Source organism: Lactuca virosa, chromosome 1 (assembly GCF_052849685.1).
Source record: "Lactuca virosa cultivar CGN04683 chromosome 1, Lactuca_virosa_CGN04683_v6, whole genome shotgun sequence".
NCBI classification, from domain to species: Eukaryota; Viridiplantae; Streptophyta; class Magnoliopsida; order Asterales; family Asteraceae; genus Lactuca; species Lactuca virosa.
In genome coordinates, this window is record NC_136426.1 from 161,214,878 (window position 1) to 161,286,966 (window position 72,089).

The 72,089-nt window shown below is 35.5% G+C and overlaps 1 protein-coding gene and 2 long non-coding RNA genes across 5 annotated transcripts; 2 read left to right on the plus strand and 1 right to left on the minus strand.

Moving 5' to 3' along the window:
- The first annotated feature begins 22,416 nt into the window (after positions 1 to 22,416).
- On the plus strand, positions 22,417 to 35,883 carry LOC145123123 (uncharacterized). Its single transcript, XM_079058437.1, has 6 exons — positions 22,417 to 22,483; positions 24,118 to 24,262; positions 24,449 to 24,500; positions 35,161 to 35,231; positions 35,598 to 35,729; positions 35,817 to 35,883. The coding sequence occupies exons 2-6, from the start codon at positions 24,132 to 24,134 to the stop codon at positions 35,881 to 35,883; spliced, it is 453 nt and encodes a 150-aa protein (XP_078914563.1). The 5' UTR covers positions 22,417 to 22,483; positions 24,118 to 24,131.
- Positions 25,749 to 28,827, minus strand: LOC145160657 (uncharacterized). 3 transcript variants are annotated; one of them, XR_013738193.1, is made up of 4 exons: positions 27,899 to 28,827; positions 26,999 to 27,805; positions 26,454 to 26,537; positions 25,749 to 26,137 (listed from the first exon to the last, which is right to left on the minus strand). It is a non-coding gene; the product is annotated as an uncharacterized LOC145160657 (long non-coding RNA). The 3 variants fall into 3 exon arrangements; XR_013738187.1 differs by having other exon boundaries at positions 25,749 to 26,537; positions 27,899 to 28,826; XR_013738194.1 differs by lacking the exon at positions 26,454 to 26,537 and having other exon boundaries at positions 27,899 to 28,825.
- A 374-nt stretch (positions 35,884 to 36,257) lies between the features above and the next one.
- Positions 36,258 to 42,355, plus strand: LOC145107277 (uncharacterized). Its single transcript, XR_013707801.1, has 3 exons — positions 36,258 to 36,332; positions 36,573 to 36,662; positions 42,334 to 42,355. It is a non-coding gene; the product is annotated as an uncharacterized LOC145107277 (long non-coding RNA).
- The last annotated feature ends 29,734 nt before the right edge of the window (positions 42,356 to 72,089 follow it).

Sequence of the window (72,089 nt, forward strand, 5' to 3'; positions counted from 1 at the left end):
TATAACTTTCCTTTTTTGCTTTCTTGATTCCGAGGATCTCTCTACAAAGTCTTTGTAACACCGTAAATTTCCAAACAAAATTTTCATTTAAAAATCACATTAATTTCATTAACACAACCATAAAAAACCCCCAAATATTGAGTTATCAAAACACATGTTCATAAATTTTTTATAACACAATCCAGGATCCTCCAAAACATATCTTCAACTTGTATGTGTGTGTGTACAATCAAGCCAGTGTCTTCCTGTGATCCTGAGAAGTACCTGAAACACATAACACATAACATGGTAAGCATGAAGCTTAGTGAGTTCCCCAAAATACCACACATATCTCATTAGCCTCTCATGGCTATACTCAAATAAGACCCTCCGATCAATGTGTCTCAGTGGGACCCTCCGGTCCCACAACTCGGGTGGACCCTTTGGTCCTAACTCAGTAAGCTCAGGATAATACACATCATAAATCACAAAGACATAATGCATGATATCACAATACTTAATATAAGCATATAATACCATTCGGTCACACAAAGATTACCACTCTAGGTAAGTATAGTGAGAAGACTCACCTCGTAAGCAAGCAAGCAAATAACCTCGTACACGAATCTCGAACTAGCCTCCGCCTAACACATAGGATAATTATCTCTAAGTAACACTTAAAACACGACTCTAAATTATTTCCTCTCTCAAACTCTTGAAATGGGTAAAAGACCATTTTACCCCTCTATGGTCCCCATAATCCCCGTCTTGACCAAAACCCTAAAGTCAACAGAAGTCAACACTCGATTCAACAGTCCATGTTGACTCGACTCGCCGAGTGCATCTATGTGACTCATCGAGTCCCCTCGTTTCCTCTGAGAGGTCGCGAAAATCCAACTTAACTCGTCGAGTTGTCTCGTCAACTCGCCGAGTTACCCATCCAGACTTATCGGGGAAAACCCTAGCCGACTCGTCGAGTCAGCTCATTGAATCGACGAGTTTATTCAGTCTACTACCTCATTCAGACGTTTTAAGTCAAATCTACAACCCAAACTCTAGATCTAGCCTCCCAAGGCTCGGATGTCACGTAAAGCTGCAAGCTTTACGTTCATGCATGACACTTATGGTCTTAATCACGAAGGCTCTTTTAGTAGCTGGATAAAGTTGGGACCTTTGGAATCTAGGGACCTCACAAGGTCCAGATATAAAGTCTAAATCACTTGGTACACTCCAAGCCTTAAGAAGATGGAATAAGCCCCAAAACTCCATAAAATGGTATCTAATCATACTAGTGAGCAAGGTATAGACTTTTTACCTTCAAAAGAAGCTCTAGATGAAATCACACCAGATCCCACAGCCTCTTCTCATTCCTTGATTGATATTCTTCTCTTATGTGAGTAGAGATGTTACAGTTTTGAAACTCTCGTTTATGGGAAAAACATTTCCAGAAATAATTTTGCGAGCTCAGTCCATGTGGTTATAGAATTGGATAAGAGATCATAGAACCATTCTTTAGTTGAATCATGCACTGGAAATTGGAATGCGCTTAACTTTATCTAATCTTCTTTGATGGTGTGTGACTTTATTCCGAAACTGACGACATGAAATTCCTTGAGGAATTTATGTAGGTCTTTGTGTTTAAGGCTTCGGAATGTGAGGAGGAGGTGCATAAACCCAAGATTTAAGTTTGAAATTTTGGGTAGTAGGAAAAGTAATAAAAAGAGGTTGTTAAGTGACCTCTTGTGTAGCCCACTGTATGAGATTCCTCTCTTCTCCTTCTCTGACACTCATGGTTGATTTGTGAGCAAGTGTTTCAGGTTTGAAGTCAGAGGATTCGGTATTTTTGGATATGTCAGACGATGATGAGTATGCTTATCGTTTATTGTGGGAGGTTGAAGATCATGATTCTTTAGTGTAGGATGAAAATGTAGGTTCGATTTCATTCCTTAAGGGGTTGCCTTGTAGATCAGTTTTCTACAGTGTTAGAAAATGTGAAGAAGTTGAGAACCCTCTTGAATTTTTTTTAGTGTTTATCATTTGTTCGGTTTTCTCGCAGTCTTCTTTATCTCTAGATTAAACCCTAGTGGTGTAGTTGTACGTCAAGATCTTGGCATAAAACAATCAGTGGTTTCGTGCCCCCAACAACGATGCCAATTTTTTATGTGTTTTGTAAGCGCCTAAACAAATAAACAAGGGGTATAAAAATTAATTATTGGTTTCACTAAGGGGGGTAGTACAGGAAAACAAGGTCGAATCCATAAAGACACATCCTAAACTCTATGCCCTTTTGCGAAAGACACATACTAGTCTGACGAAATTTTAAAAAAAAGGGGGGGGGGATGCGGAGGTTGATAATTAAAAGTAGTATTAAATGTAAGCTTATATTAAATCAAATACAGCTACATAACTTATAAAATTCAGATAATTAAAAGCAATTTCATTTCCGTAATGACTCTTCTAGTCATGCAAATAATCTTCAACTTGATTGTTTGAATTTTGTTCTCCCCATACTAGTATTGAAATCATTAACAAGCTCTAATAATTTTCATTTATCGAATTGTTTAAACAGAAAATGATCTTTGATGTAAACCGTACTTTTTACTAAGTTAACCAAACAAACTCTTAATTAATCTATAAAAGTAGTATTTATAACAATGTAAAAATTCCCAATAAAGTTTAATACTTCTCAAAAGCTCGGAAACGTAAAAAGTTGTTTAATTAGTTTATATTAGAATTTAATCCTAACACAAAACCAATTTAATATTCGTTACTTATTAGTGGTTGTTTAAAACGATTAGAGATTCTAATAACCAGTTTACTAGAATGATCAAATACCAATTCAAGTCGCCAACAAAAATTGAACCAAAATCAAACATTCAATTAAACACGTAACTGATCAAACTAAACAGAAATCACAACAAAAACTCAATCCTAATGATTACTTCCATTAAAATTCGAGCCGGTGCGAAGCTGAAATATAGGGTTTTAGCTGGACATGGCTAAAAAAGAATTACAAAAGATGGAAATAAAGTATGAACGATAAATCTTACTAACAAAAGAAACATATTGAATCATATTCTTCGGATCTTTGATCTTCACCGGAAACCCTAAAAAATTCGCCAAAAAGTTATTTAGAACCAAGTTAGGTTGTTAGAAAGCTAAACATGCATTATTTGTAAGTGCAGACAGAAATCGGGCAATTCCACAATTGTGTTTTTGAGAAACGACATCAAGTTTTTCTTAAACGTGCATCCAAAGCCAGATAAATGAAGTATGTTTCTTTTTTTGGGCTTCAAAGCAATAATACGACCGTGTTTTGTGAGAAACACAATTGTGTTTTCTTGACCATGATATTGTTTTTGAGCTTGAAGAGTCTTCGAGGATTTTAGAGTACAATTAAACAGCATACGAGAAACACGATCGGAAACACATTCATGTTTTTGAGAGTTGATTGTATTTTTGCTTCAAGTCTTCAAAATGCATAAAATGAGGTCGCAAATAATCCTCGGGGGCTATACATGATCGTGTAAATGGAAAACACGATCGTGTAAATCCAATTTCACGTAGTACAAACTTCATTATTCTCTTAAAATAGCTCCCGATCACTCTTTAGCATCAATCATCAATTCCAATGTCCAATTGAGCTCCAATGCATCCTCGAATGGATCCTCAAAGTGTCGTATTCTCATTCTGATCTAATTTACCTTCATAATCATAACAAAAATGAGTATATGTAACTATAATGATAAATACGCATTTTATCACAATACAAGGGAAAAAGCTAGCAAATGATGAGAAAATAATGAAAAAATAGTGCTAAAATATGCATATCAAATGCATCTAACAGTAACCATGGAAGTTAAGTTTGTAATGAATGTAATGGGTTTGTAAGGTTATTCCATTATTTTCTATTATTTTGATTTAAGTAATTAAAAAAAAATAAAAAAAAAATTTGTCATTCATGAATTTTTGCGTATGTTGGTGGGTACAATATAAAAACTAATCAACAAAGGAAGACACCATACGATTGTTACACTTATTCGTGTTAGACATTTTGCACGAGATCCAGCAAAAATTAGAAGTCAATCTATAACAAAAACTCATAGTTGGTGCTTCATCTTGAGTATATATATTTAGGATGGCTTGACACCAAGTGCTTCATCTGGTGATGCCATCTTGTTGAGGCATCCCCTCAATCAAAACAAAATGCATAACAATTGGTCGTGTTGGTCTTCCGCCATTCCTCTAATAGTCTATGCAATCTAAAAGTGTGGCCACTTGACTTTGAGAGATAAATTTGTTTTTTCACCCTTAAGGAACTCAAAACTTCATCTTGAAAGTAGACTGTCGTATATTCTTACAGTCATGTTGACGAGTCATAAACCTCGTAACAAACAATCAACAACGCTCCTGTATACCTAATATATACGATGTAAATAAAATATTTTCACATATCATTTGCAAACATCTTAGTTCTATGTTGAAAATTATAAATTTTCATAGATAACATTTTTGAAATATGTGAAAAATATCTGATTCACCTTGTAGATATGAGATTTTCCCAAATGGCATTCATAGAAATTAATCTTTTATTTTCAATGTATATTTGAGATTTTTTGTAGTAATATGCGAAAAATATTTTAGTTGTAGTTATAATACTATAAAAAACTTATAAAATGCTACATGAAACGTATCAAACATATAAATGACAAAAAAAACTTACTATATCTTGTAGATTGTTGTCATCTTGTGTCATTTCTTCGGAGAGAATTTCTTAGTATATACGAAATGAAGTAGGGATGTCAAAAAGTCTCGTGGAGCCCCGATCCCGAATGGGGAATATTTGTTTAAAAAATCAGGGACGGGGGCGGGTCGGGGGCAAGGTTAACCCCCGTTTTAGTTTTGGGGACGGGGGCGAATGTGGGTAGTCCCGTCCCGAACCCCCAATGGAGACCCTGTTAATATATTATTTATATTAATATATATTAATTATAAAAATATAATAAATAATAGTAATGATTTTGAACTTCTAAAATTCAATAAAATATAATGTTTTTAAGTTTATAATATAACGTTTTTGAGATTTTATAATATTTTTATTTTAAATAAATAAAATTATACTATAAATAACTATTTTTATCCAAAATGGTTTCTTTTAGCTTAAAAAATAACTTCTTTTAACTTAAATAACACATTCGTTCGCCTAAAAAAAAAGTCAACCCAAACCGGGGCGGGGGCGGGGCTAATCCTGGTATTCGGGGGCGGGGGCAGGAGCGCGGATGGGGATGCTAGAGATTTCGGGGTGGGGGCGGAGGCGGGGGAACAGGAAAATTTCGGGGGTGAGAGCGACAATCCCCGCCCCATTTGTCCCTGTTGAATCCCTAAAATGAAGGTTTAAAAATCAGAGAAAATGATAAAAATATATATATATTGTTTATATTGGGGGACCGCTTAGGCCCATTTTTCGGCCGATATCTTATGACAGTTAGTATCTCTGTAGCATGAATTCACTTTTTCCAGCTCATTTATGATTAATGATTTTACATTGTCTATTTAAAGTATTTTGCTGAATTTTGACTCATCTGTGAAATCATTGGCTATTTTAAGTATTTTGCTGATTTTTGACTAATTTCTGAAAAATGGTTAATATGATTAACCCATTTTATGTTTTTCCTCAAATGAAAATCGTATGTTTTAAATATGGTCTTAGTAATAAAAACCAGCTTAATAATAGATATTGATCGATTACACTACTTTGGTCCTTGTGATACATTTTATTTTTAGAATTTAGTTTAAATGCAAATTGGTAATTGGAAGAAGTTGACAGTTGAAAATTTAATGACTTAGAAACAAATTCAACAATAAATTGAACATACGTACGAGAATGAGCCAGATAACAAAATCTATATTTGGACTCAACCTGACATATCTACAATAAGTTTTACAGACTATATATATATATATATATATATATATATATATATATATATATATATATATATATATATATATATATATATATATATATATGAGAAAAGTTCAATAAAGAACCATAATTATTGGTTATTCAAGAAACCAAATCTTTTTTTTTAAATTCTAGAGCTTATTCTTTATCGAAAAAAATCTAAAAATATATAAATTCATATATTAACATTGTGAATGTGAAAAATATTTTTCGGATTCACCGTGTGAATCCGGATTCACGTTGTGAATTTTCAAAAATTCACATTGTGAATTTGACGTAAAAAAAATTGAATTTGATATCATTGGAAAAAGGATAAAAAATTATAGATTTCTGTATTTTTAGTTTTTTTTTTTTGATAAAAAATAAGTTCTAAAAATTAAAAAAAAAGATTGGTTTCTTGGTTCATTGGTTAATTATGGTTCTACATTGAACCTAACTCTCTCTCTCTCTCTCTCTATATATATATATATATATATATATATATATATATATATATATATATATATATATATATACACTAAAGTTCAAATATATCACTAACTATTTTATGATTATTAAAATCACTTTTTCAATCATTGTTTTAGAGTTCATCCTCTATCGAGAACAGTAAATAAAAATTTGTAAATTCATTATTGTCAACAACTTTCCATATTGATTTTTGAAAAAAAAAATTGTATGAAAAATGTGTGTCATAAACACATATCACATAAAAAAACGTATTTTTTTAAAATATCTTTTCAACAAATCACATTTTAAAACGTCTTTTCTAATTAAGATTTTTTCTAAAAAATATCTAGAAAAAAAAAACACATATTTGGACAAACTCAAATCTGCATGATTTTTCAACCGTGTTTAAGATCTTATGTTATATAAATAAAATAACTAAAAATATGTAATCTCATCATTTGTTAGCATCTTTCTATATTGATTTTCGGGAAAAATGATTTCTTTTACATAAAATGTGCACCATATCCATATATACACAAATGAAGGTGATTTTCTACCGATGTGCATATGGTGCATATGTTACGTTATATGCAAAATAAATAAATAAATCGATTATTAGTATGGGTAGATGTTAAAAAATAATAAATTTACATATTTTTAGTTATTTTTTAAAAAAACATCATAAATGATCCCTGTGGTTTTCCCAAATCTGAAGTTTACTCTCCGTGGTTTAAAAACATCATAGATGGTCCCTGTGCTTTCAAAGTTTTTGACGATTAGGCCTTATTGCTAACTCCATTAAGTTTTATCTGTTAACGGAAAAGTATTTTCGTCATTTCACTACCACAGGGACCATTTATGATGTTTTCTCTTATTTTATAAAAAAATGAAATAATATACAAAGGGGTCCTTTCTCTCTCTCTCTGTGTGTGTGTGTGTGTGGGGGGGGGGGGGTGGGGGGGGGATGAAACCCACTCCCCCATCGTCTTCTTCTTCTTTCTCACCTATATGAACAAAGCTAAATCTGATGTCCTTATTCTCCGTTTTGATCAATAACTTTGTACAACTCATTTGGATCTTGACAGATAAATACATGATCCCACCCAGTATTCCTCTTCAAATATAACTATCTGTCCAACCATTCAATAAAGCTTTGTTGCTTCACCACTTAAGTAGGATATAAAGAGTGGTGGTGATCTTAACACAGTGTCACATCAGTTTAACATAGAATGTTCTTTGACATTTTTTTGGGAAGAGGTGGTGAAACCTTTTAGATACACCAGTCACAACCTTCTTTTACCACTGTTTCTCTCTTCTCGTTGGGAGCAAAATGAGCTTCATTTGGCGACCCCCTTGGCTCTTGCCAGGGGCGGTGTGTGGCATCCATGGCATGGCTTAGCGCCTCCTAATCCCTTTAGTTTTAATTAGCTAATACAATGTGTTGCTGAATGAAGTGACCAATTCATTAAGTGAGATGATCGGTCCGCCCACTGTCACTTTAGAAACTCGTAATCTTTACCTTATGTCTATTTATGCACACTGCGTAAACCTAGAGCACTTTTCATGGTATATATATATATATATATATATATATATATATATATATATATATATATATATATATATATAATTGCATTCACTAGGATATATTTGTACACATCTTTTTTAATCAAGTGCATTGACATTAATTTGTTGTATACTGGTTATTTTTAGGCATGGGTTTTCTACAAGGAATCAAGTTGGATCCAGGCAGCTATTTTCGCCATATCGATGTATGTTCTAGGAAGGTAATCTTCTTTTAGCTTATGAATTGTTTAACAACATTGATTCATTTTTATATTTCACTAGAATATTTGGGCTATAATGCCCTCTTTAAAAGGTTTTTAATTATATATTACTTATGGATGTTATATGTCTTGTTACACATGATCATTTTACATATTTTTAATTTGTTTGTGTATGCCAATGGTGGGTTTTAACGTTGATATTGTTGGGGAGATGGTAATGAACATGAGAATTACAGGTGGGTTGGTATCTACGGTGAAAGTAACATATCAAAAGGTTTGTGTTTTCGGGTGTCAATCAAAAAATCAGATCAAGATGGATTTTCCCAAGTCTGGTTGTAGTCAGGTAGATGATGTTGGTCTAAACAGATGTTTCTAGCATCAAGATAGGGAAGGCATGGTCATAATCTTAGTTGCTTGAGGAGAGGGTGAATGAGGGTGATGGTGGGTGAAGAAGATAATATATTGGTGGCTGAAATGGAGGAATGAGGGTGGTGTTGATGGTGTTTTGAAGTTGTGATTATTGTGGTTGGATGAAGGGATAAGGGTGATAGTGAAGTTATGGAGAAATGTGATTTTTTTGTATTTGGCTGCTAAGAAGAAGAATCGGAAAGAAGCTTTCTATTATTGGTTTGATTTTAGAAATAAGAAGCTTTCTATTTGTCGGAATGTGTGGTTTTCAAACCCAATTCATTCCATTCCTTTGTAATTATATGTTAACTTTTTGTTAATTTTTTTTAATAAAATATTAAGATGTCCAAAAAAACAAGAAGAATTGGAAAGATTATTGTTCTTTCCATACTCGTAGTGGTGGTGGTGGATGGAGATGGTGGTTATTGGTGAGGAAAAGAGACGTAAGGGAGAGAAAAGAGAAGAGAAGGAAACAAATACTAGGAGGAGGGGGGAGAGCGGTGTGGGGTGGGTAGGGTTTTTTTTTAATATTAATAACTAAATTTACTAAAAAAAGATAAAAATAAAATAAAAATAAAAGGGAAAAGCAGTCGTTTTATGTAGTTTAGAGACTATTTGTGTAAGTTTTAGAAACCATAGAAACCATCCGTGCAAGATTACAATCCATAGGGAGTTAGGGATCATTCGTGAAAGTTTAGAAACCAACAGAACCATTAGTTTCAGAAACCATTAGCGAAGACTAAAGTTCTGACATTTGTGAAACCACAAGGACTATCCTTTATTCAAAAACTTGATCAATTTCATAATCAATTGAGCGAACCTATTGCAACTTGCAAGGTGGTCAAGTCTCTTAAGATTTAATATTACTTACATATTTAATTTCAAACATATTATCTGATGTTTAAAGGTCACTTCTTATTAAAGCTAAGTTTGTCAAAAGACTATGGTCATTTTCCAGTTGTATCTCGTATACATAATTTATATGTGAAGTAAAAGAGTAAAGGTCATAAATGGATGAACACATAATGCTGTGATTACCAAATGGTCTTTGGCTTAGTAGTAAGGAGTGATTCTCTCATTCATGAGTTCAAGTCTTGTTGTCCAAAAAATATTTGTCATGTATCATTTTAATACAATTTCTCATTAATATTATGCCACGTGTCAGAGATATATTAGACAAATCACTTCAAAATCAAATACGCTTTTTCTGATTATATTATATATTAGGCAAATAAATTCAAAACTGAAATTCACTTTTTCTAATTCTATGTTAAATTTGAAGTTATAATAACTTTAAAATTTTGGTATATCTCTTAATTAATAATTTATTTAAAATAATTGATTAATAATTATGAATTTTTATTATGAAAGTTCTAAAAAAAATTATAACCGTGATTCCCACGGGTTATAAACTAGTAAAATAATAAATGCAATGAAAGTTGACATCCACAATGCATTGAACTCATTAAAGTATTTTCGTCTTGCTCTATAATAATAATAATAATAATAATAATAATAATAATAATAATAATAATAATAAATACAGTGAAAGTTGTTAAGGACATCCATAATGCATGAAACTCATTAGAGTTTAATGGATTGACAGATTATCGTTATACTCTCCATATAACTCTACCAAAGTTTTCATACAATACATTAAACTCTAGAAAGTTCAATGAAATATATTTATAAGTTAAATCTAATTAAGAAATATTTAATAATTAAAGACATATCCATTGAATGTCAACATGGCATCTTACAATGGTGGAGTTTAATCCATTGAATGTCAATTAGACATGTCATCTCATTTAACTCTAGCATTGAACTATGCATTGTGGATGATGTAATCCTACATGACATGAACCCATTTAAACTATTAATAGGAAAATGATTTTGGTTGTATATGGCTCTAGGTTTGCAGCAAATTCAAAATCATGCTTTTTCTCAATTCTCTATCTTCTTTAAGTGGAAGCTACCTCTGATTTAAAACTTTGCATGTGTATATTAAGAATAAGGGATAATGTCACAAAAACTCTTAAGTTTTTCAAGAATTTGCGATTTTATCAGGCGGTAATTAACCTGTATAGCTGGCAAGACACGTGGATGATGGGTTAGATGGACTCGGTGACGTGTCAGACACGTGGCAGAGAGTTGCTTTATTACTTCACCGAGTCCATCCAACTCATTGTCCACATGTCTTGCCAGCTATTCAGGTTACCGGCTTAACCTGTAAAATGGGCCGATATAAACCAAAATTTTTCTTACAAGTTTGCGGTATAAATGAACAAAAATTTTGTCAAAGGGCACTTTTAAGTCTGCAAACTAGCCTTCATGGAGCAAATTATGTGTGCCGATAACCCTAATAAACATGCAGCCACTTCCAAATAATATGTCTTTTTTGTTTTCGTTTCTCTGTTCAAGGATAATGATAGAATTTTTACATATCATATATACTACCCTCTACAGCCTTCTTAGCGTTGGATACGTCCTTGTACAGTTCTTCAAGTTATCACGTGAAGAATCTTCGACAAATCCGGTATATTTTGTGTTAATGAGACGTCATAAAATGTAAGATTAAAGTATGATATTATTTGACCCGTAAAGTAAAATAGCAATATATGGGCATTACTGGATCCATCATATTTATATGTATTGAGCTCCATTAGTGTCTTTAATTAAAATGTAAACCTTTTACGATTGAAACGAAAAGTGTACGTAAATGTTTTTTGAGTTACACTACTTATTTATTTCTCCATGTTCTCTTTTCAATTGACCAAAGTAAATCATCCTTTACTTGCTTTCTTATATATTACCTTTTAACAATATCTCCGATTTCAATAAGAGAAACTAGGATTTTTTTTTTCTTTGATTTTTATCACCGATCATTGCATCATTAATCATATCAAACATATTATAAAGATATTTACGTGTATTTTGTATTTATATGTTTTGCTTAGGAAACACACCTCGGGGATTTCTGTTGTAACTGCAAGAGTAATGTTTTCTACACTAGCATGTTTGACACTGGGAGCTTTGATTTACACGCTTATTAAAGATATATCTGGATCCTATGCTGAATCATTCTCAAAGTACGTAAAAAAAGTATTCAATCTTTAATTATGGTTCTCCTTCATAAGCAATGTAAAGAGGACATTAATAAATAATATATGAAAACAGACGCTTCTTAACAAACATGACTGACCTCTATGTCCATGCTGTGACGTTATCGGTATGTCTACCTTAATGATATACTTTTGCTTTGATCATTTATTTTTCTTTAAGAAAAACTTGTTATTTGATATAATATGTCTTTAAAATAATTTGTCCATTTATAGAGTGATAGTAGCATTTTTTGACGTAGACATTTGCAGCTTAATACGAAACCAGTCGCTTTCATTCTCATGCGATTAACTTGATATATGATCGATGTTTCACGATTCCAATTTTAGGGCTTTTTATGCATTTACAATAAATAATTTAAATTGCAAATCGATCTATCTAGCTACCACATGCTGCAATATGCAACTCTTAAACTTTATAGGAACTTCTTGTTCCTCTTTTTTTGTTTAACAAGAAGAGTGGACGCTATTTAAGGTGTGGATAGCGTACAAAGAATCAAGTTGGATAATAGCTTCCTTGTGGATAATCCTACATCTATGTTTTGGGAGGTGAGTATTTAATTGTTCGATCCAAGTCAATTTTGTTTTTTTATCACCCAAAGTGTTTACGATGAGGCGATGAGCTATATATATATATATATATATATATATATATATATATATATATATATATATATATATATATATATATATATATTTGCTAACGTAAATTCCCTTAATCATATATCTGAACTCATTCCAAATTATAGTGTGATACATATGGCTAATGTTTAATCTGGAATTTTCACAGCATTACTCTATGTGTATACGTAGTTTGGCAATTGTTCTGCCTATCGCCCGATCAGCCTGCTTCTCTTATCATATTCAATGGCAATGACATGTAAGTCCTACAAGAAACCAAGTTAATTAATTTTTCGCAGTCATGCATATACAAATATATATATATATATATATATATATATATATATATATATATATATATATATATATATATATGGTAAATGTGACATCACGACTATGTTTATGCATATATGTTGAATACTTTAAATAATTTGACTTTGTTGATGCATATATGTGGAATTGATTTGCATTTATATATACCGATGAATTAATTCCTCTTCTTCTTTATTCAAATGTGGTTTAAAAATCCCTACTTGAGATAATTTTTCTTTTCATGCTAGCTAAAGAAGCCTACCATCATCATTCCGCAATCTATAAAAGAACTAATTAAGCTTGTATGCATATATGCATATATAATCTGTAACATCATGTATATGAACCTTGCATATAGAATTATGTTTCAAATCATATATATCATGTCTCGTGGAAATAACTTTTATATCAATCCTTTTGTCGAATTTCGATGTCACCATGGCATGTTCTTCATTACTGAAATTTCTTGAATTGATAGTAACTCAAATGGGAAAACATTTCACGTTTCATCAAAGTAACATGCATAGCCTAAAGTAGTTGTATTGATATTTTAGTGTAAGTGATAGTCTAGTAAAATTATACTTATTTTAGTTTTGGGAAAAATTCAATAAAATCTCAATATTTTGGAATACTTTATGGTTTAATTCTAGTTTTAATAGAAAAGTCTTGATTATTTCATATTTTGCTTAAATTATGGAAATAAGCCTTATTTTTTTAACATAAAATAACATATTATCGTATAAAATTAGATACTCGAGACTTTTTTGTTCAAAAAATAAATTTAGGGATTAATCCATAAACTAACCCAAAATATTAAAACTTTATGGAAGATTTCCCTTAATTTTTATTTATATAATTAATTTTCAGTGTGGTTATTGGATGACATGCACATGGGTTAGTCACTAATTATGTGATTAGTTCATCGTTTGATTATAGAAGAAAAGTAAGATCCATTATATCTTATAGTTATTGGTGTTTCTTCTATTTTTTCTTGTAACATATGTATATTTTTTTTAATCTTGCAGACATTTGCAGCAAAGTGACCCTCTACTCATGTCACATGCCAATGTGCAAGTATAGTTGGATACGTATAAGTTCTTTGTTTAAAAATAATCTTTTGTTTTCTTATTTCTTTTCATATTTCGCTACGTATAAGTTGTTTGTTTAATAATATGTTTTCTTATTTTTTTTCTTAATAATCGTGTATCTTATTTTTATAGACTACTAAAACAATTGTTCCTTGAAACTTTTTTTTGGAACGACATAAATTATATTAAACTAGTAAGAAGCTAGAAAAAGAAATTACATGAGACTCGTAGTTGAAGTTGGATTACGAAGTCAAACAGTCCAACCTAACTTAGCTTTACTATATTTATTAGAGACCCAAAAGAAAGCTTTATCTACATCATTATCAAATAATAAGGACTTTTTAGGGATAACCGTTTCAAAGATGGTGGAATTTTGAAAATTCCAAATGCACTAAAACGTAGTCAACACAATTGCATCAAAGAGCATTCTTTGTCCTCCCTTCAGATTCACCACATTAGACCAGGAAAGTAAAGACCGCACAAAGATCTGATCTGGAAGACGTGGACCCCACATAATAGCAATACGACTCCAAATATCCATAATATCATAACATCCAGAAAAAAGTTGATCAATAGTCTCCGCTGTACAAGAACAAATCGGACACATGATCGTCGCCACCGTAATACCTACGGAAGGTAATCTCCCTCTCATGGGAATACTCTAAAGCTGCAACCTCCAAATTAGAATATTGAATTTATTGGGAACCTAATTATTCCATCTAGTGACTATATCACCTGAAGTAATCAAACCACTATCCATATAAGAACGAGTCGAAGAAACCATGAAGATGTCAGAGGTATCCAAAGACCACCCTAATCTGTTTGGGATTGCAAAAAGTTGAGCAACCTGCATCAAATTTAGAAAAGAATCCCACTGGGTCTACTCAATACCTTCCCTGGGCAACCGTCTAAAATTATGTAAATCCCAACCAAAAGAAATACGGTCTTTGACTATAAAAGTAAGTTGGTTATCCAAAGAAAAAAAACCCTATGAAATGAAACAACAAGTGGAAGATCTCCCATCCAAACATCATGCCAAAATAAGTACGACCCCCATCCCCTATCTGAATAGGACAAACCATCTGAAAGTCAAAATCATACTCATTAAGATTGGAAAGTATCCGAGTAATTCCATTCTAAGGATCGGACCAATTTCTCATCGTGATCAAAGAACAAGCGTGACCCTCCAAACCATACAAGACTTTCACCACCCTGACCCACAACAAGTCTGGGTTATGAAAGAAACGCCAACACTAGTGCAATAGTAAGGCCTTATTGTAGGCAAAAAGACTGCCAACTCCCAACCCACCATCATCTCGCGACACAAGCATCGTATCCCACCAAACCCAATGCATGCACCAGTCATCCAAATCCACTCCCCAGAAGAAATAAGCTCTTATTCTTTCTAAAGAGTTCAACACCGTGATAGGAACAAGAAACATAGACATCAAGTAACTGCCTAAGGACCCCATGATAACTTAATCAAAGTAAGACGACCCCAGATTGAAAGACTTTCAGCCTTTCGACCCGCCAGTCTACTCCTAAACCGATCCAAAATAGAAGACCAAGCCACAACTCTCGACATATTCTGACCAACCGACACTACCAACTGAGTAAAAGGAAGGGTATCCGAAACACACCCCATTCAAAGATCCATAGAAGTAACTTGAGCAGCACTAACTCCCACACCATACAATTTACTCTTTAGACTTGAAGCCATAAAGAAATATCTAAGAATACGTACAATGTGGAGGGCATTCTTCTAATCCTACACTGAAGGGTTTTGAGCATTCTAACACTCCTAACGTATGCATGCAACCCTAGAAACATTGGATCTATTTTTTCTCTATTATACATGCAAACTTTCATTTTCCCAAGGTTTCATCCTAACTAGCATACTATGAAGTTTATGTAATACAAAACTAGTAGAATGACATACCTTTCTCATGTAGTTGGAAACCTTGTTGTCTTTGGCCTTTAAGAACTTAGGACTAATAGTATGAATGCCTCAAATAGGATCACACAACACCACCAACAATGGAGGAACTTGAGAGGAGGTCACTTGCACTCACAAAATCATCTTGCCCTCTTGTATATCACTTAATTGCCAATTTCATGAGCTAGAGGGGTTCTTGTATAGTGTAGCAAACTATGGTTACACCATGTAAACCCTAATGACTTTCCATATCCCTCATGCTCCATAGGTTAAAACCTCCATGGAGTATCCATGGGTTACCACATGGGTTTAGCCCAACATGAAGAACTATGGATCATAAACCCTTTTTATAATAATGAATGCTTTACCAAATCAACCATTTATATTTAATTAGTCTCTTTTTATCACAAAATTAATTCCAAATTAATTATTGATCAATACTAATTAAATAATATGATTTCGTATTAATATATTAGAACTTATAATATATTAATAAACCATAAATAACTTCTTCTCAAAAGTCCATCCCATCAAATTGTCCTAATGATATGCAACCTAAATGGATCATGCTATTATCGGGTCAAGTACATACCAATTATAGTTATGGACTTAGACACTAATCCAACAGTCTCCCACTTGGATAAGTCTAATAATTATTATTCCAAGTACGACTTCACAACCCAACTAACAATCGTAGCTCTTAAAAGGCGTTGTCGAACTCTGACCTAGTCAATGACGTGTCCATTAGATAAGAGATCATATATTCCTCCATTTTAGATACCACATGGACTGAGAAATGGATTATAATCATTCTCTCTGTCCATCTGTTGTTTCCCGATTTCCGATTTATGACGACCGACTAATTGAACAAATCAAATCAGTCCAGGCCTGATGTTATCAATAAATCATCGAGGGGCCTACAAATATAGCTTTTATCCACATGGGGTAAAAGGAACGGATAAACTTTGACCCAAATGCTTTCTTGTACTTACTCATCAAATTACACATAACGATATGTTTTATAACATCCAAGTTACTGGTGCGTTTACATATGTCAATGTGCAACTGAATTGCAACTACAAATCACATGTCTCCGTTTCAAGAATATAAGATATTATCGTCTCACAATCACTCGTGATAAAATCCACGAAGTGATTCAGATGAGCGTGGGTTGAATCCAATACTCGAATCTTATTCCAGGAGTACTCATGAACACTACGGTCACCATGTCCTAGACAAACTACAGACCCATTCATGACAGTCTTGCCTCAATACCTACTTCCAAAGTATGATCGACTGTGGATGGTTTGAATAACCTAGTTATTCGGGAAGTCAAAACATGAAAAGTGAAACACAAGAATAATACTAATCCTATATGGCCCCAAAACTTTTGAGCCATATTTATTACTCATCATTCATTGTATAATGTTTCGAATAACCAAATTAATACTTGAATTAAAACAATAGTTATGCTATGCTCCAAGCATGCACACTATGTTTATCTAAACGGTTGTATTGCCATGTACGAAGCATGCACACTATGTTTGTCTATGGTCCTTAATTTGTGAAATAGATCAATTGAAGAACATTTAAATTATGCTCATTTCCAAATTCAAATCCTTATTGCAAGTGTATGAATTCCAAATTCTTGTCACTGCTAGAAAGTGTTAGATTCTAAACTATCATGCAATGATTCTTTTGTAATGTCTGGGTGCTAAAATTCACAGAGACTTGACTAATGATATTACAAAGTATTCCTTTAGAGATTGTTACAAGACAATTCCATGGAAATGAAGTCTCGAATTCAAAGTACATTCCTTTAAACATCCTTCTTGCATAAAAGTTTCTAACTTTCTCATCTATTCTTCAACTCCCAATATGGAAACATTCCATAGTTGCCATACGACAACTCATTATTAATAGACTCCTGTCTATTTATAATAATGTCAATATGGTCCATCTGTTACTATACTTCCAACTGTCCTTAAGCGACCAATCTTTGGCGAACCTTAGATTGTCCTTAACAGTTGTTTAACCACTTCAGTCAAATCCAGTTCTATTCCTTTTTCCCTCTTAATGCCTTAGGCATTTGGAAAATTAGAACACGAGAATATTATAGCATATCCAATCAATCTTATACCCGAAACATATGGGACACGATTCATAATGTATAATATAAAGACATGATACTTGATCAGTCTTTTGCTACAATATTTTTTATTTGCCATGTTCTCATAATTTGAATTATGAAAATGGATGTCGTAATCATAATCAAATTTTGAGAACGCAATTAACACATCCATATATAGAATTTCCTTATGTTGAACCATTCCAACATATCATATATATATATATATATATATATATATATATATATATATATATATATATGACTAAATTTGATTAAAATCTCAATCTAAGATTTTAGATTTTGAAATGAAGTATGAATTCATCTCCCTTAATTATAGCAACACAACTTTTCAAACCTTGTAACTTGCGAATTAAAACTTTTGTTTTCTATAATTAACATTGCTAACTTGCAACATTCATCATAATTGATTATGCTCCCACTAGCATAATAATCATTACTTTTACTAGCATAGCACTTATGCTCCCACTAGCTTTTGACATGTGCTCAATAATCAACTAGACTTCTAGAAATCAATACTTCATTGACTTTCTTTACCAAAGTTCAGATTCCTGTCAAACTCGTTCGGCTAACGACCCTCCATTAGTCAAGGAAGCGGTAGGTGAGAGTGGACACCCATTAAACTGCCATTTTATAAGCAGTAACCTTATACCCCCTTATAGACCGGCTTCGTGAATGAGGCCTACTAACGGTAAGAATGACTTTACTCTTATACATATATATATATAAATAGTAAACCTATATTATTATAATAGTATAAGGGTTGAATTTTAAACTTTTAAAATTCTAGGGTTTGGAACTAAATGTTTCAAAGTGAGACTTTGTATTTACAAATTTCAAAAACTTGAGGGAAAGTTTTGAACTATTCGAAAACTTTTGGAATCCATTATTTATGAGTTTAATATAGGTTTTATGACAAGACTTTGGACATTCCATAACTTGAGGACAGGTTATGGAGTTCATAAAAACATTTATGTAAAAGACTCTTCAAGTTCCATAACTTGAGGACAAGTTATGGAAGACTTAAAACCATTTTATGATGACATTGAAAATTGAGACTTTTCACTTTCCATAACTTGAGGACAAGTTATGGATTTCATAAAAAAACATTTAGATCAAAAATTGTAACTAACAAAATCAAACAATTTGTCTATGATCTAATTAAACTCATAAATTAAGATAATTCATATCAAATAAATTTCAAGAAATTAGTCTAATCATATAAACTAATACAAATCATGAAACTTTGACAATTATCTTTTATTTGGATGAGAATCATCATTATCATATCAACAAAATCAGATTTTATGAACTAAAACATTTTGTGGTAATTTCTAATCCAAAACAGGCCACAAAACTCGAAATTCTGCTCACAGGTGTATCACCACGTCGTGGTAATAGCTGCCACGTCATGGTGGGCAGGTAGAAACGAAATTTGCAGATTTTCTAACTTTGAAAAACAATAAAACATCAAGTATAATAGAAAACAAGCTTAGGCTCTGATATCACTGAAGGGTTTTAGTATACTACAACATCCTATGGTGCACATACAACCCTAAATGCTTTGGAACTATGTTTTCTCTAGATATACATGCAATATTTTTTCCAAAGCTTTAAGCCTACAGCTAACATACAATTGATATAAACAACACAAAAATGAGTTATAGTGTTACCTCTTTATTGTAGCTTGTAGAACTTGCTGTGTTTGGCCTTTAAGAACTTAGTGCCCCATGTTTTGTACCTCAAATGGAATCACACAACATCACCAACAACAAAGGATTTGAGAGAGAATACTTGCACTCTAAAATCGGCTATAGCTCTTCCAAGAACACTAGGGTGCCAATTTTAGGAGCTAATCGTTTTCTTATATAGTGTGGCAAAACTAGGGTTACACCATGTAAACCCTATTGTGCATGACCTTCCATATTCCTTAGGATCCATGGGTTTAAACCTCTATGGATCATCCATGAGTTGTCACATGGGTTTAGCCCAACCTAAAGAATCATGGATCATTGGCCCACACCATAAGAATGAATGATTTTACCAAATCAACCCCTTATATTTAATTAGTCTCTTTTGATCACAAAATTAATTCCAAATTAATTCTTGATCAATACTAGTTAAATAATTTGATTTCATATTAATACATTAGAACTTATAATATATTAATAAATCATGAATATCCTCTTCTCAAAAGTCCATCCTTACAAATTGTTCTGGTGCCATGCAACCCAAATGGACCATGCTACTCTCGGGTCAAGTACATACCAATTATAATTATGCGCTTAGACACCTAATCCAACAATCTAATCATCCATAAGTCAAGGTATGAACTTGATACCTTAAAGGGACTGCAAGAAATGGAGTGATTCTGGATCGAAGACTTCTTTCTCCAAGCTAGAAACTTCAAGATCTTCTAATTTCTTCACAATGCACAAAAGAACACCAAACTTCCTTCCAAGGCTCCAAAAACTTGATAATGGAGGCTGATAAGGAGGCCAGAAAAAGGACTTAAGGACTTTAAATAGGGTGCAAGACCCTAAAAATTAGGGTTTTCTTCCCAAATGCCAACTCGTCGTGTTGAGGTTCCCTAACTCGTCGAGTTGGTTCATTAAACCCTCGCGATCCATCCATCTTCAACACGATGAGTTGATCCCTCCAACTTGTCGAGTTGACCTAGAAATAAAGTTATTCTCAACAATTTCTCTTCAAGATTTTGGATGTTACACTAATACTCTTAGACGTATTCCTAATAGAGGAGATGAGCAGGAGCAGTATGATAGTTTTCTTTTGTTATTGTAGGATTCCAGCTTCAATCAATCCCAGATTGATTGGGTTGGATTATTGACACATATGATACTTTCTTTGTTTCTACTACTCAAAGATATATTGATGGTATTATGCCCTTCTTCAGAAGGTCCCGAGACCCGGTATAACAATTGGATGCCCATTAAGATCGATATTCTAATATGTCAGATTAGGTTACTCAACATCCCTACTAAAGAGCGATTATCTCATAGGGATATTTTGTTGGATTCGATTTTTTGTCCCATTTTTTCCTGTAGTGTGGAGACAATTGAGCACATCTTTGTCGGTTGTACTGAGTTGATTGTTTTATGGTCGCATATTGTCGTTTAGTGGGACATCCAGGTGCCACTTCAGCTTTTAGTGGAGTCTCTTATCTCGTGATCAAATTCTACTTCTTTGTGAGCCGATCACCGAAATGCCTTTAATGCGAAGGTTTTGACTTCCTTTTGGTGCATTTGGAATTTTAGAAATTCTTCGATTTTTGGAGCAGCTTCCCCTATGAACTCTTTGCTTTTTGATGATGTTTTTATAGGACATTTTTTTGGATTTTTAATAGGTGCACAAAAGTCAAGATTAGCTGGACTTTTTGGCTTCATAATCCTATTTTTGCTACAATTTTGTTGTAATGCTTTTTTTTTCTGGTTTCCATCTAGTTTTTTTTTAAATTTCCGCCATTACAAAAAAAAATTGTATAGTAATGTTGTATTACTAACAAAACATTTATTTTTGTAAATTAATAATTATTTTGTAATTATTTGATTAGTTATTACGATTTCAAATTATAAATAACGTTTTTTTTTCTCGACCATAGTTTCTACGGATTTAAACCTAGTTAGTAAAAAGATATGATCAAACACTTTATCTTTGTTTGATTTCACCATCTCCATAGAGAGTTCTTTAAGATCCTTCAATCCATTTAATTTTCCTTTTTTTCATATCATAAATGTAGTTATGAAGCTATCACCAAGACTAACTAATTCAACACTTACAAACTCACTGAGATAAAGTTTTGCAAGGGCAATAATAGTTTCTTATCGCTCAGGCTAGCCATATGAAGAAGTAAATCTGTACTAACCTTATGAAATCGGTTCTTCAACTCTTGAAGTTGTAAATCAACGATAGCAACAAAGACTTCAACTCAGAAACGATGAAAATTGTGTAGTTTACCAACTTTTTTTTCTTCCTCTCAGAACATATACATCTTTCATATCAAGAGCTTCAATGGAATGTCTAATATTATTGGGCGTTGAGGAAGAATTGGCTTGGGTTTTTTTTTGTTTTCTTTTGTGCATTAACAAACCAATCTAATGTTCCGATTTTCTTCTAGCGTTTGATAACTTGTTTTTATCTTCATTAATTGTTGTCGTCAAAATAAATTTTTCCTGAGAAGACTAATACAATTAATAATTTAGAAATTAAACAGAACTAAAATCTATAATTCATACTTATAGACCAAGATCAAAATAGTAGAAAACATAAATCATATTCTAATGTACGATTCTGATATTGTATGTATAGACTTTTCTGTGCTATGGAAAAAAGTAATTCAATATATTATATGCCACTTGCATGCTTTAACATAGAAAAGGAAATTGACTGCACATTCAAACACAACACATTTACTTTTTTAATCATTATTGTAATATAGTTAAAGCTACTTACTACATTAACAAAAAGTAATTTTTGTATTTAATTGGCACACATTAGCAAACACATGATCGTTATTTTAATAGTTAAATCTACTTGCTACAATAACAAGAAAGTAATTTCTCTATTTAATTGACACAACTGCATAAACAAAAGCAACCTGTAGAGAAAGAGGCCAAAAGCGATCAGCAAGGTATTATCAAGACGGAAAAAACCGGTGATTCTCACTTTCGGATTGTATCTTTTTAATTTTGTTGATAAAACCTAACTTTAAGATTTGTGATTTTTCTTTTTTCGTTTAATGACAAGTATTTCAAAAAAAATTCCATTGTGTCAAATATAGTTGCCATTTGTGTGGCGGATTTTCCTTTTATTAGGTTTGGATTTTAATCTTGGCATGCAAGTAACTTTACAAGGTATGGAATTCGTTTAATCAACTATAATAAATGAAGATCCATTTTGCCACATATCAATCTCTCATGAGTTTTGACATTTGTCATTTTATGATATTTTTAAAATTAAATACTATCCACATGTTAGTTTCTAAGTTTTTATAATTTTTAAAATTAAAAATCACATAATACTTATATATGCAAAGTATTAAATGTAATAAACATGGTAGTAATTGTAATTAATACGTTTTTTCTTTCTTTATTTCAAAATTTTATTTAAAAAAATGCTTAATGTTTATATTTTAATATTTAATTTTTTTAATCAACCCGTGTAATACACGGTTTTACACCGAGTGACAAGTATTTCAAAAAAATTCCATTGTGTCAAATATAGTTGTCACATGTCCTTCTCTCATTCAATTGGTCACATGTCATTGTGTCATAATTTTAAGATCTATTTATTTTCCACTTGTTATTTACTTCATTTTTCATTTCCAATATATCATTAGTTTAGTTTCTATAAATTAAACCTATCATAATTACTATTAATTTCAAATTTCAAATTTCAAATTTTAAATTTTAATTTCAATTTCAAATAAATTTATAGTTTAAATCTTTGTGTTTAGCATTTTGTTATAATTTACCCGTTTAATACATAAATCTGATAACTAAACACATAATTTTAACTAATTTATTTATTTTTATCATAATTTTCAGTTATTTCAAATTTCAAATTCAAATAAATTTTCCCTTTAATCATTTATATTAACATTTTGTTTTAATCAACCCGTATAATATACAGATCTTACAACTAGTATATATATATATATATATATATATATATATATATATATATATATATATATATATATATATATATATATATATATATATATATATATATATATATATATAGGGAGTGGTTCAAATGAGAACCAAAAAAGGTTAAGAACCGTAAGAACCTCTAACTTTAGATGTTTATAAAGGTTAGGGCAACCCTAAACCCAAAACCCTAAACCCTAAATCCTAAACCTTAAACCCTAAACCCTAAACCCTAAATCTTAAACCCTAAACCCTTTATAAACACCCAAAACCCTTTATAAACACCCTAAACCCTTAACCTTAAGCCCTAAACCCTAAACCCTAAACCCTAAACCCTTTATAAACATCTAAAATTAGAGGTTCTTAACCTTTTTTGGTTCTCATTTGAACCTTTATATATATATATATATATATATATATATATATATATATATATATATATATATATATATATATATATATATATATATATTAAATAACATTAAGTCTAATAACTAATCAAGGGAATGCATTTGCATACCCTTCCACATCCACAGCTGTACATCCGACCACCCTACTAAAAATAGACATGCCCTACTATATATTCATCATCTAACTTATCAACACTCGAAAACTTGACGTGCTTCCCAACATACAGCCATTGAAGCAATAATGGTGACAGCAACGGCCGTGGGGGTGGCGGTGAGGGTGTTGTTGATGGTATTGTTTTGCGTAATGGTAGCTGGGTTTGCTTACTTATTCGCCATCGATGGTTTTATTTCTTGTTTCAACTTGGGAACCAGGTAATAAAAGTACAAGCTATCACCGATTTGTTTTCAAGACTTGTTTTGTATTTTATTGTTACGAATGTCAAATCATATGGTAGAGAAATTTAAGATTTAAGTAAACTGTTGATGTTTTTGCGTTTTAATCAGTTTCCTCATGAATTATTTTGTTAACTTTTATTTTTATTATGGAATTTGTTGCAGGTGGGGGATAGCAGTTCAAGTGGAGTTTGCCGTGTATCTTGCTGTTATAGGCGTATGAATCTTCTTATCATTTATTCATTTATAAGTTTAACTTGTTGCTTCTTTGTCCTTTAGAGTTTAGGCTTTTGATGGTGAACTAACCAAAACATAGACTTCGTTTTTATAAAGAGAAAAGATTCTTACATAATAGTTTTCTCCATAAATAATAATTTATATTTTATGGAGTTATACAACATAACATTTTTAGACCTAATAATAATTTATATCTTATGGAGTTATACAACGTAACATTTTTAGACCTAAATTGTTGTGTATGGAAAAAAAACTTGTTATGTAGGAATCAATTTTTCTTTAAAAGGGTTAATATTATTATAAGCTAAGTACTAACTATCTAAAATGTTTTAAAAATGCCACTAAACTAAAAAAAATATCATTAAAAGATAACAAACTATAACATCTGTTTTGTAAATAATTAAATACTATTATGTCCAGGAAAAAAGCTATTACATGTCATAGTAGCATTTTAAAAATAAAAGTTAAAGCTTGTTATATTTTCATATCTTTTTTAATTCAAAAATTTTTTAAAATGAAAGTTATAATTTCATTTTTTATTATTAACAATGGACTTACATTTGTATACACATAACTGCAACATCTTTACAACACTTTTCTCATAATGGCAATGTACTTATATTTCTTTACATAAAAAATGAGTTATGCTATACAACCATGCTAATGGTTTCATATCATCCTATGACCTTTGAATACGGAATCTGTCGAGCCCCTTACAGAAGGTGTTGTTACTTTGCTAGGGGTGCAAACGAGCCGAGCCTGGTCAGGCTCGGGTCGGGCTCATTTAAGTTATACGAGGCTCGAGCTCGAACTCGACTCGATTCGAGCTTTCTTATACTGAGCTCGGCTCGGGCTTGGGCTTGACTCGTTTTTTGTTCAACGTGCCTAAATAAGCTTAAGATCGGCTCGAGCTCGTTAAGAAGCTCATTTATTAATACCATAAATTCCTAATTCCCCAAATATATTTTTATTTTAATATATAAAAATAATAATAAATTATATTATATAAAAGCTCGTTTAGGCTAGCGAGCCTAATCGAGCTTATTGACATAGGCTCAAGCTCGAGCTCGTTTAATAAACGAGCTTAATATTAAGCTCGGGCTCGTTTAAAATCGGTTTCGAGTCGAGCTTTTAACGACCCGATCTCGAGTAGCTCACGAGTAGCTTGGCTCGTTTGCGCCCCTATACTTTGCTACCCATGGAAAATATCAGCAACAAATATTCAGAATTGGATGCAAACATTATAAAATTTTCATTCGAAAAAGCTATAACTACCAATATCATAAAATTACAGATAGTGAATCCTAAAGCAAATTGGATAACTAAGTTTCCATAACTAAAAACTTACATACATGAAATCCTAGAGATGAGAACTTATTTCAGAAATGAATTTGTTCCCGTGTAAGGTCCAAGATTGGAATTCCATAAAAGACACCTCCGATTTCTTTTGACATCTACCTTCTTGCACCAATTATTAATTTCACAAAATTCCCTCCATGTGTCATTACAAAAAATATCGGATTCCAAGCACACGAAGAAGTCTAAAGCAGCCAAACCCGTCACGTGCTTCCGGAATCCGTCTACTTCGTCTTTTGTTGTCAATTCCTCTTTCGTTACCTGTCATAGTTATAATTTATAAATAAACCACAAAAGTAGTCTTTATCAATGAAAATTACATGTGTAACTGCTCTCCAAAATCACCAATGATTCAATGATTAAAAAGAAAAGTCGATCTGCGACTTGTAATAGAATCAAATAAGATGATTAAGAAATCAAAAAACAATCTTGATACAAAACAATTAAAAATGTAAAAGTATTTATGAAGACCACACATTCGTTAAAAATGTAGCAAAAAAATCCAAATTAATAAAACTGTACCCAATGAATCAACAATAAAAATTTTACTTTAGAATATAAATGAATTTGTGCTTACCTTCAACTTCCCAATTATGCCCCTACCTCTAAAACTCTTTAACCATCTACCGACCTTCAACTTTCCAGTTATACCCCTTCCTCTCTAGTTAATACCAATAATAGCACTTTACTTATATTTCTTTACAAACATCAAATATGATATAGAGAAAGTAAAAACTAAAAAAATAATCTGGTCAAAAAGTTAAAAAGAAGAATTAACAAAAAAAAAATTACAAACAAAACAACATATAAATGTTAAACAGAAGTGTATAATTAGATAAAATTAAAAATTAAAAAAAAAATAAATAAATAAAAATAAAAAAAATAAAAAATTGGTTAAGAAGGAACATTTCGCCTAATCTTTCTGAATGGAAATCACCTATTTTCCACGGAGGAGCAAAGATGGTTAAACAGAAGTGTATAACCAACAATTTTACAAAAAAACAACATATAAATGTTGATGATGAAAACTAATTACTAAATGTTATAATTAGATCAAATTAAAATGAAGTAAAAAATGTTTAACACATAATGAATACATGTCCTAAACTCATAAACAATTACCTTTTTTTTTTCATATTTCCAGAAGAAAAAAAAAACTGATCTTTTCTAGGCATCTTGGTTCAAGCATTTCATCGAGCAGTTGGGGTGCGTAGTCAGACTCTCTTTCAAATGTCAATATGAAGTGGTTGGGGTATAACTGAATCGTGTTCTTGGGTTATGATGGAGGCAAGCGATCATATTCCTTGCAGGAACAGAGATAAAAGAACAAAAAAAAGTCAAAAAAAAAGTTACCAAGACCAGGAAGAACAAAAGTCCGTTTGCAGATTGTATGCAGGATACTGGAAACAATATAGTAAAAAATGGTACCCTCTCATTTGAGTCATTAAATCCCTAAAAATGAAGACAATCACAGCTATAGACAAAGCCGATGAAACTAATAAAAAACAATAAAAACCATGATACCTTTACAACTGCTTTGAAAAAAAATCAAAGAATTTGTGCCACTTTTCATCAGCTTCAAAAAAAACCATGTGATTGTGTACCTTCTCTTTGATGGTTGTTCCATAAATGCAGCCTCAAACTCCCCAAAATTATCAACACTCCCACCAAGTGGATATGAATTTAACTCATTTGTGGTATCTTTGGAATTAGATTTTATGTCAACTCTAAAGCAATTATGAATGTTTGTGATTGGCTTGGAGTTGAATCTACTATCAGTTACATGAGATTCAACAAAAACTCCATTGTTTGGTGCTCCAAATAGATCATTAGGACAACAGTGAGCCGTCTTGTAAACTCGGGGGGAGACATAGTCTTCTCAAAAAGTTCCTCAAGAGAGGATTCAAACAGTCAAGGTGCACTCCTTTCCTATGGCAGAGTGTAATTGTAAGCAGACACATCAAGTGAAATTCCAGAAAAGGGATTACAATCTCATTACTAACATGAAGCAGCAATCATTACCTTATTATCCTTCCCATTTTGCGCTAACTTGGACTCTGAGTAGGCATCCAAGAATTCCCACCCGCCCTCATCATCAGATCCATGATACCCATAAACCACTAACTGAATGAAAGCTAAAAGAACTCAAGGATTCCGATTTTTGAAAAGGATCCTTGGATACAGCTGAATTTCTTGCAGTAGAGTTCAATCCATTGTCATTATCGGCCTCCTTTGTGGCAGCTGAATGAAAGATAAAAGAACTCGAGGATTCCGATTTTGAGAAAGGATCATTGAAGTTGGTTTTACCTGATTTGATGCTTTGTCTCCTTTTGCTCATAGAAAACCTTAGGGAGGCGACTCCAATTCGAAATCGGATTTAGACTGCGTGGTATTGGAGATCGTCTAACCCTAACAGCAATCATATCCTCAGGAAGTATTGGAAACGAACGGAAGAAACATACGTCGACCAACAAAAAATGAGCAATCGTTGTCCGACACACCGATCGTAGGTTGTGGTGGCAAGCAACCACATGGGAAGAAGTTCATGAGGTTCGACTGAAGATTTTTGTTAAGGAGGATGATTTGTGTGCTAATCGAAGAGGGAAAGCGAGAAAGACACACAAAACACCAAATAATCAAACACCAAATCAAAAATGAAATTGAAGCGATAAAACGAAGAAGCAGAAAGTAGAAGATGGTGGAGCTAATGGCGGTGGATAGCATCGAGAAGAAATCCTGATCATATAAATCCACCCGGCTTTTCCAATACAACGGCGGAGGCGGTGAGAAGACCGGGAAGAAGCACTCATTCTTGGAAGAACCGATGACACCAATCGCAATATAATTGGCTTATCGAGTCGGGGGAAACAATGGTTAAACAGATAACACCACATGGAAATGACGTTGAAAAATAAACTAAAATTAAACCAACGAAATAAAAAAAAAACAAAAACAAAAAATAAAACCCACCAGGTACTGAGCATTAGGGAACCAAAAATTAATATGTATATAAATGTCTTTTTTGTTAAATCATATTTTTAAAATACTTTATACGATACATTTTTCATTTTTTTAGTTCACAATTTAATAATTGCATTTTTTCATATTTTACTTTTAATAATTGTTTGTGATTTTGATCACTTATTTGAATCTATATGCATTTTAACTTGTTAGATCAAAAGAATAGACTTAGATAAATTTAAAGGTATAAGTGGATAAGATGTCAAGATAGATATGAGGTTTCTAGAAAAACCAAAATGAATGAAGCCATTTTAAAATGCTAGATGAAACGCAGAAGCCTAGCTAATATTTTAAATATTAAGTAAAATTGAAGTGAATGAAGTCATTTTAACTGGTTACATCAAACAAAGAGGTATAGTAATATTTTTAATTTTATATACTTTTTATTGTTTTACAAAAATAACCAAACATATCAAAATTAATAGTTTTGTATTCTATAATTAGAGATGAATATCAATATTACAACTCCATAGTTCAATGATGACTTTATTAAATTGTGAATGTTGTAACATAATACTTTTTTTGTAAAATAGATTTATACTTATATAAATATTAAGATTAGAAAATTAATAAAATTTATGTTTCTTAAACAATAGACAAGTGCTAAAAATGAAAAGAATATGATTATTAAATTGTGAACGAAAAAAACTATGAAGAGGTAACAAACTATGGAAAGTGTTTTGAAAATACAATTAAACTAAAAAAGACATTAAATATAACAAGCTATAAGTTTTGTTAAAAAAATTATTATTATGACCCGGAGAAAATGCTTATCACAGGTCATAATAATATTTTAAAAATAAAAGTAAAATTTTGTTACCTTTTAATGATATTCTTTTTAGTTTATGGTATCTTCAAAAACTTTAGATAGTTCTTTTACCTAGTATGACGTTAACAAAATTATTTATCCTCTCATTTGAAAAATACACGACGACGTGATGTCTTTATTTATAATCAAACACACTTTCGGCATTAAGGATGCACTCAAATAAGGCTGAAGAGTGTAGGTGTGGTTTCGAGGGCGGTTTGCCACCTAATATGTGGTAACCACCATGTCAGCTCACCGGTTCCATGTGCAGCTACGTCGAGCTCAGCTGATTTATACCGAGCTCTCTCTCTCTCTCTCTCTCTCTCTCTCTCTCTCTCTCTCTCTCTCTCTCTCTCTCTCTCTCTCCATGATTTCAAAATAAATTTCACAACACTATGCAACCAATAATGCTATTTAGAGCTTATACAGAGAGTCTTTTCCATGGTAGAATTGTGGCATGACACCCCCAAGCTAAGAATATCTATTTACAAAAACGACTTAACCTAAAATTGATTTTTGGTCAAGCCCAAAATTAAATACAATATATATATATATATATATATATATATATATATATATATATATATATATATATATATATATATATATATGAGAAATTAAATATCCTTCTAATTTTTGTTCCAGCATATCCTCCTACCCAATGAAATGGTGACATGTGTAACATTTAATGCCCATGTAATGAAATTTAATGATATTTTAAGATACTAGTATGACACATGTCATCATTTAAATGGGTAGGAGGATTAGTAGGATCAAAAGGTAGGAAGATATTTAATTTCTCATATATATATATATATATATATATATATATATATATATATATATATATATATATATATATATATATATATATATATATATATATATATAAGAAGATCTATTCGTAGTCAATACCCAGAAGGTTCACTATTGTTGTAATCATAACCATTCCGTCGGAGCCCGACATGTTCACCCATTGGGTCGATTGCTCACTCACTTCAGAGTTTTCTCCTTTAGATAAAAAAAAGTTTCATCCCCTTAGGTTGCCAAACTACGACGAGAGTTTTATCTTTTCAAGCACCAATCGTGCAGGGCAACAGAACTTATGGGTGGTTTTGGTGGTCAATGAAAATGTACTAGTGGTATGTATTAACATGAAAAAAAATTATTAGACTACTAGCTTTACCAGCGGTAGGAGGGTGAAAATACAGTTTTAAGAATAGAAGTTCTAGGAGAAGCTAATTCAATAATGGAGTCGAAGTCCTAGATTCTTGATTATAGGAATTGTCAAACCCTTGGGTCCTTCTTCAACCTCAAGACGTGCTGAGTCGACATCGAGGTGCCAAGCAACTCCGTCCATAGTTTTTTGCAATATTATATATTATTTCTTATTAATTAGTCTCATTATCTTTGGGTATATCCACTCAATAATAACCTATAAGACTTTTAGAAATTCCTCCATTTTTTCAATATTTTAAAAAAAAATTGGGGGCACAATTAAACAATTTCAATGTGATAATGTTGGGAATATAATAATAAATCTTTTCATGACCACTTTGCTTCCCATGACATTACTTTTCGATTTTCTTGCCCTCACACTTCCTAGCAAAATGGGAATATGAACACATGATTCACATTATCAATAATATGGTGCACACTCTCCTCATTCACTCACACCTTCCACCCACTTTTTAGTCGGAAGCTCTCCACATAGCCACCCACATCCTTAATATTCTTCCATATATGCCCATAGCCAATGACACACCTCACTATCATCTTTTTCTTCTGACTTATGATAATATTTGTGTCTTTTGATGTTTACTTTTTCCCCACCTTCACACTACCCACAAACTCTTACATTTTCTTGGTTAGCCTACATATCATTATGGGTTTTGTTTCTATGATCTTTGTACTCGTAAGATCATCATTTCTCGTCGTGTCACTTTTGACGAGATGATTTTCCCTACAGTTTGGTTACCCCTAACAAACCCCCTTCATATGATTGCAACCCGTGTAGATACCATACCGAACCAAGACTATAATTGATGAAAGATAAACGACAACTAATAGATCCTACAAAGTATAGAAGGATTGATGTTGGATTAAGATATTGGACACACGCTCGCTTAGATATATCATATGGTGTAGGATTGGTTAATCCTTTTATAAAAAACCCACTGGTAAATACATCATGAGAAATATTAAAGAAACCACCGGTAAACACATCTAGTCCGTTAAATACAACGTGAGATATATAAGAGGAACCACTAGTAATTGTTTGACTTACACACGTAGAAGTAAATAGGTGACATGGAAGTGACCAATTACATTGATAGTGATTTGGCAAGAGATGTAAATGGCAGGCGAAGTACAACATGTATAGTTTTTTTACCTAAATAACAACCTGGTCACATGGGCTTCTCAGAAGCAATACTTAATACCTCTTTCGTCATGTGAAGCTGAATTTGTGGTTTCTACTAGTGCAACATGCCAAGGTATATGGATACGTAGCAATGGCGGATCTAGTATATATCCCAGGGTAGCCCGGGATACCCTTAAAAAAAATTCAATAGTGTAATTTTTTTCGAATTTTTTTTTTCATATTGTGTATTACGCGATTTTGTTTACTGAGGATACACCTTTACTTTGATCTTGAATCCGCCCGCCACTGATAAGTAGGTATTGATTAAGCTAAGAGGAAAAAGCATTACACCTACTATACTACATGTGGACAAAAAGTGAACATTGGATTTAATGAAAAATCCAGTATTTCATGGTAAAAGGAAACACATTGATACAAGGTTCCATTTTATACAATGATGGCATTTAGGTCATACACATAGAGACTAAAGAACAACATTTTCCACAAATGCATTATAAATTAGGAGGGAAATATTGGCTTAATTTAGAACTGGGGCGTTTTTAGAGTCAAGAGTATTTTTAAAATGTCTCCTATTTTTCAGCTTTTGTGTTGGAGAATGACTCATTTATGTTTAGTATACGTAGGGTAACTTATTTGATATTTTGTATTCAGTTTATCGGTCTTGTTTCTAATAAAAACTTGGTGAACAATTATTAATCTCGTATGTTATTTTCGTCCCTGTTCTTCCCCTGTTTTGTTGTTTTGTTTGTGTCTTTTTCTCACTTGTACGTGGTAATCAAGGTTAATTCTGCAGGTTAACAATAAAAAATTACTCTAGGTAATGTGATCTACTTCACTTTAAATCAAACTGGTACCTTTACTTTTTTTTTTCTTTTGATGCACATTGATGAGTAAAACCTAGAGCACTTATGATGGTGCATATGCTAACTATAATCATTTGTATTCAGTAGGATATATTTGTACACATCTTCTTTTTAAACAAGTTAATTAACACTTTGTTATATACCGGTTGTCATTATAGGCGTGGGTATTCTACAAGGAATCAAGCTGGATCAAGACAACTATTTTCGTTGTTTTGATGTATTTGCTAGGAAGATAATCTTTTTTCTGTTTGTCAGTTGTTTAACAACTTTGAATCATTTTTGCATTTCACTTGAAAGGGTATGTGGATGTGCATTTGGGCTAAATGGCTTTTAATTTTATATAACTTATGGAGTAGGTTATATATGTCGCCTCAAACATGATCATTTTACATATTTTTTATACAATAAAAAAAGGGTAAATGGCACAAAAAACACTCTTTTTACACAGAAATTCGATTTTGACACCGTGTTTTTTTTGTGTCAATTTTGACACTGTGTTTTCCAATTTGTTACAATTCTGACCACTTGACCGGTTAACCAGGTTACATGCTAACGTGGCATGATGACGTGTCAGTTTTGATGACGTGACATGCTGACATGATATGCTGACGTGTCAAAATTGATTTTTTTTCCACAAAAAACACTTAGTTTTCACTTTTTTTCGATTTTGACACTTACTTTAATTTTTTATTTCAATTTTGACACTATGTTTTTTTTTGTTCCAATCGAACATCATTTATCAAATTTTGTTCAATTTTGTCTATTTTACATTTGAAACCGTATAAATATATTTTTTTTATTACATTTTAAACCGTATAAACATATTTTTTTCGTTTAAAAACCACATTTTTATTTAAATACAAGGTGTATTTTTTTCTTACATTCAAAGCATTAGTTATATCATGAGAATCAAACTAACCATAAGCTTCTAATAAGATGTAAAAATTTGATGGGTTGCAAACTTGATATCCGAGTTTTGATCGACTACACGCCTCCAAACCTCCAAACACATTTTAAAGTTGCATATTTAATATAAAATACAATTTTTATATAACTAATACATATTTATACATAAAAATATGGTTTGAGTGTAAAAAAAATGTATTTATACAAAACTATGGTTTTTAAATGAAAAAAAAACATATTTATACGGTTTAAATGTATTAAAAAAATATTTATACGGTTTTAAATAGAAAATTGTCAACATTGAACAAAATTGGAAAAAATGATGTTCGATTTGGAACAAAAAAACATAGTGTCAAAGTTGAAAGAAAAAATTAAACTTAGTGTCAAAATAAAAAAAAAATGAAAACTTAGTGTTTTTTGTGAGAAAAAATTTCAATTTTGACACGCCAGCATATCATGTCAGCATGCCACGTCATCAAAACTGACACGTCATCATGCCACGTCAGCATGCAACCTGGTTAACCGGTCAAGTGGTCAGAATTGTAACAAATTGAAAAACATCGTGTCAAAATTGACACAAAAAAAAAACACGGTGTCAAAATCGAATTTCTGTATAAAAAGAGTGTTTTTTGTGCCATTTACCCATAAAAAAAATGTATTTCTAGTTTTTCTTGTTCAGAGCACTAGTTGATAAATTTCATAATTAATTGAGCCGGCATGTTGCAACACGCATGATCAAGTCTCTTTAACAACTAAAATTACGTACATATTTGATTTTAAATATATGATCTCATGTTCAAACGTCACTTTGTTATGAAAGTTAAGTTTGTCAAAAAACTAAGGTCATTCCCTAGTGAAGTTAAAGAGTAATTTTCATAAATTTAACACATGATGCTCTAATTAATTTGCTACAGTGAAAGTTGCTAATCCTGCATGACGATGAACCCTAGCTGTCCATACAAATTTAAACTATTAATGACAAAATGATATTTGTTGTATATGGTTCTCGTTGCAATCAAATTCAGAATCATTTTTTTTTAGTTCTCTATCTTTTTTAAGTGGAAGCTCCGATTTGAAACTTTTCATGTATTAAGAATAATTGTACTTATGTTCACTACAAGTCTACAAATAAAGTAACCTTCATGGAGCCTCTTTCAAATAATGTCATTTTTTTGTTTCTTGAAGCATACACTATACAATTTTTATCATATTTACTACCCGTGGGAACTTGTGAGAATTGGTGTCATAGTCATATTTTCTTACCTTCTACAGCCTTCTTAGCATTGGATACATCCTTGTTCAGTTCTTCAGGTTATCAAGTGAAGAATCTTCCACAAATCCATTATATTTTGTGTTAGTGAGACGTCATAAAAGGTAATAATAAAGGATATTCTTGACCATTAAAATATAGCAGTGGGAAGTACTATCCATTCTATTTATATATTGAATTCCATTTGTGTTTATAATTAAAATGTAAACCTTTTACAATTGAAGTGAAAAGTGTACGTAAAATAAATTTGAGGTACACTAATTATTTCTTTCTCCATGTTCTCTTTTCAATTGAACAAGGTAAAATCATCTTTTACTTGCTTTCTTAAACTACCTTTAATTAACAATACCGGTTTCACAACGAGAAAACGGGGTTATCTTGTTGATATTTGTCACTGTTTGCATGAATCATATCAAACCAATTGTAAAGATATTTACGTGTATTTTCTATTTTTGTATTTTTTTTCTTAGGGAACACACCCCGGGGATCTCTGTTGTAACTGCAAGAGTAATATTTTCTACACTAGCATGTTTGACGCTTGGATCTTTGATTTACACGCTTATTAAAGATATATCTGGATCCTATGCTCAAGTATTCTCAAAGTATGTAAATATGTCTTCAATCTTTATTTAACTTTCTTCTTCATAATCAATGTAAAGAGGACATTAATAAATAATATATGAAAACAGGTGCTTCTTAACAGACATGACTGACCTCTATGTCCATGCTGTGATGTTATCGGTATGTCTACCTTAATGATATACTTTTGTTTTGATCAATTTGTTTTTGCTCTAACAAAATTTGTTATTTGACATTATTATGGTCTTTAAAATCAATTTTTTTTGCTTCGATTTGAAATTGTCCATTTATAGAGTGATAGTAGCATTTTTTGACGTAGACATTTGCAGCTTAATACGAAACCAGTCGCTTTCATTCTCATGCGATTAACTTGATATATGATCGATGTTTCACGATTCCAATTTTAGGGCTTTTTATGCATTTACAATAAATAATTTAAATTGCAAATCGATCTATCTAGCTACCACATGCTGCAATATGCAACTCTTAAACTTTATAGGAACTTCTTGTTCCTCTTTTTTTGTTTAACAAGAAGAGTGGACGCTATTTAAGGTGTGGATAGCGTACAAAGAATCAAGTTGGATAATAGCTTCCTTGTGGATAATCCTACATCTATGTTTTGGGAGGTGAGTATTTAATTGTTCGATCCAAGTCAATTTTGTTTTTTTATCACCCAAAGTGTTTACGATGAGGCGATGAGCTATATATATATATATATATATATATATATATATATATATATATATATATATATATATATATATATATATATATTGCTAACGTAAATTCCCTTAATCATATATCTGAACTCATTCCAAATTATAGTGTGATACATATGGCTAATGTTTAATCTGGAATTTTCACAGCATTACTCTATGTGTATACGTAGTTTGGCAATTGTTCTGCCTATCGCCCGATCAGCCTGCTTCTCTTATCATATTCAATGGCAATGACATGTAAGTCCTACAAGAAACCAAGTTAATTAATTTTTCGCAGTCATGCATATACAAATATATATATATATATATATATATATATATATATATATATATGGTAAATGTGACATCACGACTATGTTTATGCATATATGTTGAATACTTTAAATAATTTGACTTTGTTGATGCATATATGTGGAATTGATTTGCATTTATATATACCGATGAATTAATTCCTCTTCTTCTTTATTCAAATGTGGTTTAAAAATCCCTACTTGAGATAATTTTTCTTTTCAAGCTAGCTAAAGAAGCCTACCATCATCATTCCGCAATCTATAAAAGAACTAATTAAGCTTGTATGCATATATGCATATATAATCTGTAACATCATGTATATGAACCTTGCATACAGAATTATGTTGCAAATCATATATATCATGCATGTCTCGCGGAAATAACTTTTATGTCAATCGTTTTGTCGAATTTCGATGTCACCATGGTATGCTATTCATTACTGAAATTTCTTGAATTGATAGTAACTCAAATGGGAAAACATTTCACGTTTCATCAAAGTAACATGCACGGTATAGAGTAAGGCCTAAAGTAATTGTATTGATATTTTAGTGGAAGTCATAGTCCTAGTAAAATTATATTTATTTTAGTTTTGGAAAATCTTCAATAACTTTTCCATATTTTGGACTACTTTACGGTTTAATTTTAACTTTTATTTTTTTAATATAAAAGTCTTGATTATTTCATATTTTGCTCAAATTAACGAAATAGACTTTATTTTTTTAAACATAAAATGACATATTATCGTATAAAATTTGATATTCGGGATTTTTCTGATCAAAAAATAAATTTAAGGATTAAACCGTAAACTGACCTAAAATATTAAAATTTTATCGAAGATTTCCCTTAATTTTTCTTTATATAAATAATCTCAATCTGGTTGGTGGATGACAAGCGTATATGGGTTAGCCACTAATTATGTGACTAGGTGTGAGATTCATGTATTATATGAGTTTATTTAAAAAAAAAAAAAAAAAAAAAAAAAAAAACTAAATACAAAATTCTGAACATTTTGAAAAGTATGAATTTATAAGAAAAGTAAGAAATATTGAATTATAAAAATTAAAGTGTTTGTTTCTCTTTTAAATTTAAACAAATAATTTAGATAAATAAATACACTACAAGGAAAAAGGCCATTACCGATCCCAAAAGTCGCCGGTAAAAGTCCCAAAAGTCGCCTGTAATACTAATAGCGGCGACGCGTCGCCGGTACTGAGTCGCCGCTACTGCCTCGTCGCTATTGATCAGTTTGTCGCCGCTATTGACTATGTCGCCGCTAATGAGTATTGTCGCCGCTAATAAGCTAGTCGCCGGTAATGACGTCTGTCGCCGGTAAAAGTGTCGCCGGCAAAAGTGTCGCCGGTAATTTTTTTTCAATTTTTTTTTAAATAATGATTTTGGTTGCCGGTGATAATATCGCAGGTAAAAGTGTCGTCGGTAATAACAATATTCGATTAAATATCAAAACCAATAGTGTCGACGCTAATTACAAAACAAACATCCTATTAAATATCAAACATAATAGTGTCAATGCAAATTACAAACAAACATCCAAATACAATTAAATATCAAAAGTCATAATATTCGAGTAGCAAAACAACAAAATTTTTACAATCTACCAAGTAGCAAAACGAGACAACATATGCAAATAAAACTCATCCTTACATACCATCATTGTCGTTCTCATCGTTTCCTTGATTATTTTGGGATTGAAAAAACGAATAAAGCTCATCCCTACATGCCGGGTCGGCGAGCATTGCACGAAGATTTTCCAACTACATAATTAATAACAATATATATAAACTTATAAGTTAGATCGTCAAACATAAACAAAAACTATCAAAATACATTGCTATTTTTAAACAAAGATAGAAAACCAAAGTACATTGCTATATTTTGCACTTGGGACAAAAACCAAATTACCAAACTTTTTAGCAAATAACCACCACAAAACCAAACTACCAAATCAACATGCATTTTACGATGCTAAAGTAGATTGCTATTTTACCTGTGATGGTTGTGATGGTGGTTGTGATGGTTGCGAAGGCTGTGGAATCGTCGGGAGACCAGAAGGTTTGCGGCCAATGCCTCTAATGTGGCCACGTCGCTCTCCTAATACTTTCTCGAACGTAGCTCTTTCTTGAGCGGGCGTTAACTCACTTTCATCTTGAGTTTGTTCTAACAGCTCTTCAACTAACCGATTATGTAACTCCCAAAAGTGAGTAACAATTAAGTATAAATAAACATTTAAATATATGATAAAATTATAATTAAATACTTACATATTGTTGTTCCGATTCAGCAGTAACAAATACACCATTCTTATCGGTATGAGCTTTGCGAAATGTTTCCACTCTTTTAAGGTTCTGTTTAAGTTTAAAAATTAGATTATATTTTAAATAAATAATCGGTACCTTCTTATAGCAAGTACTGCTATACGAGCTCGAACCCCCACGATTCACATTTGTTTGCTTTTCACGGATTTTTTTGTTCCTTTCTGAAGCAATTATGTGTTCGTCAGTTTGAAAATACTCAACTGTCTTCACCCAGTTATCAACAAGCATACCATCCGGAGGATTGGCCAATGCTCTCGGGATATCTTCATACCCTCCGACCATCTTGAAATATTCTTTTGCGTCGGCTTTACGCTCTCGATAACCTTTTAACAAGGCTGCTTGAAAACTCTCTGTCAATAGAGCAGCTTGTGCATCCTGGTACATTTGATTGAGATCAAACTTTGTCTACAAAAAAAAAGTTAACCAAGTAAAAAACAATCATAGTTAAACCTATAAAATATATTTAAATAAATAATTACCGCTAAATGTTGTAATACAGTGTCCTTTATATCAGGGGAAACTCTTTTCCAACTCCATTTGTCAAAAGGGACCATCTGCCACATTGTTTTCCCAACTTCTCGGGAAAACATGCCTCCCGCCTCTCCTACGGGATTAAATGTGATATCCCTATCATATTGCATGTCTATTGGTTTCCCCTGGTTCTGCAAGATTGCTTTTTCAAGCTTTATATTTTTTGCTTTTCCTCGAACTTTCCTTCGGGCACGTCCCTCAACTACAAATGTAATTAAAAGTTATTAGAAACGATATTTAATTTATGATAATTGAACAAAAATAGTAAATAAAAATTCATGATAAGACTTACCGTCCTGTTCGTGCTGGCCAGGACCTCTACCACCTGGGAAAGGTGGGTCCTCAGCTCCGTCTCCCCCATGTCCACGACCCATGACAGCAGCCATGATAAACATAAACAAAAGCCACACTCTAAAATAATACAAAATTAGCATTGTTTTTTTTCCAATCCACATTTTTTTTACATCTAAAATAATACAAAAATTAAGTAATAAAAAAATAAAAAAAATAAATTACAAATTTTTATTTATGCATTTTTTTAATTAATTTTAATTAAAATTACTTGTAAGTTTTTAAACAATTTTATAATAGACATTATGTTGTTGTGTTGTTCTTTTTTACCGTCGAGATTAAAATATATATAAGTTTTTAAACAATTTTATAATTTTTTTTGTGTTTTTTTTTCCAATTATAACAATAATTTTTTTTTATTTTTTTTTTCAATTATAGCATCCTTTAACCTATTTTTATGGTAACCGATTATTATTGGTTATAGAAATATAATCTTATGAATTAATTTGAAGATTATAAGTTAACTATATAACTTATTGGTTAATTAATTTGGAGTTAGCTTGGGTAAAAACTAGAAACTTTCTAGTTTTTGTATATAAGTTTTTAAACAATTATATATATATATATATATATATATATATATATATATATATATATATATATATATATATATATATATATATATATATATATATATATTTGTGTTTTTTTTCCAATTATAACAATAATTAATTTTTATTTTCTTTTCAATTATAGCATCCTACTTATAAGAAAACCACATAATTTTACATAATACATAAGAAGATGAAATTCACATACTTTTACATACATATACCACATATACACCAAATTCAAATACATACACATACACACAAAATAACATCCTACTTAAACCAAATACACATAATTTCACATATACACATAATTTCACAATCATATATCACATTTACAACAAACATACATACATTCACATACACACAATAACATTCTACTTATAACAAATACATATAATTTCTACCAAATACTAATATACCACATATACATCAAACACACATACATTGGAATATATATACCAAATTCACATATATTCAAACAAATACGAAATATACAATCTAATTTTCACATATGACAATTTTCACATAATTTCACATATAAATACAAAATTCACAAAAAAAATGAAATAATAGAACCTGTAATGGCGGAAATCAACGGATATGTAGCCGGAAAAACTAGTCTTCACCCGAAATTACCCTCACCGGAAAAACTGAACAACACCACTAAAATCACTGAAATTGAACAATGTATTGCAATTTAGTCATCAAAATCAGCTTTTAATAATCATAAATATCCCTAAAGGCTAAACTACAACTGGAAGCTATACAACTAATTGCAATTCAATAACCACAAACAAAAAATTGAATAACTTGCTTCTAATCCAAAACAACACCACCAAAAACAAGAATATGAACAATTTATTATCATTCAATCATTAGATAAAGCTACAAATCGAAATTAACATACAAAATAAAAATGAAATCACCAAATAAACTTACCTTTCTTCAAGAAATGGAGGTAGAAATTGGTCCCAAAGGCTTTAACCACACCTAAAGATACTTGCTTGGAACAATGTGGGGAGAAATTTGCTTGGAAGAAGCAAATTGAAGAGGAAATCGGCGAAATGGTGAAGGAAATTGGAAGCAAACAGAAAGGAAAATGAAGAAGGGAGGGTTTCTGCGTGCGTTTTTTTTTATCTGCGAGAGGCAATAGCGGCGACACTTTTAGCGGCGACACTTTTAGCGGCGACAATTAGTAATAGCAGCGACAAACTGGAGGGAAGGGTACCGCGTCATTTTTAGTGAACTATTAGCGGTGACTTTTTTTAACCTTTAGCGGCGACATCTGTGTCGCCGGTATTAGGTTAGACAGGATAAGACACCCCACCCGTTGGATTGGATATCTCATCGAACGGTTGAGATGCAACAGAGGGGGAAAGTGCGGATTCGGGTGACAACCCTTTAGCGGCGACACTATTACCGGCGACAAGGGGCTTTACCGGCGACTTTATCTAAAGTCGTCGGTAAAGCCTCTTGTCGCCGGTAATAGTGTCGCCGCTAAAGAGTATATTTCTTGTAGTGATAAATAAATTAATGAATCTTCAATTTGGTAATTTTGAAATTAGAGTAAAGTTTATTAATGAAATTGATATGTATTTATTATTGAATATAAATACTATCTAAAATCTAATAAAATGAAAAAACCATAAAATGACATGTAGAATAAAAATTAATTTAAAATAATCACAAAATTACATGTGGCAAAATAAATGAAAATATAACATGCGATAAAAAGATTTTTATTTATTATGGAGGATTAGTTCTAAAAGAAAACTAAGATACATTATATTTATTGGTGTTTCTTTTATTTTTCTTGTAACATATGTATATGTTTTTTTAATCTTGCAGACATTTGCAGCGAAGCGACCATCTACTCATACCACATGCCAATGTGCAAGTATAGTTCGCTACCTACAAGTTGTTTGTTTAATAATAATCTTTTGTTTTCTTATTTCTTTTCATAGTTCGCTACATATAAATTGTTTGTTTAATAATAAATTTGTGTTTTCTTATTTCTTTTCTTAATAATCGTGTATCTGATTTTTATAGACTATTAAAACAATTATTCCTTAGAAACTTTTTCTTGGAAAGAAATAAATTATATTAAACTAGTAAGAAGTTAGAAAAAGAAATTACATGAATCATAGTTGAAGCTAGATTATGAAGTCAAATAGTCCAACCTAACTTAGCGTTACTATATTTATTAGAGACCCAAAAGAAAGCCTTATCTACATCATTATCAAATAATAAAGACTTTTTTGGGATAACCGTTCCAAAGATGGTGGAATTTTGAAAATACCAAATGCACCAAAACGTAGTCAACACAATTGCATCAAAGACCTTTCTTTGTCCTCCCCTCATATTCACCACATTAGACCAGGAAAGTAAAGACTGCATAGAGATCTGATCTGGAAGACGTAGACCCCACCAAATAGAAATACGACTCCAAATATCCAAAATATCAGAACATCCAGAAAAAAGATGATCAATAGTCTCCACTGTACAAGAGCAAATCGGACACATGATCGTCGCCACCGTAATACCTATGGAAGATAATCTCCCTCTCATGGGAATACTCTAAAGTTGCAACCTCCAAATTAGAATACTGAACTTAATGGGAACCTAATTATTCCATCTAGTGACTATATCACCCAAAGTAATCAAACCACTATCCAGATAAGAACGAGCCGAAGAAATCGAGAAGATGTCAGAGGTGTCCAGAGACCACCCCAATCTGTCCGGGATTGCATAAAGTTGAGCAACCTGCATCAAATGTAGAAAAGAATCCCACTGGGTCTGCTCAATACCTCCCCTAGGCAACCGTCTAAAATTTTGCAAATCCCAGCCAAAGGAAATACGGTCTTTGACTATAGAAGTACGGTGGTTATCCAAAGCGAAAACCCTATGAAAAGAAACAACAAGTGGAAGATCTCCCATCCAAACATCATGCCAAAAATAAGTACGAGCCCATCCCCTACCCGAATAGGACAAACCATTTGAAAGTCAAAACCACAGTCATTAAGATTGGAAAGTATCCGAGTAATGCCATTCTAACGACCGGACCAATTTCTCCTTGGGATCAAAGAAGAAGCGTGACACTCCAAACCATACAAGACTTTCACCACCCTGACCCACAATAAGTTAGGGTTATGAAAGAAACGCCAACACCACTGCAATAATAAGGCCTTATTGTAGGCAAAAAGGCTACCAACTCCCAACCTACCATCATCTCGCGACACAAGCACCCTATCCCACTGAACCCAATGTATGCACCAGTCATCAAAATCCACTCCCCATAAGAAAGAAGCTCTCAATATTTCTAAAGAGTTCAACACCGTGATAGGAACAAGAAACATAGACATAAGGTAACTCCCTAAGGACCCCAGGATGAACTTAATCAAAGTAAGACAACCCTCGATTGAAAGACTTTTAGCCTTCCAATGTAACATCCCAAAATTTAAGGCAAAAAATTTCATTTTTAATATAAGAAAACCTTTAATATCTTTGTTCCAGACATTGAAAACATTTCAATTAAAACAAATATCATAGTCTAATCCCAAAGATCACATAATGTAGAATAACATGGGTGAATGCGTTCCGATCGTCTCGAGCTCCTATTTCTTGAAAACTGAAGATACCTGAAACCAAAACTGCAAACCGTAAGCACGAAGCTTAGAGAGTTCCCCAAATACCACATACCATACATATCTATGACATCCCCATTTTCACGGCCTTGTTTATGGTTTATAAAAATCATAGTACCTCTTTTAATAAAAATGTTGCGAAATTTGTTCCCAGTAAAACATGATAAATACATTATCAAAGCATTTCCGAAGAAAAGTATTTTTATTCATTTTAAAACATTTGGGATGTCATCGTCAATACAGAAACATAAGCATAAATAGAACTTACATTCATTATCACTAGTGATTTATATCTCCTTAATCTCTTAGTGTAATGTGACTTCATATCAACACCTGTGATATAAATAAACTGAGTGGGTCAGGTTGGGAAACCTGGTGAATACATAGGGTTTTCAACCCACAATAAATAAGTTTATTAACTTTATCAAACCAAACAAACCTGATTACCCGTTCCCGTTATCCTCACTTTACGTCCCTAAAACATCTAACACAAGGGACCTAGTCTAAGGACTATCATCGGGGTGACAACACATGCTTCGGGGGTTCCTCAGCAATTCATGTCAAATAAGGCAACCATGTGGGGGCTGGAGTACTACTGGTGAACAAACAGTTCAAATAAACACCTACAAGTTGCGAGCCTGCTAGCGTTCCACTGGACTGTCTAGAATAGTTTGTGGTCGTCATCTATACTCTACTAGATGACTGGATCATCAATAACATCTATATTGAGGCCTCTCATTATTTTATTTGGTCACATAGCAACTATTACATCTACCCATGTTTTACCCAACACATTTTGTAGATATAAAATACATATATACAGTTTAAATCATTTAAAACGTGTATAAAAATATTTCACCCAGCATAGACAGCAAGTATTCAGACAATATGCACACATAACACGTAACTTATATTAAATACTTCATATCTATGTGTAAGATGAAAGGGACCATGCACTCACTTAAAAAGGTGGTGATTCCGAACTTAGACAGGGGTTCGCTTCTTAAAAAAATAATTTCTTTCGACGAAACCTAGTATTATTACTACTAGAGTTTAGTCTATTATTCACCGAGACTAATTAATAGTCTAGCTATTATTACTATTATATAAGCGTTAAACAATACTTATATAACCCATAACAATATCCCAAGTACTTATTATAAGTTCCTAATAACGTTACTATAATTAAATAAAAGCTATATTAAAAATAGCGTAGGCGTAGCTCACTTACAACGGGTTTTATAGAAAACCGGGCTTTGCTTGGAGCAGCGTTCCCGAGCCGAAAAGCTCTTCTTCTCGGAGCCGTCGAACACTCCGGGGCTTACGCCTCATGCTAGGGAGGTTCCCTAGGCTTTTCGGTGGATTTTGGGGGCTAGAGAGAGGTTCTAGAGAGAGAGTAAAGAGAAGAAAGAATGGGAAAGGTGTGAAGAAAATGAGGGTAGGAGAGGTTCTATTTATAGGGTGAAAAATGGCTGAACTTGGTGCCACATGTCACCATCTAGTGGCAAGACTTAGGGAGAAAGCAATGGCCAAGATTGTGTCACATCACCTATTTTCGCACAGCACACTTCCGACTTCTAAAATCCGTAACTTTCACATACGACTTCCGTTTTTGACGTTCTTTATATCCACGCATAGGTAAAAATAATATCTACAACTTTCATTTTGACTCCGTCGGCTGATTCTCGACCGATCTTAAATTTAACAGTACGAGGAGATTATACTGTTAAATGTCCGCGTAAAATTCATAACTTCTACATACTGACTCTGTTTTCGTCTGTCTTTTTACCGTTGAGTTCCTATTAATGAGATCTTCAATTATCATTTAGGTCGCGTATGCCAAAAACCGCTCGAACTAAAATTCGAGTTTCAGGTCATGCACTGCTATGCCAAATGTTAGAAAATTTATAACTTCCTCATACGAAGTCAGATTTGGGCGTTCTTTTTATGGACGCTCTCAGTTTAACATATTCTACGACTTTCGTTTAGATTACTAAGGCTAAAAAGTCCTCTATCCTAAATTGACTATTTACGTCTCCCGGTGCCATTTCGATTTTGCCGTAAAACTTCGACGGGCCATAACTTCTTCGTTATAACTCGGATTTCGGCGTTCTTTATATGTATGGAACCCTTGTAACATATAGTAAAACTTGGTTAAGATTAATCCTTCTAAATAATCTTTCATCAAAAACTCATTTTTGACGCTTATTGTCTCTAAACTAGCCCGGATCTGCGGGCGTTACAATATCAACTGGGCCATACATGTCATACATACTGTGAGCCATACATATCAACGATATCAATAATCAAGTAAGGTGCTATGTGCCAAAAATAGTCTTGCCATTATGCCACGGGCCGCACGTGGTCTTTTTGCTAAGCCTAGGGCCACCCCCTCGGTCTTACAGACAAGTGCCAAGAGCAACCTCCTAGTCTTCCATGCAAGCATCACAAAGACAACTAGCATACTTACTACTCTACTTAGCTAATCAGCATACATTGTTCCAGGAGCCACCTCCTGGTCTTTCATACATAATAGCATACAGTGTGCCAGGAGCCATTTCCTGGTCTTTCATATATATTGCCTAGGGCTAACCCTCGGGTCTTCCTACCATACATAATAACATATTGTGTGTCAGGAGCTGCCTTCTGGTCTTTCATGCATAATGCCAAGGGCTAACCCACGGGTCTTCCTATCACACATAAACTAAATGGGTTGTCATTGGTGCCTTAGACCCATAAAAACAGTGAGGAGACTCACCTCACACGTTGAATGTAGAACCCTGCGAATAACCCTTCGCAGCTAGCTGGAGGATCCCCGAACTGCTGGTCTCTCGACTCCCGGAGCTACCATTAGCTAAAATGACAATTAGCCCAAATTAATAATCCTCCTTAGGGTAAAATGAACATTTTACCCCTAGTCTATCTAGGTCCATATCTAAGGCCCAAAGCCATAATACAAAAAGGCCCAACACTGGGTAGGCTTTCCAAGCCCACTAATAGCCTATTTTGCTAAATTGGGCCCAATTATTCTAATGGGCCTTACCCTAAGCCCAAACATATTCTTGGCCCAAAACATCTGACTTTTGATGGCCCACTAAGGCCCAAAGACCCAAAATCCACTGCTTGGCCCAACTCGAGGCCCAAAACACACCGAGCCAATAATTGATGAGTACGCGGGGCGTACTCTTCTGTATGCTAAGCGTACTAGCTCAAGGTGGTATACGCAGTGCGTACCTGCATGTACGCCCAACGTACTACTATGTTAAGCTACTTTTCCCATTAAGTGTTTGATACTCCATTCCAGAAGCTACAATTAAAGATCCAAGTCCTCTTCAATGTCTTAATCCATAAAGTTGATTACTTGGTGGCTTGCAACCCACCAAATGAGCCCAAACTTGAAATGTGACAACAAACTTCCATGAAAAGTGCTAGATCTCATGCATGGTCACAAATGAGCCCAAAAGATTGAAACTTTACTGCATATGGGACTCTTATGACACTAAGGGTGGCAACCCTGGACCTAGAAAACGAGTTGAGTCATAAAGGTCCATTCTTAGGAACTAAAAGGTCCAAAAACTCCATTAACATAGATCTAAGCATACTTGAGGAAAGTTTAAGACTTTATACCTCAAAATGATCTAAAATGGAACCATAATCTTGGATCTACTGCTTCCCCTTTGATCCACCACCTTGCTATACTCTTCACTTGCTTGAAAAAATGGCTTCACAACACCACAATGCTCTCTAATGACCTCCAAAACTCCAAGAACACTCAAGGGAGGGTTAGGGTTTCGTGGTGGCTCTCTAAAGATGAGATGTAGGCTGACCCCTGAGGCACATTATTACTTTTATAGTCACACACAACCCTAAAATTAGGGTTTTAGAAACACTGAGCGTACGTTGGGCGTACCCAGCGACCATATAACCTCATACGTTGGGTGTAACCCAGCTTACGCTCCCATATCCAGCTAAACACACACATGCATTCCTTGCATGCATGGGCTGCCTTGTCCCAAAAATCCATTAGGGGATAAAATTGACAATAACTTCAAAGTGTCATAACTCCTTCACTCTAAGTCCGTTTCCGACAAACTTTATATCCATGAAAAGGTAGAGAGAAGCCCTATGCTCCTACCCATACCCCCGAGCATAAAACCTTCCAGATAAAACCTGAGACCCATAAAAGACCGAATCTCCCCAACCCTTTGGCTTCCGGGACCATAACCGAGTACTTTCAAAACGGGGTGTTACAACTCTCCCCCACTTAAACTAGACTTCGTCCTCGAAGTCTTCTGCGGATACTTATCTCAGATACTTCTCATGGGACACAATAGTTACTCCAAACTAGCCTGAACACTTACAACCAATCTTATACAACGCCTAACCTTGTCTGCTCAGTCCGATCCCCAGAAGGACCGCCACACTTGACATCCTGAGGGTCCAACCATTACCCTGTGCAACCGATGGTCTTCCAAAGCCCACTCCCTTACACGATAGACACGCTAACTACCAACGCCTAATATTGCTAGCGATCCATCACTAGCCCACTCCAAAGGTCGCAAAATCACTAAAGGCTAGATGAACGCTTCCTGAAATGCCGACACTAATGACCCCAAAAGCTTAACCTGATGTCCCTCTCAACCTTAAAGTCGAATTAGCTAATGCCCAGAGTAACTCCTTTAGCGATAGACTGCCTCTCTTGATGCTTCCAAAAATTATCCCTAACACAATGACTGAACTTCACCGAATCCTGACGATGGTAGATAACCATCCTGCTGAACCCTAACCGTAAATTTCTCATGATGCTCCTAAACTGATATCTGCAGTAACCGAGATAACACTGAACCCTTCGAACCAGAAAAAGGAAATGACCTTACACTAGCTATTAATAATTCCCAGTATGCAATTGGCATATGACATTTTCCGCAAATACAATCCAAATACAAGAAGGGAGATAACTCATACATACTATTACTCGAGACCGAGGCAAGAACAATCATGATACATATAGAATCGAAAAGGGCAAATGATACATATAGAATCTGACCAAGTCATAGCCTCAATAGCTGAGGCTCCCAGAGAGTCACCAACCGACTCCCACCAATCTCTAGCTCTGTCTCTCAAACATCCTGCAATGTACCGGACCTTTGACCCCTCAGGGCAGAAGCTAATCAACTGAGCCGACTCCATGTCTGTAATCCATCTCCTGGCAACAATAGGGTCTTTCACCCCGTGGAAGTCTGGCGCACAACATCCCCTGAAGTCCTTAAAGGAGAGTGTGTGTGTGTCCCCGTCTGGCCAGATGCCATATCATCGGGGTCGCATCAAGGATGCCTCTGGTGATCTCCGACACGATAAACTCGCGCAGGCTCTCATCAACTGGTTCGGATCCCGAACCAGAACCTGATCCCGATCCTCCTGCTCCGTGTCGCGTAATCATCACCATTCTGAAACGAAACACATAATCGGCAGGGCCATACGTAACCTCAGAAGGTATGATATACTACAAGTTCCCTAGTTCTATCCCAACCTTCCTTGACTCGAGTACGGATCCTCTGCTTTCAATAGTACGGACCCATACTACCTTCCACATTTATCCATACTTTCCTCAAGGATTGCTTCGACTTCACCAAGTTCCTTACGGCCACGACTGCTCTCAGCACTACTCTCATCCTAGGCTTGCCCTAGGGTAACCTCCAACCCGAACCCAGTCCTCAACTACTGAAGGTATCTTCGTGATTCCAATTAGCTAATACCTGAATACCATCACATGTGATGAGGCTCAGATAATCCTTCGAGTAAAGGAATCATCCCTATAATGGTTAGACTCAGACGAGAGCTGCGTAATAGGGCTAAATCCAGAACTCTGAGATTATTCAACCCTGGTCACATGTGACTTGATGTATTCACCTAATGGCTAACTCCCATCACTCAGAGTCCCACAAATCACAAAGCACGTAGCATTCAGACAAAGGAAAAATCTAACCAACATATTCCAATCAAAATGTCCTCTAATTAGGAATATATACTAGCATACAATACAAGGATCATATAATTAGGCATAACCTAGACAGGCCATCCTACCACTGGCTGATCAGTTCTAGCATGCAAATCTACAAGCTCATATAAGCATACAAAGGCATCTCTCCTAGATCCTTAGATCTAATCTAGCATGCGAATCACATAATCATATCATATAACAAACATGTATTGGTATTTTGGGAACCACTTACTTGAGCTCGGCCGATTGCACGCATCGCACCCCTTTCTTTTCAAATTTTCTTTCTCTTTTCATATTCCTTTCAAAATTCTTTTATAAAAAATGATTTTTCTTTTGAAAATGTTCATACCAAGTCCTCAGTTTGAGTCCAGACACACCTGAGAGTGTGCCCGAATCTGTCAAACCAAGGTTCTTATACCAACTTGTAACATCCCAAAATTCAAAGCAAAAAATTTCATTTTTAATATAAGAAAACTGTTAATATCTTTGTTCCAGACATTGAAAACATTTCAATTAAAACAAATATCAGAGTCTAATCCCAAAGATCACATAATGCGGAATAACATGGGTGAATGCGTTGTGATTGTCCCGAGCTCCTATTTCTTGAAAACTGAAGATACCTGAAACTAAAACTGTAAACCGTAAGCACGAAGCTTAGTGAGTTCCCCAAATACCACATACCATACATATCAACTGGGCCATACATGCCATACATACTGTGAGCCATACATATCGAACATATCCATAATCAAGTAAGGTGCTATGTACTACACATAGTCCTGCCATTATGCCACGGGCCGGACGTGGTCTTTTTTTGCCAAGCCTAGGGCCACCCCTCGGTCTTACCGATAAGTGCCAAGAGCCACCTTCTGGTCTTCCATGCAAGCATCACAAAGACAACTAGGATACTTACTACTCTACTTAGCTAATCAGCATAAATTGTGTCAGGAGCCACCTCCTGGTCTTTCATACATAATAGCATACAGTGTGCCAGGAGCCATTTCCTGGTCTTTCATACATATTGCCTAGGGCTAACCCCCGGGTCTTCCTACCATACATAATAACATATTGTATGCCAGGAGCCGCCTCCTGGTCTTTCATGCATAATGCCTAGGGCTAACCCCCGGGTCTTCCTATCATACATAAACTAAATGGGCCGGCATTGGTGCCTTAGACCCATAAAACAGTGCGGATACTCACCTCACAAGCTGACTGTACAACCCAACGAATAACCCTTCGCAACTAGCTGGTGGATCCCCGAACTGCTGGTCTCTCAACTCCCCGAGCTACCATTACCCAAAAAGACAATTAGCCCAAATCAATAATCCTTCTTAGGGTAAAATGACCATTTTACCCCTAGTCTATCTTAGTCCATATCTAAGGCCCAAAGCCATAATACAAAAGGCCCAACACTAGGTAGGCTTTCCAAGCCCAATAATAGCCTATTTTGCTAAATTGGGCCCAATTATTCTAATGGGCCTTACCCTAAGCCCAAACATATTCTTAGCCCAAAACCTCTGACTTCTGAAGGCCCACTAAGGCCCAAAGACCCAAAGTCCACTGCTTGGCCCAACCCGAGGCCCAAAATACACCGAGCCCATAACTGATGAGTACGCGGGGCGTACTCTTCTTTACGCTAAGCGTACTAGCTGAAGGTGGTGTACGCAGCGTGTACCTGCATGTACGCCCAGCATACTCCTCTATTAAGCTACTTTTTCCGATTAAGTACTTAATACTCCATTCTAGAAGCTACAATTAAAGATCCAAGTCCTCTTCAATGTCTTAATCCATAAATTTCATTACTTGGTGGCTTGCAACCCACCAAATGAGCCCAAACTTGAAATGTGATAACAAACTTCCATGAAAAGGGCTAAATCTCATGCATGGTCACAAATGAGCTCTAAAGATTGAAACTTTACTACATATGGACTCTTATGAAACTAAGGGTGCCAACCCTGGACCTAGAAAACGAGTTGAGTCATAAAGGTCCATTCTTGGGACCTAAAAGGTCCAAAAACTCCATTAACATAGATCTAAGCATACTTGAGGAAAGATTCAGACTTTATACCTCAAAATGATCTGATATGGAACTACAATCTTTGATCTACTGCTTCCCCTTTGATCCACCACCTTGCCATACTCTTCACTTGCTTGAAAAAATGGCTTCACAACACTAAAATGCTCTCTGATAGCCTCCAAAGCTCCAAGAACACTCAAGGGAGGGTTAGGGTTTCGTGTGGCTGTCGAAATATGAGATGGAGGTTGGCTCCTGAGGCACATTATTCCTTTTATAGTGACACAACCCTAAAATTAGGGTTTTAGAAACACTGAGCGTACGTTGGGCGTACGCCTCTCCGCACCCATGACCATATAACCTTATATGCTGGGTGTAACCCAGCTTACGCTGGCCGTACCCAGCTAAACACACGCATGCATTCCTTGCATGCATGGGCTGCCTTGTCACAAAACTCCATTAGGGGATAAAATGTACAATAACTTCAAAGTGTCATAACTCCTTCACTCTAAGTTCGTTTCCAACGAACTTTATATCCATGAAAAGGTGTCGAGAAGCCCTACGTTCCTAGCCACACCCCCAAGCCTAAGACCTTCAGGATAAAACCTGAGACCCATAAAAGACCGAATCTCCCCTATCCTTTGGCTTCCAGGACCAGAACCGAGTATTTTCAAAACGAGGTGTTACAACTCTCCCTCACTTAAACTAGACTTCATCCTCGAAGTCTTCTGCGGATACTTATCTCGGATACTTCTCATGGGACACAGTAGTTACTCCAAACTAGCCTGAACACTCACAACCATTCTTATACAACGCCTAACCTTGTCTGCTCAGTCCGATTCCTGGAAGGACAGCTACACTTGACATCCTGAGGGTCCAACCATTACCCTGTGCAACCGATGGTTTTCCAAGGCAACTATACATAAGCGACACCTTTCCTGTCTCTGCGAAGGACAGATCCTTCGTTATAACTAAATCTCTAGCCACTCCTAGTGCTGGTCCCTTCGCTGTAACCCACTTGAATGCTTCCACTTACTATGACACGATGCCGAACACCCAACCCAACTAATGGGTCTGATAATTCTTCGAGTAATAGATTCATCCTTGCAACGGTTAGACTCATACGAGAGCTGCGAAACAGAGTCAAACCACTTACTCTGAGATTATTTAATCCTGCTGTGAGTGAATTAGCACCTCTCGGTCAACTAACTATTCCATGCACGAATTCTCTTATCACTGCTCATGCCTGAAGATCCTACTCTCTCTTATCTGCTTTTCCGGATGAACCGAGACCGCCCTGGTCCCAACTTACCTATCGGCTATCTAGAAATACCAGATTCCACCCGATTACGGAACCCAATCATGTTGTGGCCTACCCACATCCGTGTGGGCTACCCTACCCCGGTTTAACCTATTTAAAAAACTCCATAAGCGAGTCACACATCTGACACATTCTTACTTCCGAATAGGGATCGACGAATGCTACAGGCCATCCCGCAGTCTCACGCTTCCATATTAACTGACCGCTAATGAATGTTATGGGCCACCCCGTAGTCTTACTATACCAATGCTACAGGCCACACCGTAGTCTTATAATACTAATATACTACTGGCTAACTATCGAGTGCTACGGGCCACCCCGCAGCCTTACCATACCAATGCTACGGGCCACACCGCAGTCTTACAATACTAATGCTACAGGCCACACCGCAGTCTTACTATACTGATATACGAATGCTACTGGCCACACCGCAGTCTTACAACGTTCCTAATCTATCTGACAACTAGTGAACGCTCTCTACTATCTGCTAACCAATGTTACAGGCCACCCCGCAGTCTTGCCACACTCATGCTATCTGGCCACTGGTGAATTCTACAGCTAACACGCAGTCTTACAACACCTCCCCCCTGCCGACTGGTTATTAGTGAATGCTACGGCTATCCCGCAGTCTTACAACACTTTCCATGCTGACCACGGTCTTTCGCTGACTACTAATCCGAACACCCCCATAATCGAGCATACAAGCACAATCTAGTACCCCAAGCTGTACTCATGTTCTGACTGAAATTCCCAACCTAATTTTTCTGAAACCTGCTATCAGATATCCTGAGAATGCGATCTCAACATTGGCAAGTTTTCTGAACTTCCAATTCACACTATCCTCAATCCATACAGCCACTTGGGCCGTCTTTCTCCTTGACAAGAATGTGAAACTTATCCCATTTTCAAAACCGCTCCAGCTTCTGAGTACATGATCGTTTCTCCCCCACTTAGCTTTGACTAAGTCTTCACGTCACACAAAAATCAGAGGATTTCCATTCCTTCCTCCCTTACACGATAGACACGCTAACTACCAACGCCTAGTCTTGCTAGCGATCCATCACTAGCCCACTCCAAAGGTCGCACAATCACTGAAGACTAGATGCACGCTTCCTGAAATCCCGACACTAATGACCCCAAAAGCTTAACCTGATGTCCCTCTCAACCTTAAAGCCGAATTAGCTGATGCTCAGAGCAACTCCTTTAGCGGAAGAATGCCTCTCTTGATGCTTCCAAAAGTTATCCCTAGCACAACGACTGAACTTCACCGAATCCTGACGATGGTGGATAACCATCCTGCTGAACCCTGACCGCAAAGTTCTCATGATGCTCCTGAACTTATATCGGCAGTAACTGAGATAACCTTGAACCCTTCGAACTAGAAAAAGGAAATGACCTTACACTAGTTATTAATAATTCCTGGTATGCAATTGGCATATGACATTTTCTGCAAATACAATCCGAATACAAGCAGGGAGATAACTCATACATACTAATACCCGAGACCGAGGCAAGAACAATCATGATACGTATAGAATCGAAAAGGGAAACTGATACATACCTACAACATTGCATGCTGTAATCCAGATCTCCCTATTGTAAGGCCCTACCCCCTCTCCCATCCGTAATCCTCAAAGTAGTCGGGGCAGTCACACTCCCCGCTCCTCCCCTCATCGTCGGGCAGTCGGCCTTCTTATGGCCCACCTGATTGCATTGAAAGTGATGAGAATAAATCTCTAGATCGTTTAGATCTTTCACAGGTATATTAATAAAGAACAAACTATTCAATCATAACACGACCAAGAACACAATATAGAATCAATATGAAGCTTATGATTCAAACGTAGTCACGCCTCACCAGAGCTCGATAAAGAACTTCCACTGTAGAGGCGAGCTAGGGTTTACAATACTATGATGAGAAAAATAATTAAAGCGTTACTAACTATGGATGCATGCATGCACCTTAAATACTAAAACCCTAGAATAAAATATTGCACGGTTGGACAGGCCCAAACCGGCTACAAAACTGGGCTAAAAGGAACGAGCCCAAGACGCAACATCATAAACCCAACAATCTCCCCCTTTGCGTCAATTGGGGCGAGACCTTCACTTCGGTTGTGTGACCTTGACTTGCTTCACAAATTTGAACAACCGAGGAATAATAGCAAGAAGCGTCTGCCGAAACTGAATATACCAACGAAGCATATTAGTAAACAACTTCTTGTCAGCTTCACTGTTCTGATTACACCTATGGATGATCTCCAAAATATGCTCCAAGCACGCGGTGGAGAACAGGTGTTTGTCAATAAGAACGAATAGGCATTTTTGACCTTCGCCCCTAACGAACATCACAGTATGAAACTTAGTGTAAATCTTTCCCTTGATCATCGTGTTTACATTTCCAGCTCTTCCAATGGCTTTGACCGAAGTACGCTTATGAATGGCAGCGACAATCTCTTGATCCATCTTTGCTACTTCATGAATGTAACAAACAAGCATTCGCTTGATATGATCAATGATCGACTGATATTCCTGAGGATTGCATAGAAGAATATTGTTGAGGAGTATCCATACTTGTGGGTTTAGATTTGGAAGATCAGCTAGGGAAATAGTGTGGACCGAGCTATCTGAGCCTCGGTTCACTTTGAATTTGACATTGATAAATTTCCCAGCTGAAGAGGGCTTCAATACCCTGACCGTTGTAATTTTCTTCAAGCTCCAGGTCAGGTATTGTGGTTGAGAAAATTCCAAATAAAATTCCAGCAGATCCCGATCAACCTTCGGGTCTGGAGAAGGAACGACAGCAGTCGAGGCAAAGCAGTGTAAGATGAATGCCTTTCGATTGATCGGCATGTCGAACTAAGCTTCCTTCAAGTTCTCAAGACTGAACGATAAAACAGGTTCAAGCCAATGAGTACTCGGTTCATCAATGACTTCCCTCTGGAGCGTTTCAATAGACCATTCGGGAAACATTGACTTCTTTTTATTAAGAAGTTCGTTCTCTTTCATTCCTTTCTCCAACCGATCCAATTTCTCCCGAAGCTCTTGCTCATAAGACTTGTATTTTGGATCAGGCTTAGAAGGAGCTCCTTTAATAATATCATCAATATCATCCTCTTCATTTTCATCATCTTCTCCAATGATCTTCTTTTTCTTGTGACTTTTACTGGCCGAAGCTTCATTATCCTTCGGTCCAGCAGTAGCTTTCGGTTTTGGAGGAGGTGGAGGTTGAGTTTTGTCAAGTTTACCTCCTTGGGATTTCGTTTCTCCCCCTTATTTCGGATGAACACCAGAGTCCGAAACACCTTCAATACGACTGAGAATATCCAAGGGGGGACGTAACTTCTCAGCCAAGTGACAGCGAATGGAGATTGTCACACCCCAAAACCGAGAACGGCGGAAAAGTATCAGCATTTAAGCTGGTGAATTCATAAGTATTTTAATGTCTTTGATTTGTAAAACCGTAAGGAAAAGACTTGTAAATGTTTGATGAAAAAGTTCGTAAAGTGTGAAAACCCTAGGAAATCCTATATTTCCTACTAGCATAAAATGTAGTCTTCTACCAAGACCCGAATGTTTTGTATGACCGTTTCTTGTAAAAGTGTGTAATTTTCCCATGTGTAACTATTATTATCAAAATATAGTCTACTTCATCGTTTATGTGAATATGTCACAAAATAAAAGTAAAAGGGAAACATTATATAATCATGTAAGTATTATCCTTTGGTACTAGGATAAACACGACAGAGTAACTTGCCGAATAGTATTAACCATAGACATCCGTCGATGTGCATTTCCCCTCTGTAGCTAACAGCTGGGCGTAGAATGGTTAGTCCCGTACGTATATAACAGGATCTACTCATATAATATGTAATTGTATCTCATCATATAGTATGTAATCGTATCTCTTCCTATAGTATGTAATGGTATCTCTCCATATAGTATGTAATAGTATCTCTTCATATAGTATGTAATACATTTGTATAGACTCATGAATGAACTGACTCTTGTATGTTCCATTTGTACTAGGAATAGTAGGTAGTATTTCCAAAAAATACCTATTATAGTTTGCTAGTAATGCAGTTTGAAGTGTCCATGTATGTTTATACACTTTTGCTATACAAGGTGTTGGAGCTGATGTCACAGCCATCCTATCAAATACATATATACATACTTACTACATAAGTGTATAGACATGGTTTCTATGAATACATAAGTGAAAAGTGGTTTTGTAATACATTTAAAGGGTTTGAAACAATAAAATAATCATGACTTGATGTCAGTTTATAAACCAATTTAAAAGTAGTTGGTTTGATAAAACGGTTTGAAAGTATAGTAAATCCCTCTGTTTGGTAGTTATTAATCACATGTGATTGATATAATAACTATGATATTCAACTTGTATTCCCCCCTCCCCCCCAAAAAAGTATTTAAAAGCATGCAACATTTAAAAGGTTGTTTAAGGGGTATGAACTCACCTATCTGTGAATAAGTCGAATGTAAGATCGATGTAGGAAGTTGAGTGTCAATTGAAGACTTGAGCACAACGAATCCTATTAAGCATATAATGACATATATATATATATATATATATATATATATATATATATATATATATATATATATATATATATATATGTATACAATTAGTGTATCTAATAACTAATTATTGATTTGGAACCACCTTAGGGACTAGTAAACACTTATTATGAAGTGTTACAACCATATAAGATTGTATATGAGTGGTATATGACTATACAAGGGAGTGTATGGTCAAAATGCACAACAATTGTGTGTGTGCGGCCAGGAGGTGCGGCCAAGAGGTGTGTGCGGCCGCACACTCCTTATGGAATGTGCCAAAACGTGATTTTAAGCTATAAGGGACATCTAGGAAGGTTTCATTCTTTATGCCTTAGCCTTAAATGAAGTGTGTTGCCATTTTGGGACCTAAAAACGGTGTGTGCGGCCACCATGGTGTGTGCTGCCGCACACACTTGAAGATCATACGAAATGATGTTTTTCATGTATAATCTCAAGTGTTCTTAGCATATAACTAGTTGTGATAAGTGTATACACGTTATAGAGGCTTGAAAAGGTGATTAAGGTCCAAAACTAGTGTGTGTTCTTGGTGTTCTTGACTACAAATGGATGTTTTCATGGATCAAAGCAAAGGGTTTTGCTAGTTAGGGTCGTGTATCAACAAATCAAAAGGAAGAATTACTTACTTTTATGAAGATCAAAATGAAGATTTGGATGATACTTGAGAGAATTTCGAGTCCTAGTCTTGAAGAAGTGGAAAAGTGATCAAAATTAGCTAAGTGTTCTATTTATATGAAGGAGTGTGGCTGAAATGGGTGTGTGGCCGCACACTCCATGTGTTGGAATGTTTGGCCCGGTTTTGATTGATATGCATCGAGTTAACCCATTTATAAACTCCTACCTTGATTGTATTACGTTTAGAACACTCCAATAGACCCTAAACAGTGCTACAAGATAGCAAAATGAGTCTAACTTTGATAGAATTGATCTATTGAACATGAAAATTTCGGGTTGTCACATCATCCCCCCGTTAGAGAGAATTTCGTCCCGAAATTAGAGTTTAAGAAAATAAGTAGTTACAAATAACTAAGTAAAGAGATGAGGATATTTCTGTTTCATCTGGTCCTCGCGTTCCCATGTGAATTCAGGTCCTCACTTGGCGTTCCAACGAACCTTCACAATCGGGATACAACTTTGTTTCGTTTGCTTGACCTCTCGGTCCTTGATCTCTACAGGTTCTTCCACGAAGTTGAGGCTCTCTTTGATCTCGATCTCGTCGAGTGGGATTACAAGAGTCTCGTCGGACAGACACTTTTTTCAAGTTCGAGACGTGGAAAGTAGGATGTACGCTACTAAGTTCACGCGGTAGATTGAGTTTGTAAGCTACAGGTTCGATCCTAGCAAGAATCTCGAAAGGCCCTATGTATCTTGGATTTAGCTTTCCATGCTTTCCGAAGCGTATCAAGCCCTTCCAGGGTGAGACTTTCAAAAGGACTCGGTCTCCCACCTGGAATTCCAAAGGTTTCCTTCGATTGTCTGCGTAGATTTTCTGACGGTCTCTGGAGGCTTTTAATCGTTCACGGATCTGAACGATCTTCTCTGTAGTTTCCCGTATGATTTCCAAACCCGTGAGAGTGCTGTCAGGAACTTGTCCTTTAGCTAACTGGGTGTCACCCACCTCAGCCCAACATAGAGGGGATCTGCACTTCCGGCCATAGAGGGCTTCAAATGGAGCAGCCTTTATGCTCGTGTGATAACTGTTGTTGTAGGAAAATTCGACAAGGGGTAAATGAGTATCCTATGCCTTCCCAAAATCGATCACACAGGCTCTCAGCATATCTTCTAAGGTTTGGATAGTTCTCTCACTTTGTCCGTCGGTCTGTGGATGGTAGGCTGTACTCATGTCCAGCCTCATCCCAAGGGAACTTTGTAGCGACTGCCAGAACCTCGAAGTGAATCTACTATATCTATCGGAGATAATGGATATGGGAACACCATGCAGTCGTACAATCTCCCTAATGTATGTTCTTGTTAGTTTCTCCATTTTGTCAGTCTCTTTTATTGGTAGGAAATGCGCGGATTTGGTCAATCTGTCGACGATGACCCAAATGGTATCAAGTCCACCCGTTGTCTTGGGCAACTTGGTTATGAAGTCCATAGTAATCCGCTCCCATTTCCATTCTGGTATCTCCGATTGCTGAAGTAAACCTGATGGTTTCTGGTATTCGACCTTAACCTTGGCGCAAGTAAGGCATTTACTCACGAAGGTAGAAATCTTTGCTTTCATGTTAAGCCACCAGTATAACTTTTTAAGATCCAGATATATCTTATCTGAACCTGGGTGAACGGAATATCTCGTGTTGTGCGCCTCGGTCATGACTGCGTCTCTGAAGCCACTGTGTTTCGGTGTCCAGATTCGGTCCATGAAATATAACGCTCCGCCACCCTTGCTTTCTAGGTTCCTATCCATCCCTCTTAGGGATTCACTCGCCATATTTTCAGGTTTCAAAGCGTCGAGCTGAGCCTCCTTAGTTTTTGTAGACAAGTGTGAACGGATAGTCATAGTCAATGATTTGACTCTACGACCAGAGTATTCTTTCCGACTTAGGGCGCCTTCTACTACGTTGTCCTTTCCGGGATGATAACGAATTTCGCATTCGTAGTCATTGAGTAGTTCGACCCACCATCGTTGTCTCATGTTGAACTCCTTATAATCGAAGATGTGTTGAAGGCTCTTGTGGTCTGTAAATATAGTGCTTTTTGTACCATACAGATAATGTCTCCAGATCTTCAGAGCAAACACAACTGCTCCTAACTCAAGATCGTGTGTGGTGTAATTGACCTCGTGTGTCTTTAGCTGTCTCGAGGCATAGGCGATGACCTTTCCTCGTTGCATCAGAACACATCCGAGCCCTTGGTTGGATGCATCGCAATAGACTATGAAGTCTTCTATTCCTTCTGGGAGGGATAGTATCGGCGTGATGCATAAGGCTCGCTTCAGCGTTTGGAACGCCTTCTCTTGTTTCTCTTCCCAGTCAAAGGCCACGCCCTTCTGGGTCAGTGTAGTAAGAGGCTTAGCGATGCTAGAGAAGATCTGTATGAACCTGCGATAGTAGCCAACGAGACCTAGAAATTGACGATTTTCTGTAGGTGTCTTCGGTGCTGACTAGTTCTCAATAGCCTTAATTTTGGAAGGGTCCACGTGTATTCCCTTTTCGCTAACGACGTGGCCCAAAAATTCGACTCTTCGAATCCAAAACTCACGTTTGGAGAACTTCGCATAGAGCTTCTCCGTTCGTAATGTTTCTAAGACTTTTCGTAGGTGTTGACTATGCTCCTCCTTACTTCGGGAGTAGATAAGTATGTCATCGATGAAGACGATAACGAACTGATACAAGTAAGGACGACACACCCTATTCATCAGGTCCATGAATATGGTTGTTGCGTTGGTTAATCCGAACGGCATCACTACAAACTCGTAGTGTCCATAACGAGTTTGGAAAGCTGTCTTGGGAACATCCTCCTCTAACACTCGTAACTGGTGATACCCGGATCGTAAATCTATCTTCGAGAAGTAATTCACTCCTTGAAGTTGATCAAATAAGTCGTCAATTCGGGGTAGAGGATAACGATTTTTAACGGTAAGTTTGTTGAGTTCCCTGTAGTCGATGCACATACGAAACGATCCGTCTTTCTTCTTGATGAACAAGACCGGTGCTCCCCATGGTGAAAAGCTTGGCCTAACGAACCCCTTCTTGAGAAGTTTGTTAACCTGACAGGAAAGTTCATGCATCTCCGCTGGTGCCAGACGATAAGGAGATTTGGCTACTGGCGTAGACCCTGGCACTAAGTCTATTTCTAACTCGACTTGTCGTTGCGGTGGTAATCCTGGTAGTTCTTCTGGAAAGATGTCGGGAAAGTCGCGTACTTCTGGAATGTTCTGAATTTCCTTTACTTCTTGTCTCGTATCTATGATGTGTGCAAGGAACACATGATTTTCCTTTCGTAAGCACTTTTGAGCTTGAATACTCGAAATGATGTGAAGGTTCGAACTAGATTTGTCGCCATATATAACTAGGGTTTCGTTGTTAGGGAGGTTAAGACGAACTGCTTTCTCAAAGCACATGATGTCGGCGCGAAGACGACTTAACTAATCCATACCGATTATGACGTCGAAACTTTTAATTGAGACCGGCATGAGGTCTATTTGGAAAGAATGACCATCTAAAGTTAGAGTACAACCTACGTATATGCAGTTGTTACTTTCCGTTTTCCCATTTGCCATTTCTACAGTGAATGATTCCTCTAATGTACGTGGTTTTTGTTTAAGGAAGTGAACAAATTTCTGGCTTACGAAGCTTTTCTCCGCTCCGCTATCGAATAGTATGCATGCATATGAATTATCGAGGAGAAACATACCGGTAAATATCGTAGGATCAGCTACGGCTTCCTCGTGACCCAAGCCAAAACTCATCCCACTCCGCCGGTGTTTGCTGCTTTCGGGCAGTTTCTCTTGAAGTGACCCACCTCGCCACAACCGTAGCAAGTTTGGCCCACACCAACATTTGGAACTTGAGTGCTTGGCTTTGCAGGAGCTTTGCAGAAACGGGTAGTATGCCCCTTTCTATTGCAGTTGGAGCAATGTATTTCCCGGCAAGGTCCGGTGTGGTGGAAATTGCATTTATTGCACTTCGGCAGGTTACCCACATAAGGATTTGCCGGGTAGGGGTTAGTAGGAACAACAATAGGTACAACAGCAGCATTTACTGTAACTAGCTGTTGTTTCTTTGAGGATTCTTATGAAGACCCTCCTTTCCTCTTGTTCCACCCCTTCTTCCTATTGTTGTTGTTTCCCTTTTGTTGATCGGTGTAGCAATTGTTGGATTCAGGTAGTTTCCGTGATCGATAATAGATTGTGCCAGTTCTTTAGCGATGTCGAAAGTAACAGGCCTTGAAGCTAGCATGCTCGACTGTATTTGAGGCGACAATCCCCAAATAAATCGCTTTATTTTCTTGCTCTCAGGAGCAACCATTTCCGGGCAAAGAACTGCCAGATCACAAAATCTATTGGTATAGGTTGATACGTCGGAATCAACCATCTTAAGATTCCAGAGCTCCTGCTCGAGCTTTTGAATTTCCCCTCGAGGACAGTACTCTCTCATCAGCATGGCTTTCAGGTTCTCCCAGCTTATTGTGTTTGCTACAACCAGGGTCAGTGACTTAACATGGCCATTCCACCAAGTTAAGGCCCTGTCAGAAAAGGTGCAAGTAGCAAACTTGACCTTATTGTTCTCTGGGCAGGCGCAGATTTCAAAGACTGCTTCTGTCTTTTCTATCCACTGCCTCAAAATCATCACCCCTACTATTCCATTGAAATTCCGGGGTTTGGCATTCGTAAAATCCTTGTAGGTGCACTCGCTGGGGTGCCCATGACTCTCGCCATGGTTAGAAAGAGGTGTTCCAATTCCTGATCCACTAGGGACAGGAGTATTGATTTGTGACATGGCAGCCACTACTGCCGCAGTGACAATCGCTTGGAACATAGTAGCGTTAAACTGAGGAGGTGGAGGCAGTGGTGGTGGTGTTGGTGCTTCCTCACCATTGTTGCGCCTAGGATTTCTATGAGGCGGCATTTTTCAACTATAAGTTGAAAAGATAAAGGCAATGACAAGAATTCAATAGTATAGAAAATGAACGTGTCTCATGAACTAAATCGCCATAGCTCAACAACAGATGATAGTATGAGTTCCTGAATAGATTAGATAACATGCCAAAATTACTGGTATTTATGATGTAAATAAGTTCGGGAAAATGACCTAACTAAAGGTCTTACATCATACCATAGGGGAAAATATTGGCAGTTTAGAAGTCTAATAAAGTACTTGAAAGGAAGGAATAATTTACAGACAAGTGCTACTTAGAGCATATGTAAGAAAGCTATTTCTTAATTAAAAGAAATGATGTGCTAAACATCTTCTAAAGACGATGGGAATTCCTCGGGCGAACCCTCAGATCTTCCATCTGACGAACCACTTCTTGAAGGTGTCGTTCATGAGCCCTCTGACGAACTCGAAGTTCTATGACTTCAGCTCGGGAGGCAACTAGCTGTTGCTGCAGAGTCTCATTGGTCCTCCTGGTTCTTTCCATTGCTTCATCGAGATGGCGAATGCAGACCGTGTTGACACCGGAGTTGGCATCAATCTCCACTACTCGGCCGATGGTTGCCCGACCTTGTTCAACATTCCGAGCAATCCTGCAGACCATGATAGGTAGGGCTCGGTCAGCTGATCCACCCTCGCTTATGTTGTAAAAGCTTCGGTCCCCGTTGTAAGGTGAGGGTTGACCTTGTTCATTGCTCCAACGATTCAAGTTTGTTGCCCACAAGGGTGTGGGACCTTGAAACGCGGGTCGAGGGTTGTTATTCGGGGCTTGACCTACTTGGGGTAGGTTGTTGACTTCGGGCTCGGAGTCAAATCCATCCGAGAAGCCTTCTGCGAGATGATCATCCAAAGGGATTGGATGGTCATCTTCTAGCTCTTCATCTAGCCATCCAGCATTGCCCTGATTTGGGAAGTACGGGTCTCCAGGGATATGAAATCCAGCCATGTTATCTACGCGAGAAGTAGTGGTAAAAGAATTAGTTTAAGAGAGACGTACTAGCTAAGATATTTATAGTAACTCAAAATACTCCTATAGTATTTTAAGTTATGTTTTGTTTTGAGGTTCTCATTGTAGTAGTGTTGGTAAGCTTTTACACTTGTTGTCACATCACAACCATTCTTGGACATATGCTAATCATTCCTCAGACCAGCATAGTTGATCAGGCTATGCCACTCCCAGGTCTGACCATACATCCCCGAGCTTACTTGTGATATTCAACAATCGTAATACTTTTGTATTTGTCATTGTGACACTGATTTTAGTATGAATGCAGGTATGTATACTTAGTTAAATATTTTATTATTTAAAAGTATAAACTCTTGGTCAGAGTGTTTTAATCCCATTGTGTTTATAGGTAGTATATTTTTTATGGGTTGATATACTCAATTCACTATAAACAATGCTCTGATACCAATCTGTCACACCCCAAAACCGAGAACGGCGGAAACGTTCTGGGGCGGAGGACGTCATGTATAGTATCACAACATAGTAATAGCAAACAAGTAAACAAACATCATCCATTGCATTAAATATATATTTTTAATACATGTGTGTTCTTTGTAATGTAATAGACATCAAAAATGAATGATAAAAGACGGGTCTTGTCTGAGCTCCGTCTTCTCAAAAACCTGTCACCGGTACCTGTCTACTGATGACCTGAGAATACAAGTTATTTTGAAAACATAGATCAGCATTTAAGTTGGTGAATTCATAAGTATTTTAATGTCTTTGATTTGTAAAACCGTAAGGAAAAGACTTGTAAATGTTTGATGAAAAAGTTCGTATAAGTGTGAAAACCCTAGGAAATCCTATATTTCCTACTAGTATAAAATGTAGTCTTCTACCAAGACCCGACTGTTTTGTATGATTGTTTCTTGTAAAAGTGTGTAATTTTCCCATGTGTAACTATTATTATCAAAATATAGTATACTTCATCGTTTATGTGAATATGTCACAAAATAAAAGTAAAAGGGAAAAATTATATAATCATGTAAGTATTATCCTTTGGTACTAGGATAAACACGACAGAGTAACTTGCCGAATAGTATTAACCATAGACATTCGTCGATGTGCATTTTCCCTCTGTAGCTAACAGCTGGGTGTAGAATGGTTAGTCACAGCCATCCTATGAAATACATATATGTTATATATATATATATATATATATATATATATATATATATATATATATATATATATATATACTTACTACACAAGTGTATAGACATGGTTTCTTTGAATATATAAGTGAAAAGGGGTTTTGTAATACATTTAAAGGGTTTGAAACAATAAAATAATCATGACTTGATGTCAGTTTATAAACCGATTTAAAAGTAGTTGGTTTGATAAAACGGTTTGAAAGTATAGTAAATCCCTCTGTTTGGTAGTTATTAATCACATGTGATTGATATAATAACTATGATATTCAACTTGTATTCCCCCCCCCCCCCCCCCCATAAAAGTATTTAAAAGCATGCAACATTTAAAAGGTTGTTTAAGGGGTATGAACTCACCTGTCTGTGAATAAGTCGAATGTAAGATCGATGTAGGAAGTTGAGTGTCAATTGAAGACTTGAGCACAACGAATCCTATTAAGCATATAATGACATATATATATATATATATATATATATATATATATATATATATATATATATATGTATATATATATATATATATATATATATATGTATATATATATATATATATATATATGTATACAATTAGTGTATCTAATAACTAATTATTGATTTGGAACCACCTTAGGGACTAGTAAACACTTATTATGAAGTGTTACAACCATATAAGATTGTATATGACTGGTATATGACTATACAAGGGAGTGTATGGTCAAAATGCACAACAATTGTGTGTGTGCGGCCAGGAGGTGTATGCGGCCGCACACTCCTTATGGAATGTGCCAAAACGTGTTTTTAAGCTATAAGGGACATCTAGGAAGGTTTCATTCTTCATGCCTTAGCCTTAAATGAAGTTTGTTGCCATTTTGGGACCTAAAAAGGGTGTGTGCGGCCACCATGGTGTGTACGGCCGCACACACTTGAAGTTAATACCAAATGATTTTTTTCATGTATAATCTCAAGTGTTATTAGCATATAACTAGTTGTGATAAGTGTATACACGTTATAGAGGCTTGAAAGGGTGATTAAGGTCCAAAACTAGTGTGTGTTCTTGGTGTTCTTGACTACAAATGGATGTTTTGATGGATCAATGCAAAGGGTTTTGCTAGTTAGGGTCATGTATCAACAAATCAAAAGGAAGAATTACTTACTTTTATGAAGATCAAGATGAAGATTTGGATGATACTTGAGAGAATTTCGAGTCCTAGTCTTGAAGAAGTGGAAAAGTGATCAAAATTGGCTAAGTGTTCTATTTATATGAAGGAGTGTGGCTGAAATGGGTGTGTGGCCGCACACTCATGTGTGTGGCCGCACACTCCATGTATTGGAGTGTTTGGCCCGGTTTTGATCGATATGCATCGAGTTAACCCATTTCTAAACTACTACCTTGATTGTATTACGTTTAGAACACTCCAATAGACCCTAAACAGTGCTACAAGATAGAAAAATGAGTCTAACTTTGATAGAATTGATCTATTGAACATGAAAATTTCGGTTTGTCATAGAGATCGTTAAGATTGAGTCATTAGCATCGATGAGATGCAGCAGGATCGAATGGACATCACCAACAGAACTGTGAATCACCTCTCTTTCAGATTTGAGATCATTAAGCTCCTGAGTTGCTGTACGAAGCTTCAAGTTCTGAATTTTGAGCTGAGAGGTTCGTTTGTCCAACTCATCCATGATTTTGTTTTCAACTGCTAGTTCTGCTTCAAGAGTAGTTAACCGTTTATCAACCTTGGTATGAAGCTGTTCATTAGCAGCTTCAATAGCTTTATGAGCCATACCAAGTTGTGACAGTTCGGCCTCCAGTGAACGTTTAAGAGAATCAACCGAAGCAGTCACTATAGTTGCATTCTTCTGAGCAGCAGCTTGAAGGGAATCTAGAAAGATTTGAGCTTCAGAAATTAGTTTTTCAACTTTTGCGGTCGCTTCCTTACAGTCTTTAGGAGAGGCTTCCACTGCGAGCGAAGCCTTTTGACATTGAGAAGTGGAGGCATCAATTGCCTTCGCTGCATTAGAGAGAGAGGTGTCATGCTCCTTAACTGCAGAAGAGAAGAGGGCCTTGAGAGCAGCTTCTGAGTAGGGAGTAGCAGAGGAAGAGGAAAGTAACTGAACAAGCTTATCAGTCACAGCCTTAAGATGTCACTTGGTGATAGGAGCGTCATCATCATCGTCACTCTGAACACGATAAGGACTGAAGTAAGTCGAATCAAACTCCATGTCCTCACCTCCAAGAACAATGTTGGTTTCGGTTGAACGGGTGAGAGATGGATGTTTAGTAGTAACATGGGTTTGGGGTGGAGAAGAACGAACCCCCGTATTAGATACTTTGGACGGAACTCCCGTTGTTGTGGTAGTAGTAGCTTCGACAAAAATGGGTGTAGGGATGGGAATTGTGGAAGAAGGTTGGGACGTGATAACTGGGAAGGTTGGGGTAGGGAAATAGGAATAGAAGCAGGTGGAGGAGAAGGTGCTTTAGAGCGAACAGGTACCTCTGGAGTCGGCGAGCGAGGAGGGGTATCACCATGAACCGAAACCTCCTCATCAGAGCTTTCACTTCCAGATGCAGTAGGAGAGGGTCGTTTATGTCGAATAGGAACCTAGTCAGAATCTGAATCACTCGAGGACTGAAGAATAAGCCTCCTAGCAGGTTTCTTTGCCTTTTTCTACTTGGGCTGTGAAGGTGATGCCTTCTCAGTCTTTCTTTTCTTTGGAGTTTGCCCCTTAGCTCCTTTAACTACCAATTGTTCATTATGTTTATCTTGTTTCTTTCCCCTATTGGATGGTTTATCTGCTTCCTCAATGGAACGAACCATTGCTAGTGTGAGTTCCCTTGGTCCCATAGATGGAATTTTCTTGTATTCTTGAATGATTGCACTTTGGGCAGGCACACAAGCATACATGGATGCCGGAATCGATCCAACAAACAGATACTTGGACAGATCATTGACCAGAATCTCGGTTGTATGAAACGTGGCAATGGAAGAGAGAAGCGAATCTGCCATGATTGGGACATGGAGACGATTCATCGCCCATTTTGTGATAATTGACCAGAACCTTCCACAGGAGACTTCAGAATGTCAGGAAGAAGAGGATAAGCTTTGAACAAGTTGTTGCCATAAAACTGAGCCATAATCCAAATGTACGCCATTGTACAAACCATAAAGCATGGTCATAAAGGACTTGCTTGCACCATTAGATCCAGCGCTTCGCTCAGAAAGACCTTTGAACAACAAGGTGAAGAGGCCGTTCCATTGGGGAGGAAGGCAAGATTTCTTGAACTTCGTTATAGTGGTTAGGGTTTCAGTGTACCCCATATTGTAGAACATAGAGAACAATTGACCAGTGGTGATGGAATCGGGGTTTACCATGGTGGGTTCATGAGCAAGACCTAGCAGGTTGCATAAGCAATTCTTGGAAATCGAGGTCTTCTCATTGTGAATGTCGAAGTGTAGTCTATCAGCAACCTTGTCGTAGTATGCAGTGGAGTAGATGTGAGAAAGGCAAGACATGGGAACAACTTCCACCTGAGATAGAGCGACAACAAGTGGAGAATATTTGAGGCACTCCACAATTTGCAGCATGTAGGGTTCATAGGTTGAAGGCGTAAGGTCGATAATAAGATTCTGGTTGGGTTTGATGGCCATAAGGTTGGAGTGAACAGAGGTATCTTGAACAGAAGATGATTCCGCCATTGATGAAGCTTGAGAAGAAGATGATGAACATTTGATGAAATCGCCTTTTTCTTTTAGAAGATTTGTGAGTGGTAAAAGAGTAAAGTTGATCATGAAAAACCCTTTTATACGTGAGAGTAGGAGAGAGAAAGATATGGCTTAAATCTCATCCTTTTGTGAAACGTTTCCTGATACGATGGGGAGTAGATAGTTGGCAACCCCGATGATGACGCAAGAGAGAGAAAAAACGTTTCACTTTTTATGTGCCTTTCCATAGAAAGTACCTTTTTCAAATCGACGAAATGATTGGATAATTTCTGACTCATCCATTGTGCTTTATCTGAAACGTCACCCACATAATTTACATGAACCGCCGTCACCTTTATCTTATCGATTAAAAATCACCATAATGACTTTTAGAACCCAAGATGTAAAAATTAGCTCATATATAAAATAGAACCATACTTTTGGAAAATCAAAGATTTTCGTGCACAGAGTGTGAATGAAAAAGAAACAAATCGAACTTTATGGGATATTGTGATGTCAATTAAGACATGAAACAGTAGATCCCGGGCACGAATCTCTTCCTTTCAAGTCAAAAGAGACTTCAAAGTGTGTGTGTGGTTTCCCGTTAGAATACAATCAAGTGCATGTTAAGAGGCAATGAAAGGCATCTTTAGATATAAGGCTTGTATGGGTGGCTTTCGCTTCAATTCAAGTTTCGGTTCTTGATATAAGACCAAAAGAGAATGAAGTACTTGTGAGACCAATGTGGCCTGTTGAACAAGTAGGTTTGATATGTATTTAGTAACTTGTTAAAACTGAGAAATCTCAAAAAAAAAAATATAACTGGATCTTTATGGAAGAAAAGTCTTGGTGATAGACATTTTCAAAAGGATCTCTCAAAATAAAAAGAGATTTCATTGGTGAAAGCTAGAACATAGTAATTGTTCACCGTCAATGCATTAAGGGTATTGAATTGTGGGTTTCACTTAGTACGTAGTGAAACGAGACTAAGATCATAAAAACAGATTTTTGTGTAACCATAAACCTCAGTGGTAAGTGCTGAGAGTCTCAAGGGTTACATGAGTGAGATGAAGTGTAATGGAGAAAAATGATGGAGGTGGATTAAGAAGCAAATGTACCTCTGCTATAAAAGAGGGACCAAGCAGAAAACTCTAAACTTAATATGAGAAGAGTAAGGTAGCTCACGATTAGAGTGAATGTAACAGCCTAGTTTGGGAAATCATGATTTGTATATATCACATTATTAAGGCTTCACTCAAAATCTGTAGAGGCTTTGGTCAACATGCAGCAACATGCATCTAGGGACACTTAACTAACTCATAGAAAAGAATTTATACCTGCTTTAGCTTCACCATCGATAGTAGCTTTTATACAAAGAAAAGCATGAGAAAAATGAAATAAAAGGAAATATATTTTTGTATTTTGTGAAAAAAATTTAATAAAACAAAAAGAAAAATATTTTTGGATTTTATGAAAATAAAAAAATGAAAAGATAAACATAAAAATGAGTATGGAAAAGAGTGTACAAAAGAATACAACTGAATCCCTTTTAATAAAAAAGAAGCGAACGAGTTCAGAAGGACCGAACCCGAAATAGACCGAGCGTTCGATTCATTTCTGTTCCAGAGTGAACCGAACCCGAAATAGACCGAGCGTTCGCTCTATTTCGCTTCTTACCTTTAATGAAGCGAAGGCGATTTTGGTACTGATTCTGCTTCCATCATTCCTAATCCTTGTAAGATCTTATTGAAACTTGCTTCAGGTAAAGCCTTAGTGAATATATCTGCTAATTGATCAGTGGTCCTAACGAAATGAATTTCTACGTTACCATCTTCCACATGATCTTTGATGAAGGGATACCGCAGTGCTATGTGCTTTGTCTTCGAGTGTTGCACTGGGTTATGACAAATCCTAATTGCACTTTCAGAGTCGCAATATAGTGGGATTTTCTTCATGTTCAGCTCATAGTCCCTAAGCTGACTCTGTATCCAAACAACCTGAAATGTGCATGAGGCGGCCGCTATATATTCAGCTTCAGCCGTGGAGAGAGAGACACATGTTTGTTTCTTTGATTTCCATCTAACCAATTTACCATCAAGAAATTGGCATCCTCCAGTAGTGCTTTTACGATCCAATCCACAACCCCCTAAGTCAGCATCTGAGAATGCTTGGACAAAGAAACCTGAGTTGGCTGGATACCATAGACCGAGAGAGGAAGTTCGCTTCAGATAGCGAAAGATGTTCTTCACTGCTAGCATGTGAGGTTCGCGTGGGTTAGCTTGGAATCAGGCACAATAACAAACTGAGAACATGATGTCTGGCCTGCTGGGTGTGAGATACATCAGTGACCCAATCATCTGACGATAAAGCATCATGTCAGCAGTTGGCTTCTCCAATGATGGTGTAAGCTTTGTTCCAAAAGCCATAGGAACTTTCACTTTGGTGTCTCCTATCATGCCAAATTTGGCAAGAAATGTTTTTGTATATGCCTCCTGATTGATAAAAATGCATTTGGGTCCCTGTCTAATATTTAAACCAAGGAAAAAGTTAATAGGACCCATTGAGCTCATCTCAAATTTAGT

What these genes read in the sequence shown, in the direction of transcription:
- LOC145123123 (XM_079058437.1), top strand. Translation starts at nt 24,132, where the DNA reads ATGGTGACAGCAACGGCCGTGGGGGTGGCGGTGAGGGTGTTGTTGATG. An exon ending in TGTATCTTGCTGTTATAGGC is followed by an intron (nt 24,501 to 35,160) that starts GTATGAATCTTC and finishes ATCCTTGTTCAG; the next exon opens with TTCTTCAGGTTATCAAGTGA. An exon ending in TATGCTCAAGTATTCTCAAA is followed by an intron (nt 35,730 to 35,816) that starts GTATGTAAATAT and finishes ATATGAAAACAG; the next exon opens with GTGCTTCTTAACAGACATGA.